This window comes from Phodopus roborovskii, unplaced genomic scaffold, assembly GCF_943737965.1.
Source record: "Phodopus roborovskii unplaced genomic scaffold, PHOROB, whole genome shotgun sequence".
Classification (NCBI taxonomy): Eukaryota; Metazoa; Chordata; class Mammalia; order Rodentia; family Cricetidae; genus Phodopus; species Phodopus roborovskii.
The window spans coordinates 793190-865278 of record NW_026126484.1 but is presented as its reverse complement, the minus strand read 5'-3'; the positions used below and the strand labels follow the sequence as shown (position 1 = coordinate 865278).

Below are 72089 nucleotides of genomic sequence, written 5' to 3'. Positions count from 1 at the left end.
CACTAAATGTTTAGTCCTCTTTTAAAAGTATTATTTGTTCTTCCCTGGTCAGACCACAAGATCTGTCATATTTATGCCTCAACTCCCACCTTCACTAAGTGAAACAACAAAACTGAAACCTGATCCACGAAGTCGTAGAAGCAGGTCAAGAACTCACGTGCTAACCGCAGTCCACTAGCAAGGTGGGGTCAGCAATGCATCCACACACTGGCTAACCCTCCTGAGACAGAGGTATCAGCTGGTGGTGTTACCGAGGGTAGGGGGGCAGGAGAACAGACAAGAGCAATTCCACATGAACATCTGTATCTTCTAGAAGGCCCTGAAACTTAGTACTTGCCACAGTCCACAATTCCTTTAACTTTACCTTGGAAAGAAATCAGAGGGCAGGGCAGGTCCTCATAATTCCAGATCAGAAGTTTAAGGCCTGATGGTAATACCTCCTTAGCTTTGGACTGTGCTGAGCTCCCTTCTTCAATTCGGGGGAATCCCAGAGCCATCACTATGAGTTACCACCTCTTGTTTTCTGCTTGCCCAGGATCTCAGCAACTGCAGCTTTTAACAAGAGCAGTCTGTGTCTGCTCAGCCCTCATTCTCACTGAATCTTGGGTCTCGATAAACACTAAAATATCAGATACTATAATTTGAAATGCACCCCCTGCCAAAGTTCAAGGAGGACATAAGCAGGTTAGAATGTTTTAAAGCTTGGTGAAATCCTTAATGATCAGTGAAATCCTCAGTTTTCCTAAAATCTTGAAATAGCTCGGTCTTTAACCCTAGGAATACTAGCAAGGTGGAGGAGGCAGGCTTTGGGTGGGACTGCCTCAAAAATACTTCAAATAAATGAGGAAAATAAAATAAAAGAGAAAGGCCCAGAAGGTACTCTTAGAACATTGTTGTATCCTAAACCCCAAACTAGAATAGAACTTAGGGACACCAGTGCATGATGGAGTGACTTTCTCAGGGTATTGCCCTGGGCTTGTGTCCCCAAGGCCTTATCTAGGTCTATGCCCCACCAAGTCAGCAGCCAGAAGTGGGTCTTTCTCACGCGAAGTCTTCAAGTATGGAGGTGGGGACATGTCTAGACTGTTCTCATCAGGAAGGATAGCTAACCAACAACAAGGAATTTAGGCATGGGTGACTGCGGGAGTGTCATCCTGGCTCCTCCGATGTAGGATTTTCTCCAGTTACTGATTTATGTGAGATGCCAGGAGAGCACCTGGATGCTCTCTAATTCTTCTCCAAGGTAAAGTTAAAGGAATTGAGAATTGTGGTGAGTACCATGTTTTAGGGCCTTCCGGAGATGGCAGATGTTTATGTCAAATTGCTCTGTGTTAGGGTCCTGAAGAAGTTCCACAAAAGACCACCATTCACATTTACAATCAGCAAGAACATTTATTATTCTAGCATGCTTGGGCCGTCTATCCCACACAAAGGCAAGATGAGGAAGACCCCAAGATGAGCTTACAGGCTCCTTTTAAGCATAGTCAGGTAGGTTCTAGGGCGATTAGGTCATTTTAGATATGATTGCCTCAAGGAAGTGGCAATCATATTAGTACATTCTAATTGGCTAGAGATAGTTAGGAGTTGGTCAGGGCTAGTTTTCTGTTTTGGGGCAGGCATGAACAAGTCCTAGAGTCCTGTCCTTGAGCTGTTGTGGAGGCTGGCTAACCTACCTAGTATGTACTATGAAGGTCGGCTCAGTGGCCCGGGCTTGGTGTGTCTAATTTCCCTTGTCTCTGTTGTCAGGGACATAAATGATTTTTTTTTAAATTTATTTTATATAACCAAATCCATTTAAATGAAAACAAACATTTATAGACAATATTTGGGAATTTGGGTGTTGTTCTTTCCAAACTACTTCCTGCTGGTAAGGGGCGCTGTCATGGGGGATTCGAAGAAGATTCAGAAATCCTGGCTCTAGTCTGTAAGGCTGCTTTGTCCAGCTGTTTTGAATGTAGGATCACCTCGTACTCTGTTTCAGGTGGTCTGGCTTGATCAAACCACATTAGTCTGGAAGGAATCCACATCTTTTCATTTTCTGTGGAAACAAAAATAGAAATCCTTTTCCCCAGTAACTTGTCCTTGAATTTAAATTTTGGAGTCAAAACATATTTTTAAATTTAATTTATTATTTTACATGTCGATCCCAGTTCCCTCTCCCTCCCTCCTTCTTTCCCTCCCTTTTACCCTCTCTGCCCTTCATATGCACTCTAACCTGATGGGAGATGCCATTATGTATATATGTTTCTCATACTGGTTAATAATAAAGCACTGTTGGCCAATAGGAAAGGAAGATAGGAGGGACTAGGATACAAGGAGGAAATAGGAAGGAGTAAGGAGGAGTCAAGATGGAGAGTCTGGAGAAAGCAGTAAGCGGCAGCTGGCTCCAGGTAAGAAGACCATGTGGAAATACATAGATTGACACAAATGGGTTAATACTTAAGACAGAGCTAGCCAATAAGAAAATAGTAACCAGGCCAACAGATTATATCGAATACAGAGTCTCTGTGTGTTATTTGGGGCTGGCGCGGCTGCTGGACAAGAGTGGCGGCTGGTGGAAAAACCGAACTCCTTACACTATGCACCCTCCCCTCCCATCCTCCCACCCCAATTCCATATGTAGGGGAATGCCATCCAGTTGGGGTCATGTAGATCTGACAGGTCATGTGAAGTAGGGACTAGGGCTTCTCTCCTGTCTCTAGATTAAGGCAGTTATCCCTCCATGGGGGATGTGTTCGCAAAGTCCTTTTGTGCACCAGGGATATATCCTGGCTCCACTGTCTGAGGTCCCTTAGACTGCTCAGTCCTTCTGGATGAGACCCATATTCAGGGAGGCCTGAGTCAGTCCCATGCTGGCTTCCCAGCTATCAGTCTGTTGACCTGTTAGCTCCTCCTTGTTCAGGTAAGCTGTCTCTATGTGTTTCTGCAGCCTGGTCTTGTCCTCTCCATCTGCATCTGGGTTCTACTTCAATTCAGTGTTTATGTATGGGTGTTTGCTCCTGTTTCCAACAGGCATTAGTTGAGGGCTCCATGGATAAGTTAGTTGTTGATCTCACTCTCTGGGAAGGGCATTTATGGTAGCCTTTCCACGGAAGCTCAAATTGTTAGTTGGCAGCAGTCTTGTAGTTCTATAGACCTTTCTTTGTGTTCAATTTTATCTTCAAACCAATATTGGCTCCCTTTTTTATGTTCTCCCTCCCTCCCTCACTCTGTCTCTCTCTCTCTCTCTCTCTCTCTCTATCTCTCTCTCTCTCTCCCTCTCTCTCTCTCTCTCTCTCTCTCTCTCTCTCTCTCTCTCTCTGTCTTCTATTCCTAACCAGGCTCAATCTTCCTGGTCACACATGTTTTCCTTTCCTTCCCCTCTTTTTCTCCTACTTCTCTCTCCATTCGCTGCCCCCTCACTTCCTCTGAGTTTGGGGAACTTGTCTTTATATGAATCTCTTATAATACACCTTGTATCCTAGTTCCTCTGGTGGTGTGAATTATAGGCTGGTGATCCTTTGATCTAGACCTAAAATCCATATATGAGTGAGTACATACTGTGTTCCTCTTTTTGTGACTGTGTTACCTCATTCAGGATGGTTTCTTCAAGTGCCATCCACTTGCCTGCAAATTTCAAGATACCACTATTTTTTCTACAGAGTAGTATTCCATTGTGTAGATGTGCCACATCTTCATTAACCATTCTTCAATTGAGGGGCATCTAGGTTGCTTCCAGGTTCTTGCTATTAAAAATAGTGCTGCTATGAACATAGTTGAGCAGATGTCTTTGTTGCATGGATATGAATCCTTTGGGTATAAGAGGGGGATTGCCGGGTCCTGTGGTAAACTAATTCCCATTTTCCTGAGGAACCGCCATACTGATCTCCAAAATGGCTGTATGAGTTTGCACTCCCACCAGCAGTGGAGGAGTGTTCCCCTTTCTCCACATCCTCTCCAACATGAGTCATCATTGGTGTTTCTAATTTTAGCCATTCTGGCAGGAGTAAGATGGTATCTCAAAGTTGTTTTGATTTGCATTTCCCTGATTGCTAAGGTTGTGGAACATTTTCTTAAGTGTCTTTCAGCTTTTTTGATTTCCTCTATTGAGAATTCTTTCTTCAGTTCTGTACCCCATTTTTTTAAATAGGGTTATTTGGTGTTTTGTTGACTAGTTTCTTGAGTTCTTTGTATATTTTGGAGATCAGCCCTTTGTCAGATATAGGATTGGTGAAAATCTTTTCCCAGTCTGTGGGCTGCCGTTTGGTCTTGTCCACTGTGTCCTTTGCCTTACAGAAGCTTCTAAGTTTGAAGAGGTCCCATTTATTAATTGTTTCTCTCAGTGTCTGTGCCCCTGGAGTTATGTTCAGGAAGCGGTCTCCTATACCAATTTGTTCAAGGATACCTCCTACTTTCTCTTCTAGGACATAAGTGATTAATTGCCTTTTGTTTGTGGCTTTCAGAAACTGCTTGTTCCGTCTCAGGAAACTGAAACTGAGGCCTGATCGCTGAGAGAAGACCAAGAAGCCTGTTATGGGGTCTGCTGGGTGCTCTCATTTGTTCTCCAAGAACTGAGTAGTGATAACTCTGATGGAAATCTAAGATATGCTCTCTTACCCAGAAATGCAAATTGTCTGGTTACAGGACGAAGCTTCCAGGATGCCAGTCTGTGCTTGGTCCTTCCAGCTGGTCAACCTCACCGTCAGCCTCCATGGTCAGCAGGCTTTGCTCACCCAGTGCAAGGAACGACGTTCTTAGATTAGTGAACCAATGCTCACGAGTTATTTTGAATATGCTTGTTTTGAACTTATTTTGTACAAGAAGTTATAAACCTTTTAAAAGTCTCCTCCTGTAACATCACTTTTAGGAGAATAAAAACACTCATATGTTCACAGAAAAGGAATATTTTTTAGACTTGTTTATTTGTCGTTGATGAGAATCTTTAGTATCAACCACAAGGTTTTGCTATTTGTAGGTCAGGCTGTTGCCCACTCCCCACACTTCACTACTGTGGTCCCAAGTGATAACAGCTCAGGCTGGTCTAAAATTTGTACTCCTCCTGCCTTAGCCTCTGGGGGTTCTGGGATCACAGGGTTTACCTTGCTGTGATGCTCTTTCTGAACATTTGTTTGTTAACCTAGTGCTGAAAGCTGGAAACAGCATTTCCACTGTGGCAAAAATCTCCCAAAAGAAATTCCATCAAAAATGCCTCATTATTTTGCTTAGTGCTTGGAGGCATTTCCCAGAGGAAAATGTCTTCATATGAATGAACTTTGAGAGAAATACTCTTACTGTCATCAATCCATGTTCCCTACTGGTCTTCTCCATTTCTATTTAAAATGTTTTTGGAGGACTCACATCTAAGATTTTGAGAGTTTGAATGACAGTTGTTCTTTTAGGTAGACATTGGCTATGCTTTCCCAAGTCTGGTAAGACTTTTTTTTGCCCCCATTATTCTTGGCTGGCCTTGGCCTTGGTGAGGTAATTATTTAGTGGGGGATGGTCATGAATTTCTAATCCTCCTGCCTCTACCATGTAAGCCAAGGGATCATAGTTGTCTATCACCACATCTAGCTGGTTGTAGATATTTCAGTGGTTACTTTCTCAAAATTATGTTCAAGTGTAGTGATATGCCGAGGTTCAGCCGCAGCCTGAGTTCAGGTCCTGAGATGGGAAGGGACACAAAGAAATGATGTGTCTGACCCCAAGATGAGTTTCACACAAGTGGCCACTTCAAACAGCTCCAGCCATCTTTATACATCAAAAACAAGCATGTTTTTCCATACTAACAAAAAAGTTTAACCTACCATCCAATGTTAACCTCTGCAAAAACAATTATGTCAAATATTCTTTTTCCAACGTTTACATTAAAATATCTTTAAACCCAAAACAACACTTATCATTTTGCTAGCTTGGCCAAATATTGAGCCAGGTACATCCTGTCTTTACAAAACTAAAAGGTAATAAACATAGGCACAAATTTTCAAGAACAACAATCTTGTTCAAAACATATTTACAAAAATAGGGGTGATCTGCTTCTGATCCTTTCAGCGCTGAATCAGAACAGCTTCTGGGCACTGAAGTGATAACTGGCATCCCCAGAAAAGAAACCTGAGAAGCATCAGCTCCCAAAGAATTTTAGAAGATATTTGAGGGAAAAAAAATGGGGTTTCCAGGAATGATAACATCTGTTCTATGCATGATTGACAAATGACAATAAAACCTCCAAGAGAATCATCAATAAGAGAGAAGAGAGTATGAAGGCTGGTTGGTCCCAGAAGTACTCTGTGCTGTCTAGAAGTTCACTAGTCCTTGCTGAGTGAGGCTGTCTCTATGGGCTTTTGCCTCATCTGGAGAACCATCGGACAAGTACTCATACACTGGTCCAAAACTAGGCCATATGGCTCCTAACAGTGATGAAATGCTCTTTAGTGTTTCTAATCACATGTAGAGTATGATGTGCCTCACAGAGAAAATGTGTTACATAATCTCTGTTCATACACAAGTTATGGCACTGGTGTCCATAAATCCAATGTTAATGAAGTGTCACAGCTATCCAAAGGAAGTTTATTGATCTGTATGAGGCTTAGAAAATGCTAAAGTAACTTCTATAGTATATGATAAATTTATGAAAATGTGGTTAATGAGATAGGTTCATCTATGGGTTCACGAGACGAGAACTAATTCCTTACTGCCTCACAGTGGGCAGCACCATTTTGAGGTTATAGACTTTACTGGGAAATGTATGGTTGTATTAACCAGGGTCAGAAAAATTTCAGGTTCTTGGCTACTGTAGCATGAATAATAAAAACCCAGAGACAGGTATTGGGGCTCAAGCTGAAGATCAGAAGAGCAAAGCAGCCAAGCTACTAGAGAGTTCTTTCCTTTACCAAAAAGTCCAAAGAGGGGTGATCCTGTCCTCACAGTGATTGCAGACTGCAATACTCTTTACCAAATCCTCAGACTGTACTGAGACTGCCTTATATTTCTGTCTAGTGCCGGGATTAAAGGCATGTCATCCCAAGTGCTGAGACCAAAGGTGTGACCTCTGTTTCTCTTTTAGACTGACTGACTCTCATGTAGCCCAGGGTGGCCTTGAACTCACAGATATTTATCTTCCTCTGTGTCTTGAGTGCTGGGATTAAAGGTGTCTGCCACCACTGCCTATCCCCTATGGTTAACTAGTGGCTTAGGTGTGTAGCAAACTAGGGGCTTAGCTCTTAACTAGGTGTGTGGTTAATTAGTGGCTTAGCTTTGCATTCTCATCTTCAAGGAAAGTTTATTTATTAGATCATAAACAAAATATCACCACAAGCTACTGTTGGCTGGTTCACACAATACAATGTAGAAAAAATTAAGTTTGCAGGTCAGGCAAGTTTTATGGATCAGGAAGCTCTGGTGGCATTTTCAGGATACTGGCTCAGGGAACTTTTGTGTGGAAAAGCTAATAACAATACTGATATGCCCAGTTTATTTTACAGGGATATTGGCAAATAAACATATGATACAAATTTCATTCTGATTGGTGAGAATATGACTAAGTGTCACAGGAATGGAACTCTATTATTTTCTCTAGGAGCTTGATATTTATTAACTCTATACAGCAACTCTACAGAATACACCCACAGTGAGTAATTAAAACCATCCATATCTGATCAAAACAAGATCCACTAGAAGGACACAGGACCTGAGGAGAAACAACCTGAAATATTATTTATTTGCAGCTTAAGGAACTGGAAACCTTCAGAAATGATTAAGTTAAGTGGCCAACATATATTTGGAATCTTTACGTCTCCAACATTTAGGAGGTTATGTATGCAATAAGGCTAATGTCATCATGGGTAATTAAAGAGTACTTATTGCTAATATAACATCATACCTCCCAGAGGTAATTGATATCACATTTTATTATGGTAATAGGAGGCACTCTAATGTAATGAAGAACAAAACTATAAATATTGGAAAACAAAAATACTACTATCATTAATTTCCAACAGACTATCTACAAATAGATTATTACAATGCTATCAATGTTCATGGGTTCAAAGACTCATCTAGAATTAGTGATTTCTCCAAATTAATACATGAACATGGATAGCCTTTCATTTCTGTAAGGTAATGTTTTCTTAATGTTTTTAAATACTGTTTTATTGTTTCCTTTGCCAGACATCTTTGTTTTGGTGCCAGACAGCTTTGTCTTGGGGTTACTATTGCTATGATGAAACAACATGACCAAAAGCAAGTTGGGGAAGAAACAGTTTTATTTGGCTTATGCTTTTATATCACTGCTTCTCACTGAAGGAGTCAGGACATGAATTTTAAACAGGGCAGGATGCTGGAGGCAGGAGCTGATGCACAGACCATGGCAGAGTGTCACTTATTTATTGGCTTGTTCTTCTTGGCTTACTCAGTCTGCTTTCTTATAGAACTATCAGCCCAGGGATGGCACCACCCACAATGGGCTTGGCCTTTCCACATCAATCACTAATTAAGAAACTGCTGTAAGGCTTACCTACAGCCCAATCTTATGGAAGCACTTTCTTTTTTTTTTTATAGCTAAAATTATTTTTATCACTATGTATTCACAGAATTCAACCAATGGTTATACATTGCAAAGTGATGTTTAATGATTAAGAGAAGTTTTGTTTTGTAAAGGCAAATATTTTGATCTCATAATTTTTAAGAATCATTGAATAGTTGATTCCTTTTCAGTCTCATAAAAAATAAATTACTTACCTTCAGAATGAAACCATGGCATGTTGTCTATGTACCCTTCAAGTACTTTCTTATTTTTTAAATTTAAATGATTTTATTACTGTTATTTTTTTACATGTCAACTGCAGTTTTCCCTTCTTCCTCTCATGCCAGGCCCCCCCCCCTCCCACCTCCCCTCTGCCTCTCCCATCCACTCCTTCTCTTTCCATTCAGAAAAGGGCAGGAGACATGCTCTTAATTGAGGTTCCCTCCTCTTATATGACTATAGTTTGTGTAAACTTGACACAAAACTATTCAACATTGTCTTCAATATCTGTTGGATTTATTCTTAGGCAGTTTGTTTTTTCTACTGTTAGTTAAATCATTTTTAAAATTGGCTTTGTGTTGACGAAGATTTTACTTTTATAAGTAGCATTGTGAACCAATCCCAACAACAGCTCAATTTAGGGATGAGTACACTGATAGTTGGTTTCAACTTTATATGCAAATGCAAAGGCTCAGGAATGGTTGGCTGAGTCATTTGAACTAGGAGAGAAGCTACAAATCACTCTGAAAAGCCGGTGTCTTTCTTTAAACTTTGTTTTTAAATGCTGCTTTCCCTGTTCCCAAATAGATATAAGCTCCTTGAAAGTAGGGTCTTCCACCCCCCCCCCACTTGTTTTTATGTTCCTAACACCTGATACAAAGTCCAGTGCACAATAAATTAGCACTAACATCTCTGAACTCACAGTAACTGTGTATAAACCCTGCACTAAAATTTGCAGTAAAAGCATTCTCTTTCCAGAATGTCTGTTTCTTTAAAGGCTTTAGAACACTCACCACCCATTGCTTAGTTTTTACAGGTGAGCTGGTTTGCAAAGGGCATGACATCACTCCAGTGTTGACCTAGAAAGATATTCTAAGCCCAAATGACTCCATTCTATCCTAATTGCATGCCAAGTAGCAAGGTCAGAAAGGGCAAACACTATAAATTAATAATCATACCTCAGAAACAGGGTGATGACACATCCAGGAAAATTCATTCTTCAATGGCCAAAGGCAGGAAGATAAAAGAATTCCCATGTTCAAACATGCACAGAAGTTTGTGGTGTTTTGCTCAGGCTCTTGACTGCTACCCGTGTGTACTTTGTAGTCTGACATTCCCCATGATGTGAGAGTCTACCTTTTACATTTCAGCTCCATCTGGGTTTGTAGTAGTGGTAGAACATTTGCCTGACATACATGAGGCCCAATACCTAGCTCTACAAAACAAACACCCCACAAACAAGCTTCAGAACCATGAGCCTCTCTCTTGCTTCCAACTTTCTTACCTAGCTTAAGGTTACCTGGGTAGAATGGCAAGTGCTACCATACACCAGAGGCTTTACAAGATTTTTTGTTTTGTTTTGTTTTTCTACTGGGCTTAAAATCTGAGTCTAGCATGACTTCCTCAAGTGCTAAGAGACTTCTGGTAAGCTGTGCATTCCTTTGCAACATTGAGCCCTCCTTTGAAAATGAACATGATTTTACTATATCAGAATATTTTCTCCTCTCTGTTCAGAATGTGAACCAAAGCAACCTGCAATTAAAAACAATTATTTTTATTGACATGTGTATATGCAACATAACTATAGGTGACTGTGGAAACCAGAAGCTGGAGTTCCAGGCAGTTGTGAGAAGCCCAAGGTAGTTGCTGAGAACCAAACTTTTCTGCAAGTATAGTACACTGAGCTGTCTTTACAGAACAGCTGTCCACAGCCTGTAGCTTAGAGTAATTGGAATTTATTTTTCAATCTCATATACATTATTTCAGGGGTGAGAGGAATTTCAGTTTTGTTAAGCAGGTACAAAAACTCCTCATGTACACATATAGGGTTTATGGATTAAGGTGAGGAAGGTAGGCTGCCGCCTGATAGAGCTCTGCTGGGATTCCCACATGTAATATTTTCCACATTTGGCTAATTTCTAATATGACCTCTCGTAGTTGGTACTGGGTATGACACATCAGCTACATCAATCTGTGGGTTATCCTAAAACCAAATGCTAATACCAGTCTAGCAAGCATTGCCCAAATTTGCCCCTACTCTCACATCTACCTTACATATACATAGAGAAACAATAATTACATTGCAAGGGTCAGAAGGCAGATCTTCCTCTTAAGATTTTTTTTTCTAAGACAAGGTTTCTTTATGTAGCCTTGGCTGTCCTAGAACTTGCTCTGTAGACCAGGCTGGCCTAAAAGTGAGAGATCTACCTGTCTCTGCCTCTCAAGTGCTGGGATTACAGGCTTGCACCATCACCTCTCTGCTTAAGAAACTCTTTGGGAGGTGGTTTTCATTTTGTTTTGGTCAGGAATCTCAGGCAAGTTAGGAGTTTATTTGGTCAGGAAGCCACAAGGACTAAGGTGTTTTTTTTTTTTTTTTTTTTTTTTTTTGGACTAAGAATGACCTACTGGGATTCCTATTCAAAGATAGCAACTCACATGTAACTAAATACTGATCATTATTCCTGAAAGCACAGTGGCCATCAAAAGAAAACTAAAATCAGTAGGACTCCCTAGGCTTAGTGGGGGACAAATGGTTCTTCTCCAATCAACCACACTGTTTTCAATTCAAACTTTAATGCTTGATCAGTAAGAATGGTAATACCAAACAAAAGCTTACACACAAACATTTGAAATTTTTAAATTTTGTATATGAATGTATGTGCCCTCATGCTATTGCATTCATGAATGTCAGAAGAAAACTTGCAGGAGTCAGTTCTCTCCTTCCACCATGTAGGTTCTAGAATCAGACTAAGGTCATCAGTTTGGTACTAAGCTCCTTAATTTGCGACCTATTTCCCTAGCCCAAGGTAAATGCTTAAACTCTTTCCTTTCATTATACTAACAATTATGGAGTATGACTTGTGAGTATGATATACGAGTGTGGGCATGGCCAGCCAGTTTGGTTGCCATGAGAACTTTTGGGAGGTGTTTCTGGCCCTCCACCTTATCTGAAGGTTTCTTCTTTCTGTAGTTGTGCTGTGTATTCCAGGTACTGGAACTTCTGCATGGAGCAACTCTCCTGCCGTTGCCTCCATTCTCAACACAGGGAAGCTGGTACAACAGATGCTGGTTATACCTGACATCTGGCTTTCTTAATGTGGGTTCTGAAGATCTGAACTTAAGTGCTTTTACTGAATCATCTCCCTGTCTCCTGGAATATGATTTACATAAAAACAACAACAACACAAAAAAACTAAAACCTTATGAGTTGTGAAAATGAGTTCTAAAGAGAGAGGAAAGTGACTTCAGAGGCTTGGGCACAATGATGGACTTTTCTTCAGTATTTCAGGGGAGGACATATTGATGTATTGCTTTTGTTATAACTCCTGATGCAAAGGCTTCTAGAATACCTTCAGCACAGACATCATTGCTGACATTTTCTTTTGGCATGTACTTTCTGATGTTTGGTAAGATTTGAGCATCTTCGGAAAGCTTTCCCACACTCCTCACACTCATAGGGTTTTTCTCCAGTGTGGATTCTCTGGTGATGAACAAGAGTTTGAATCTGACTGAATGCTTTTCCACATTCTCCACACTCATATGGTTTTTCTCCAGAGTGAATCCTCTGGTGATTAGTAAGGGCTGAGTTCACATTGAAGGCTTTGCCACACTCCTTACACTTATATGGCTTCTCTCCTGTATGGATTCTCTGGTGTTTGATGAGGGCTGAGCTCACACTGAAAGTTTTCCCACACTCATCACATTCAAATGGCTTCTCACCTGTGTGTAATCGCTGATGTTTGGTGAGGTCTGAGCGCACACTGAATGCTTTCCCACACTCATCACACTCAAATGGCTTCTCACCTGTGTGTACTCTCTGATGTTTGGTGAGGTCTGAGCGCACACTGAATGCTTTCCCACATTCTCTGCAGTCATACGGCTTCTCTCCGTTGTGAACTCTCTGGTGAATAACCAGGTGTCCTCTCACACTAAAGCCTTTCTTACACTTGTCACAGATGTAGGGTTTCTCTCCAGTGTGGACTCTTTCATGCACAGTGAGGGTTGACCGTGCACCGAAGGCTTTTCCACAATGATCACACTCATAGGGTTTTTCTCCAGTGTGAATTCTCTGATGTCGAACAAGAACTGAGTTCTGGGTAAATATCTTTCCACATTCATTGCATTTATGCCGTCTCCTCTCTGTGCACCGGCCTTTATAATTTTCTAACTGGTCCTGATACTGAGGGACTTTTTCATTCACAGGAATCTGTAAAGAATCCTTAGTACGCATGTTAGAGACCTTTGGATCTGGGCCCATTCTTACAAACTCTTCTTTCAAAGTTAATGTCTTGCTTACAACACTGGTCTTGATTCCTGAAATAAGAAACATTTGTTTTGTTTTGTTTTGTTTTTTCTTCAAAATACTTTACGAAGTGTAGGTAAGGCACTGTGTGATACAGACTTAAATAGAACTCGTTCAAACATCTGTTCAGTAATCCAAGGACACACCAACTAAATACAAGCCAGGTCACAGATGCAATGTTTTCATTCCCTGCATCAAGATAGCCACACCACAGAACTACCAGAATGAATAGTTGATGTGAACAGCTATTTATATCTGTCTTCTTTAAAGGCATCTAAAACAATCCAGAGTACATGTGAACATAAAACTAATGTATATGGGTTTGGGACACAGCTCAGTGGTGCAGCTCTTGCTTAATGGGCACATGCCTTGGGTTTGAACTACGGCATTGGAAAAAAAATAATGTATAGTTTGTACTTTACAAAACACTTAAATCACATTAAAATAAATTTAAGACAAAATAGATGTTGAAGAGATTAGCAAATGGGATAGACAAAGGAGAGCAGAACAAAGATGAAAGTCAGTTTAAATTTGGAAAAAAGATAGGACAACATCACGAACAGAAATGTGTACCACCTGGCAGTCCCATCATTTCAGCTATAGGGGGTTTCTGGGAGACCCTTGGTTCATTTTAACATGATGGTCCATTGTAACACTACCCTTGTAGTGGCTGCTGACGCTATGAAAACCAGTATCTTAGCAAAAGGGTTGTCTTGTCCCACATGAAAACTGTTACAGTGTAAAACGCTTTATTAGTTTACTATTCCATCTTTACAATTCAAATCATGCAAAGAATGTGGACTGCTACCAGTCTCATCCCTTGAAAGCCAACCTAATTTGGCCTCCAAACTCTAGTTATAATAATTGTCCTCCTGTCTTTTTCCATGTTACAGATAGTCTCTACAGTGGCAATATGCATCTCTGCCAGTATACATCTTCAAACGATACCATGAAAAACGACAGTTCAGTAAAACAATAACATTAAATTTCCATTGAGTCACATTTTACAAAAATGAACACAAACCAACCCGAGGAGGACCCCAGAAGAGAGACAAAATCAGGCTTCTATGCGCTCACCCCTCCGGAAATTCAGTGTTGAGCACAACCAGCCTGTCGCTCCACAGACTGCTTGCAGTTCTGAGGTCCAGGCGGCACAGGACTGCGGCTCGACCCAGAGCCAGCCTCGCCCCGACCTCGCCAAGGTGGGGCGCCAGCTTTGTTTGTGCCGAGGAGGGGAAATGGAGAGGTGAGGGGCTCCCGTGAGAACAGGGCCAGAGGAGCAAAGCAAAAACGCATTTGTCCTCTGTAATACCCAGAAGCTAACCAGGGGCAAACATATTCACTAGGAGACTGACTGAGAAGAACAGCTGCCAGGCTAGAGAGGCCCCGCTCGGCCCACTTGCACCCAAATGGTTGGTGCTCTCTAGGACGCCGGAGGTTTTCTTCTCTGTGGTCAGTAAACTTGGACCAGGAGGTAATGATTGCACAGAACGTCTTTGAGAACATTTTGTTTCTTTAATCACGCAGAGAAGACAATAAAATACTCTTCTAAAGTATAAGAAAACTAGAAGTAAATGTTCAGATATAATTTTGAACCTGAATTTTGTCTCCCAGGTTGGTCACGTCTAGGGCATAGGACTCAGTAAAAAAAATTCAGAATTAGTTTGCAGTGGCTGAGGATGTAGATAGACCAGGGATGGAGTGTTTGCCTAGCTAGTACCAGGCCTTGGATTTCACCCTTAGCATAGAACAACAATTTGTAAATTTAAATAGTATTCCTCCCAAACTGCCAACTCTTTCCGAAGTAGACTTTAACATTCACAGAGAAAATAAAACTAGGAACACAAAAAAAAAGGGGGGGGCTATCTTAAAAGCTGAAAAGCATATATAAAGCCATTAGCATCGATAGTGTCAAGGCAAACAAATAGTCCAGAAATGGATGTGATGAAAACTAAAAAATAAGAAAAACAATGATCTTCAATAAGCTTATAAGAATAAATGGAAAGACATCAAACTGGATCCCTACTCCATAAACAGTAAGCATTCTCAATAAGTCAAGGCCATTAATGTAAAAAATAAAACCATAAAATTATCAGAGGATAATGTGAGAGACACCTTTTATAATTTCAGAGCAGAAAGGCTACTGTACATTACGAAGCCAATCCAGAGGACCTGATTGAAAGGATGAAGTTCCTGAAGAACCAAAGTTACTGACTGATGTCTCACAATCAGGCTGGATTCCTTTCAGTTCCAGCTTCATTCTGAGCAGACTCTACCAAGCACTCAGGACATACGTGCTGACTAGATGAAATGATAGGGTTTCTTTTGTATTTTAAGTCTTAGGCTGGGGAAGTCATTTGGTTTCACAATAATTGCTAGAGTTTAATGGTTTGATCAACAGCATGAAAGAAAACACCTTCAAAAACAAAAGTCAGAAAATGATTCCAGGACTTGAGGAAGACTTCAGAATGTCAATGACTAGCACTTATAACTCCCATGTAAGGAAACATTGTAACTGACATCTCAGCATACTTTACTAGAGAAAACTGGAAAGGTAGTGTATTTGTAAGCTTTTGTTGTTGTGATAAAACACCATGTCCAAAGGTCCTGGTTAGTGGGGTTTTTTTTTTTTGTTTGTTTATTTTTCAACTTGGCACAAGCTAGGGTTATTAGAGAAGAGGGAACCATAGTGAGAAAATGCCTCCATAAGACTGGAATGTTGGCAAGTCCTTGGGGACATTTTCTTACTTAGTGATAGATGCAGGAGGGCTCAGCCCACTGAGGAGGTGGTTTGGGTTGTATAAAAAAAGCAGGAAGGGCAAGACATGAGGGGCAAGGCAGAAAGCAGCACCACTCTGTAGTTTCTGCATCAGCCTCCAGGTTCCTATTTTGAGTCCCTGCTATGTCTCATGGCATGGGCTTAAATCATGAGCCCTCAGTGATGGAGTATGACCTGAGAATTTTAAGCTGAAATAGACCCTTTCACCACAAGGTTGCTTTTTGTCATTGTGTTTTATTGCAGCAATAGTAGTTTAACACACCGAGGCAACCTTAGGAGGAAGGATTTATTTGGGCTTACAGTTACAGAGGATTAAGAGTCTGCCATGGGAGGGATGAATGGCAACAAGCAGCAGGCTGAAGCAAGATGCTGAAAGCTAATATCTTGAACCACAAACAGGAAACAGAGAGCAAACTAGCAATGGTGTGATTCTTCAAACTCTCAAAGCTTGCCTCTGGTGACATACTTCCTTCAGTAAGGCTACACCTCTTACACCAACTTAAACAGTGTCACCAAGTATTAAAATGTCTAGGACTATGGGAGATAACTCATGCAAACCACTCTGATAGTTTTTCTCTTAGCTTTGAGAGCTGACATTTCTTGACAGGTGATCTTCTAAGAGTGTGTAAGATCAGGAACTTAGAAGAAGTAAGCATGGATTTATGAAGGGATCAGTGTAGAAACCAATAAATCAGAAAGCAGGACAGGTCATCCCAGGGACATAAGGAGAGCAAGAAATAATCACAAGGAATATATGAATATACTTCTATTATCAAATATATTCATGTATTCCTCTGATTTCCCATTTGTGGTTAAGGAAATAGAGTCACAGAGAGATTTACTGACTTAGTCAAAATCATAGGCAATTGTGGGAGGCTTCTCCAATGAGTCAGCTAGGATACCCAAGTAGGGGCGAAAGGATTGAGAAAAGATAAAAAGAAACAGACAGAAACACAGGGTAGATTCAGGAGGACTACCAGTGCATGTTTTTTTTTTATCACACCAGACAGCCCTGAGTTTAATTAATAACCTGCTTATATACAGACTAGAGGCAAAGCAGAACAAAGAGCAGCATGGTAAATTAACCACCTTCCTGCACTGTCCTTGAATTGAGGAGCAGCCAGGCTTACTATCTATCACGTGCATCCTGCTAGCAGCAAGCAGCCTCCCTATCTCTATGTGCCTTTCAGCTGGCATCAGAAGCTTGTTATTGAGATAATATGCTCTTTCCCATGGTCTTAATCAGAACTTTCTCACAGCTCTCAAGGAGAGCAAGCTTGAACTCTATTGTTTTATGAGTCAGAATGTACTCCAGATGAAAACTGAGTCGCTTTGTGGGCTCCCACAGGTAATTTGGAGTTACATTCCAAAATATTGGGTGGGGGGAGATGATGAGACATGGATAGGAGTGTCAAGAGAATTCCTATGACATCACCAATTGTTTCAATTTGTTTTTAAATAGGGTCCCACTTCGTAGCCCTGGCTGAACTCAGAGACTTCTGCCTACTCTTCCTCCCCAGTGCTGAGATGAATGCATGTGTGCACAATGCCCAGCCATGACACAAGTTTTAAGACAGTAAGTACACATTCCTTCCTGGCTACTGTATTGGTTCATCTAACTCCTCAAGGTTCATACAGTTTGCCCCTCTCCCACTTCCTCCCCCCACTTCTCCAGTCATTTTTCTTCCTTTCTCATTACTGGTCCTCTTCAGGCTGTTGAAGTGTTTACAGTGTTGGCCCCAAGTTATATTATTAATAGAATCATTGGGTCCACTGAAAGCAGTCTTTCTGTAACATGCTGCCACATAGTGTCTTAACACTGGAGAGCAATTCACTGACTCCTTTGGGGGGGATCTTCAAGACTTTTGTAGGGAAAAAAGCATTATTTTATTAAAATAATACAGACTGCCAAAATTGCTACCCTAACTACAAGGTATCATAGGAGGAAAATGCACAATGTCAAATACAGGGCAAGTATGCTAAGGACAATGAGTAATATTCTGGAGGAGCAGGTGGGAACTGGCACCTCCTTACCATGCCTTTGCTGCCAATGCTGCTGCAGAAGGTGGAGAAGCATCAATAGGTTTGCATCAGATCCTGAAAGATGGACCTGGTGTGGATGGAGGCAACTGCTATAGTAAATGGTGAGCTATTACTAAAAAGCTGAAATAAACAAGTCTATTCATTCAAAAGGGAACAGCATGGACACTGTAAGCATAGGTGGAAGAAGCAAGTATCTCCTGGATTTAGAGCACCTGAAATTATTTCCCCATTATTTGCACCCACTCTACCCCTGCCTTGCCCTGCTGTGCACTTTGGTTTGGAGAAGCAACTTATGGATAGTTCGATGGAGCACACTTGCAGTGAAGACACACTGATGATGGTAAGAAAAATTAGGACTGCGTTCCTAAGAGGGAAGCAACTCCATCTCATGGCAGCAGTGGATATTGAGGAATCTCTTTTCCTTAGAAGGGTGCATTTGGGTGCAGTTTCCATATCTCTTGCTGTCTGGGGATCCTGCTTGTGGCCTATTCATCTGAGGTGACATATAGCGAACTCCCTCCAAATTCTATTGGGAAGCATCTAGTCTTTGTGTGAGGCTGCAATCTCAGTTCTTCTTGGGAGGGACCAGGTGCCTCAAAAGCTGGGGCAAGACCTGACTTTGCCCTGGATTAGTTCAGAGTATGGACACATGAGCTCTGGTCTTAGGAGTGATCTTGTGTGCTCCTTTAAAATCTAGAGACCATACACAAGTAAAATGTTTGGCTTACTGCAAAGATTCTCAGGCCACTTTTTAAAGGAATTTGCTTAAGCCAGGAATGGTGGTGCATGCCTTTCATCAGAGTACTTGGGAGGCAGAGGCAGGTGGATCTCTGAGAGGTCAAGACCAGCCTGATCTATACAGAGAATTCCAGAACAGCCAGGGTTGTTAAACAGAGAAATCTGTCTTAAAAAAAAAAATTAGCTTAAGACATTATTACAGCCAATATGCTGGTTTGGACATACAAGCTGGTAAAAAGAATAATTTTTAAAGTGAAATACTTAGGTGGAGTCTTCATCCCTTGGTAGAGTATGGTTTAAAACATACAGTATACTTACTGGATGATTTAGTGCAAGCCAGTTAGCTTCTCTGGCCCTTCAATGTCAGAACGGGTTGACAAACTAATTGATACAGCACCCTTCTTTAGACTTTGACTACTTCAACACAACAGAGAAATACCACTTTTTGGTGAGTTAAAAAGCAGCTGATTTGCAAACCCTGGAGTTGATCCTTTCTTACTTACTTAAGGATGTACCACTGAACTGCAAATCGAGACTGTAGTGTTTTCAAATGCAGGTTTAGGGAATCACATTTCCTTAGATATGTCTTCTAAGTAGGATTGATATAATAGAGTATATAAAACTTTAGGACTGAGTTCTGCTTGAAAACAGAACATCCTAGTTCACAGTTGTCCTGGGCAAATAATAATTCGGTCTAGTGGCCACCAAAGAGTATGTTTGTTGCCATGTTGTTCCCAAAGCTATAGTTTTGATAGACTGCAGTCTTCTTTCTTATTTTATCTTTGATGATACAGTATAGTAATGGGCCAACATGTGCAACTTTTACCTGCCACGTAGCAGATGCTGGTGGCAGATCTGATGTTGAAAACAATCCTAAAACATCATAACAGGTACAAGGGTATGTATACAAATGTATGTGTATATATATATTTAAGTGCTCATCACTAAGGGCCTTGTGCTTGCAAGGCAAGTGATCTACTACTGAGCTATACCTTCAGCCTCGAAACTTGTGTTCTGTAGAAACATAAGATAAGTCAACAAAAATTAACTGCATGCTTAAAAATAGCTAGTATGGAGAATTCTGAAACACAACACATAAAAATAGCTAGTATGGAGAATTCTGAAACACAACACACACACACACACACACACACACACACACACACACACAAACAATACAAAGTGTAGTGATAGATACACCAGTCATCCTAATTTGACCATTAGGCATTGCACATATTCCAATGGTATTACCCTGTAAGTTACTATGTGTCAATTAAAGAGCAAGCACTAAAATTTTTTAACCAAAATTTTAATGATACGGTGAACCCCAAATGTTAAGGATTCCTTATCACACCACACAACACACACACACACACCCCTACGATTCTGTTATGAAGGGTAGTTTCAAGTATGCTTAGTAACATCTTTGGAGTCTATTCACTAGATGCCAAAAGCATCCCAGCTGCTCACCAATTATTGTATAATACCAAATGTCTCAAAACATGTTTAACTTCCTAGCTACGATGCAAACAGCAGATGCAACACCTATTTTCCAGCTCCTTTAAAGCTGTACTTTTATCAGAATAGCTTTTTGTGTCCGTATTTATTTTCTTTTCTCTTTGATTTTGTAAACAACATCTTAGGTAGTCTATGTTGGTATGGAACTCCTTATGTAGCAAGTTTAGACCCTGAACTTATGGTCTTCTTGCCTTTACTTCCTAAGTTCTGGGATTCTAGACTAGTGGCACACATGGGTTGCTTCCTTTATTTCTTTCTTTCCTTTTTAACTCATCAATAACTTTGGAAAGAAAACAGCTTAAAATGTCATTTTCCTCCCACATAGATCCTCCTAGAATTTAAGGCTTTACTCCTCGATACAGGCAAATCTTGATGTACTAATGGTATTTTATGGAGACAGTTTCTTTTTTGCTTTCTTTTGTCTTTGATATTTTAAGACAGGGTTTCTCTGTGTAGCCCTGACCACCTTAGAACTAACTCTGTAGTACAGGCTGGCCTTCAACTCAGAGACTGTCCTGCCTCTGCCTCCTGAGTGCTGGGATTAAAGGTGTGCACCACCACTGCCAAACCCTTTTGTACTTTTTGAGTGCACTAAATAGGAAACATCATTGAAAACCCTTAAAAGTTTCAATATCACAAAAAAAAGCCACACAATAGTTCAACAAGCATTTATTAAACACCTACTGTGTGCTCAGTATTGTACTAGGCACTAAGAGGGCACAGTGATACAAATGTTACATTTATTATCCCTGCCCTCAAGGAGCTTACAATTTAGTTTTGGAAATAAGTACAAATGTGAAACTACTATACAGACTTCTATAAAACAAATTACAGAGCAAGGTATTAGTAAGTGCGTGGATCACAGTACAAACTGGAAAGTTAACTGCTCAGGAAGCACAGAATAAGGGAAGATCTTGATGTGAGGTGAACTTATCAAGAGGTACTCACTCAAAAGACATAAAGGAGTGAACAGTAGTTATGGCCAGAGAGTAACCTAAGGACAAAACCAAAACAAAACAAAAACCCACACATGAGAAAGGCACAGAGGCAAAGGCTTATAAGACAACAGTAGAAAGCTGTAGGAGGTTCGTATATGATATATCAAGGTGAATATTCAAGGGTGATGAAAGTTGAGGCAGATTTAAGAATGGAGAGCAAAGTCATGGGACACTACCACTCTGGTGAGAATTATTTGCTGGAGCAGAGTAAAAACGAGATACCATGAAAGTGGAGTTTGAGGATCATTTTTAAAGTGTTACATAAATTGGATATTCTGAAAGGGATGATAGTAACCTGAGCCTATATGATGTAGATCTGTGGAAGATTATAAGGGTATGGTAGAAATATAAAAAGACTAGGCAACAATAAAAACAAGCTCCCAAAGAATAAAGATCAACAAGATTCTAGACTTGGAGAATTGAGGACAGAAAAAGATGAAATGATAACTTCAAGGATGGAATAAGAAATATGAATGGCAATGATTCTATTTATGGTACAGAAGTTAAACAATGATGTCTACTTTAAAAGAAAATATAAACTGAAGGAGAACGGTGAATTTTGGTTGAGTAAGTAGCTGAGGAAAATTCCCCAAGCAGTGAGATGATATACAGATGAAGTCATTCATATAAATGAAATAACAAAACAGATAAACAGGAAAAGAGAAAAAAAAGTGAGTAAAAGAAGGATATGGGGGATTATTTTTAGTATAGAGGAGAAAAAAGCCTAATAAAGAAAAGCCAATTATTGTAGAAAAATGACCTAAAAAGATCCCATAAGACAAAGAAAGAAGAGAATTCTTGAAGTATGGTGTATTAGTCAAGGTTCTCTAGAGAACAGAGCTTATAGAACAAATCTATATATATGTAGAGAATGGGAATTTATTAGTTTGGCTTACAGACTGTCGTCCACTAGTCCAGCAATGGCTGTCTACCAATGGGAAGTCCAAGAATCCAGCAACTGCTTATTCCACCAGGTTGGATGTCTCAGCTGGTCTTCATTACATGCCAAAATCCTGAAGTAGGATCTAATCCAGTGAAGAAATGGACTTGCCAGCAAGATCAAGGAAGCAAGAATAAAAGCTTCCTTCCTTCATATCCTTACCTAGGCTGCCATCAGAAGGTATGGCCCAGATTAAAGATGGATCTTCCCACCTCAAAAGATCCAGATTAAAAGTGGGTCTTTCCACTTAAAATGGTTTAAGAACAAATCCCTCACAGGTATACCTAGAAGTTTAGTTTTAGTTAATTCCAGATGTAGTCAAGTTGACAACCAAGAATAGCTCCCACAAATCATCCCTTGGCAACTTGACATACAATCATATCTCCTTACACTATGCTTAATTTCCAAGTGAAAATAACCAGGTGATATTACACCAACATGATATAACTATCACACGTATAACTGTAAATGCATTATATATTTAACCAGGTCATAATTACATGTAACATAATATTACTATCTCTTGTACAACCACAAGCCCATTATAAATTTTAGAATGGATGGCAATGTCCCTTGGATGACATTCCATTAGTATCTCAAAACTTAAATAAGATAACTACAAATATTCTCTTAGTTGATGTTATATTACATGATAAAGAAACTGAGGAAAGAAACACATTCTTAACAAAATATGACAGAAACAGTCATGTCAATTATAGTCCTTGTTACTGCAACTGGTTACGTGACCATAGCTGGTATTTATAACTACCTTCCTCTACTACACATCCTGTATTTCTTCAAAGTAGAAAAAGGCAATATTTAAAAGCAGGTGGGAGTACATATCCTACTGAAGGTAGAGAGACTATTCTCTCAGCTGACATAAACCCTTCAGAATCTGAGGGTCCTCCCACACATCTCCACCCCAATTTAGGATCTGAATCTTTGGTAATTAATGCTCTTATTTGAAGCACTGATGCCCTCTGGGGATGGGATTTGATTTTTTTTTAAATCCAGACATGCTGGGAGCAACCAACCGCCATCATCATTTTCCTTACTTTTCTACAAATTGTCAAAAGTTTTACATAGTCACCAAATTTCTTGCCTTCTACAACTGGTGAATCAGCATAACCAAATGCATTTATCTCCTTAAGTTTGTGAAACAGTTCACACCACGGGCTTTCAATACACCCTGAGTTTCTTAGAAGAGGCTTCAGTAGGTGTTAGCAAATGGGAAAGCCTATTCCAGATACTTAAAACATTTCATCCTTATGTTTCTATTACTCTAGAACCACTTCTGGTATGACAATATGTGTTAGTCAGGGTTTTCTAGAGGAACAGAACTTATAAAATGAAAAAAATATATAAAGGGGATTTATTAGAATGGCTTACAGGCTGTGGTCCAGCAAGTCCAACAAAGGCTGTCTACCAACAAAAGACCCAAGAATCCAGTAATACTCAAAAATGTCAATCACAAATAGCCATCACATATGGGAAAATTCAACATTATGAAATATATCAGATTAAGAAGGACAACAATAATAAAAGGCCTTAGTTGATACACTGGCCATTCTACATACATTTTAGTAGAATGTTGACTATGACAGCCAGCAAGGAAATATTTTAAGAGATAAAGCAGAAATGGGTTAAATGAATAACAAATTTGAAAAATTGAGAAAAACACAAGACATACAGAATGGTGACTGGAAATGGCCAAGAAGCTTGAAGGTTTACTCACTGCAGATGAACTTACTACTGCCACCCTAACTGCCCATCTGCCCAGCCTGGAATCTACTCATTTCTCTTCCCCTTGTGCAGTCTACATAGAAATGCATTTGAATCACTAAGTTTTTTCTTCTTTACCCTCTTAGTTACTCCTTTAAGCACATTTTATTGAAAAAATTTATCTTTCTTGTACAAAAAATCAAGACTATCAACATCTAAAGATGCGCTCATCTCAAACAGATTTTAAATCAATTTTCTAGTAATTGCAATGGGTCCACATTACTGTGCACTATTTTACCTAGTATCTCTTATGACTAGTGGTATATGTTTGTTTTCACTTGGCAGGCCAGAGTTTAGTCAGTGTTGGTAACATAGCAGTGTGGTCGTCACAGGCTCTAGTGCCAGGCTATAGTTAGAATCTTGTCATTTGCTGGCTATGTGATGTTGGTTAGTTTTCTGTTTCTATCACCTATAAATGGGGCACGTAGTGAAATTAGCTTTTAAGTAGAATAAATGTTTAAGTTAGGGTTTAGCTCACAGCAACTGCTCAAAACAAAACAAAACAAAACAAAAGCTGTAATTCTGTAGACGTAGAAGTAAGAGCAAAGTTATAGTGGTTCACGTTGGAATCAATTACCACATTCTTGAATACCTATTCAGCTTCATGAAGAAACTCTTTGAAACCTCAGAGGTTTCTTCAGTGGTATGCTAATGGCAAGTGAGTTAGGGAAGAACTACTTTACCATGCCAGATCCTAAAATGAGCATCTGAGGATGGTACAAGAAAGTACTGGTGAACAATTCATTTCAGATTGAAGGAAAACATTGACTCTATAGGATAAAAGTCTAATGAATGATACTGATAGTTAAGAGCTCTAACTAATGTAACACAGATTGATTAATGCTTGGTGAATCAAGACTAAAAAGACTTCTATGTACTTCTGCAAAGATTCCACAGCTTTTTCTATTATATGTTATAATACTCGGCCTTTTCTATACATGTGCTAAATCAGTTTTCGTAACTCACTTAAATTTTTTATTGTTTTTAATTATGTGTATATGTCTATGTATACCTGTGTGCAGATGCCTGTGGTGGTCAGCTATGTTGGATCCCCGTGGAGCTGGAGTTCCAGGAAGTTAGAAGCTAGAAGCCACTCAACATGGGTGTTGGAACTGAACTCAATGGTTCTCTGAAAGAACAATCTACAATCTAACTCTCCAGTCCTAGTCACGTCTCCAGTCCTAGTTACCTTTTTCTTTTTTTTCCTCTTTCTTTCTTTCTTCCTTTTTTTTTTTTTTTTTTGAGACTGGTCTCACTATATTCAAGGCTGGCTTTGAACTTGCTATACAGACTAGGCTGGCCATTGAGTGCTATGATTAAACATGTGCATCACCAATAATAGCTCCAATAATTCATTTTTAAAGAACAACCCTTTTTCATATTCACACCAGTGTAACATTAATCTTCCCAATCATATTATTTTCTTTTCTTTGGACTTCTTTCAGAAGTTCTTAGGTAGGAGACTGAAGTAATCTGGTTCATATTGTTGTGGATATAAATGCTAAAAAGGCAGGTGCTCCACAAAATTGTATGACAAGAGTGGGCATGCATAAGTACACACACGCAGACATCCAGCTTCTCTGACATGTACTCATCCTATGCAACTTTTGAATACAAGGTAGCACTGACCTACACAGAAATCCTGTTATCTAGAGAAGGAAAGGCACACTTCAAGCAATTGGGGATGGAGAGATGGCTCAGTGGTTTAGCATGTTAGAGCAGAGTTAGGGATGGTAATCTATATTTAACAGGAAGGAAGCAAACAGAAAGGAGGATAAGAAAATAAATAATAATGAAAAGAACTGGTCTGAGAGAGTTAATCAAAGAAACTAAGATGATCCTTTTTAGGACAGTCACAATGTAAAATTGTTTTCTTGGAGATTGCATCATAATCTACTTATGTGTCTTCTGAGTAAGATTAATGGAATCATTTTAAGTGTGAAGATTAATGCTGCGAAGCAAAAGTTTTTCAACTCCAAGGCCACTGTCTAATCAAATGGCCAAACATAAAATATAATAATAGTAGATGGTTTTCTTGCTCTTTATTAGGTGAGAATTCTAAGAACGTTCCTCATATCTGGAGGTCTAGTAACACTGCTAGAATAAAGAATAATTACTCATCTGAAAGAACACTATATTTTTGATGTACACGATCTGGTGTGTTATTTTAAAACCAATCTTATTACTTTACACAATATCCTGTTATGCTAAAAACCTTAGAGGTAAAATATAGGGCCTGGTGAAAATGAGTGTAATAACGTATCTTTGTTGTTAGATGACTGATGGCGTGTACCAGAATTCAGAATGAGGAATCAGAGGTCAGGTTATTTGACAAATTAGCACTGTGGATACTGAAGATATGCAAACGGAAGGAAACAGATGGAAGGAGCTGCAGAGGCCATCTGAGAAGGTCAGTCCAGACTGACCATGTACTCAGGGAGTTTGAGAGCAGTATTGTTAACGGGCCAAAAAGGATGATATTCTTTGTAAGGACTTGTAATTTTTTTTTTTTTTCCCATAGCACCTTTGTCTATGTGGTTGGTGCCAAAGCTTTTCAAACAGTGAAAATACTTTTCAAACCAGTGTACAGTGGGAAGGTGAAACAGAGTCAGAAATCACCTTGAGGTACAAATGTCTATGCTCAAGAATAGCCAGCTGAATCTCCACTCACCTTTTCTTTGCACCACTCCCACCATTATCACTAATGCATCCACTCCTTTGTTGACACAGATACCGAGACTGGGGGAGGTGAAGGATGTGTACAGATGCTGAGGGACTCAATGGAGTCAATAAAGGTGCTAAATGAAGAGAAATACTACAGTGCTGTTAACAATATAGCATTGAGTTTGTAGAAGAATATGGATTTCTATCCTTTAAGAGTATTAGAATAATATGTTAAATGTCTAACAATTTCCTTCTAACTAGTGTATCAGAAGTTTAAATACAAATCTTACATTGAGGTTGCCTTGGATTCAAGCAGCATTTTAGATTAACATTTAGAGGAGTACCTTCAGAAAGGGACCATAGGAAATGGGAAGAAGCTTAGAGAAGTGACCCTTCTCAACCTTACAACTACTCTTGGGAAAGACAAAATATAGTGTTTTAAGTCACAACAAGCAATTTGCTGTTATTTTAAAGTTCTGAAGAATATATTAAGCTGCTGGGGCTGTTTCACTACATGCCTTCAAAGACAGTCAAGCTGATCAATTAGTATCAGGGATTGGGCTCAAACTACTGAAGTGCTATTCTTAGCTTTGTCATCACTACAGATTTTGCCTTTCATTAGACTTTTCCATTAGACTTTTCCACTACAACAGGGTTCCTCTACTGCTGAATAATGCTCAAATGACAAACAAAGCTTTTCCTAAACTCCTGCGGTTTCAGGCTTCTCTCCAGTGTGGATTCTCTGATGTCGAATGAGGCTCGATCTCTGAATGAAGGCTTTCCCACACTCATTGCATTGATAGGGCTTCTCCCCTGTATGTATTCTTAGATGCTGAATAAGACCAGTGTTCCCATTGAAAGCTTTCCCACATTCTTTACACTTATATGGTCTTTCCCCAGTATGGATTCTCTGATGTTCAATAAGGCCTGATTTCTGACTGAAGGCCCTTCCACATTCATTGCATTTGTAGGGTTTCTCCCCAGTGTGGCTTCTTTGATGGCCAATAAGATGTGAACTGCGCCTGAAGGTTTTCCCACACTCATCACACTCATAGGGTTTCTCCCCAGTGTGAATTCTCTGATGTCCAATGAGGTGTGAACTATGACTAAAAGCTTTTCCACATTCATTACATTCATACGGTCTCTCTCCACTGTGGATTCTCTGGTGCAAAATAAGGCCTGCACTCTGACTAAAGGCTTTCCCACACTGATTACACTGATAGGGCTTCTCCCCAGTGTGGATTCTCTGGTGCAGGATTAGACCTGTGTTCTGACTGAAGGCCTTACCACATTCCTTGCAATGATAGCGCTTTACTTTGTTGTGGATATCCTGATGGGAAAGAAGGGCTGACCTGTAACTGAAGGCTTTACTACACACATTACACTGATATGGTTTCTCTCCAGTATGTATTCTCCAGTGTCGAACAAGGCCAGAGTTCTGAGCAAAGCTTTTCCCACATTCATCACATTTATGCCGTCTCTCTTGTGTGGGAGTTCCCTGCTGCCTCTCTAATCTGCCCAGAAGGTCTCGGGTTTCTCCATGTGCAAGACCCACAATAACATCCCCGTTGCACTTAGCAGCTGTTTGTCCATGTGGCTGGATTCCAGAAGATATTACCTGTTTTGAAAATAATTCCTTGTTCTCACTCCTGGTCTCACCATCTGAAATAAACATGTAGTAAACAATCATTCTCAAAGTCACTTTCTATTTTCTATACTAGAAGAAAGGGGGAAATGAAGTTCTCATGGAAACTGTAAGCGAATACAAGATCCTCTACCCAAAATAGGGAGAGATACATATGCAGGTTGATCAAGCAGAAGTACCAAATGCCAACTTGGAAAGAGGTGCCAGGAAAAAGCAGTTTCCTGATAGATGAGTAAAATTGGAAAGGGATTAATTGAGAAGTGTAAGCTGGGAAGTAGGAAGAGAGAAAGAATTACAAGACCTACTGAGTGGATAGACTATGCCAAGCAGTCCTGAAAGGGGTGTAAGTATATAACTGGCTCATATGACAGAAACACTCTAATATGATGGCCCACGAGGAACTGGAAGAAAAGTGTGATGTCAGGGAGTACTACAGAGATGTCAATTTCTAAGTGGCAAATAGAACAGTACACACTATACAGATACAAACTCTAAGGAATTCTGAGTTGGAGAACAAAATGTTTCATTTCAGACCTCAGGAATCTTAATCTAATATTTGTTTTTTGAATTCTGAGTTTCATTTTTTAAGGAATTATTTAAAAAATTGTAAAGCAAATGTATGTCTATGTGTGTCACATGTGTAAAGTGTCTGCAAAGGCCAGAAAAAGGCATCATAGTCCCTACAGTTGGAGTTACTGGTGGTTATAAGGTACCTGATGTGGATGCTGGGAAATGAACTCCAGTCCTCCAGAAAAGCAGGAAGCACTCTTAACCACTGAGCCATCTCTTCAGCCCTGAGTCTTGAGTTTAAGTTCAACTAAATCCTCTAGAAATCTTATAAAGCTACCAGAAACACAACAAAGAGAAAATTCTTAAATTATAATAACTACAGCTCTCCTTACCCAGGGAGAACATGTTTCTGTATTTCTCAGGCCTGTTATTTCTATTCAGATCCTTCTGTGATGGATCAAGAAGCCACTCCTCTCGAATAAGAGACACAGCCATGTCTTCAATCTTTTCCAAAGTCTGAAACAAAAGAAGACCCTCATTTGGGGCCTAGAAAGGTTCCATAGCTCAAAACTACTGTTTAAGTAACTACAATGTCAGAAGAGGTGAAGAAGCAGGAATGGGCTATGCAAAGGGATGTGAAGAGCTGGGCAGAAGAGGAAAGTGCAATAGATTTATTGGGGAAAACCAAAGATTGGTTTGTTATTAAGCAAAAAGGATTCTGAGAACGTTCTTAAACAGATACTACTACAGACAGATACGGGCATCTTCCACAATATTGTCAGAGACATGGGCTTTTAGTGAGAATGAGCACAACTCACCTGGAACCCTGCAGTGAGAAGTCTAGCTGTCACCTCCTGATCTCCAGAACTTCCTTTCTGGGAAGGAGTAGGACTCTGAGTAGTAGACATGGCTGAGAGGAGAAAGGAGCTATGAATGGACTAGTCTTATTTTATGGTTGTGGGAGCCAGTATTCACTTATCCAAAATTACTTTTATTTCAGCATATACATGCCATGAATTTTGCACATAAAGTGCTGACATCTTGGACTCTAGCCCATGTCTATGGATGCCCATAGAGCATCTGTACTTTAATGTACCTGAACTTACATAGTCAAATAAAACTGATTTCCTAACAGGAGCTGATTTCTAATTTCTTCTCTACCAAAGTCCTATCTTTGTGTTTGTATGTAGCATTCCTTTAGATCCTGAAGTCCGAGAAAACTGAATATGAGAACTGACCAATTTGTTACCTTTCTGCTATCTACTATGACTGCCAGTGTCTGTTTTTCATGGGTAGTGAGCATCTTCTCACCAAAAACAACTTCATAGTTAAGCAACATGTCTTGGACAACAAGATTTAGGACTTCAGACAAGAATTATATAGTTAACTAAATAAAGTGTTTCTATGCTACTTATTTAGAAACAATAAAAATTCTTAGGCTTTTGACTAAGATCAAGTGCAGGAATATTAAAAATTCACTTATATGTTGTGGGATGGCAAATGCCGGTAGCCACAGCCCTTATGGTATAGGCAGGAGGGCCACCAAAAACTTGAGGCCAGGCTCATCTACCTAGTGAGTTCTAGGCCAGGCAAGACTACACAAAGAACTGGTTTCATAATGTAAAGAATATTCACTTATAGCAAACAAAGCATTATAAATCCTATAAATGGGAAAAAATCCTAAAACAATAAAGACAAATAAGCTAGAATATGCTGTTTTGTAAAAAATAAGGTAATTCTCAAAAAGTGATAGGAAAATACCAAAAAAACCCACAAAACAAACAAACAAAAACAAAAACCAAACAACAAAGAAAAACAGATTTAAGGGGCGTCATCTAGCCAAATATGATCTAAGCACAGTTAACACAATGTTTCTGGAACAAAGAATTTATGTTTGTGGGTAAATAATAGCAACAAAATGGAAGGGTTGAGGACATAGCTCAATTCGAAGAGTGCTTGCCTTGGATGAATAAGGCCCTGAGTTAGTATTTAGCACTGCCTAAAACAACACACACACACACACACACATACACACACATACACACTCACAGGGCTAGAATAATGGCTCAGTGGTAAAGTGCTTGCTGTGGAAGTAAGAGGACATAAGTTCAGAGTCCCATCACCTACATAAAAGTCCTATGTCTCGAGCCCCAGTGTTGGGGGTTGGAAAAGAACAGAGACAGGTAGATACTTAGGGTTGGTAGGTCAGGTAGTCTAGCTGAAACATGGTAGACCTACGTGTTCAAGGAAAGATTCCATCTCACAAAAAAATAAAGTAGAGGGGCCAGAGAGAGCTTGAGGGGTAAAAGTACTTTCCATATAAGCCTAATGGCTCAAGTTCAATTCCTGGAACCTATGGTGGATAGACAACAGCAACTCTTGAAGAAAGTTGTTCTCTGACCTCCAGGTGTATGTCTGAGTACACACACTAGTAAAAATAATACAAGTAAGGTAGGGAGAAACAGAAGACACCCAACATGTCTCCACATGAGCATCCAGGGGTAAGCTAGAAGGGAAAAAAGTAATGTTTTCTCTTAAGATTAACAATGTAACAGCATAGAAGTAATGGCCAAGAAATTGCTGGTTTAGTAATAATCTCTGACTCAGTTAAGAAGCATCAACAAAGGGAAAAAAAATTAAACCTCCTGTTTTAGTAACACGTATGATAAAGATATTTACACACCTCCATGGGAATTTCCTCCTAGATTACTTAATTATAAAGGGAAGAATAGTAACTTTACAGTGATTAGTCTAGCAAGATTAGTCTTAAGTCATCAACGATAACATCACAATAGGTCAATTTCTGGAGTGTTCTTGCCAAATATATACAAGTTGAACCTAAATATGAGAAACTATCAAACAAACCTAATCTATAACCATTCTAATTCTAATCTATGTACTTCAAAACTGTTAAAGTCATGAAAAGAAAGACTAAGAAATAATGCCCAAAGTGCCAAATTAAAGGAGATTGAAGAGATTTATGACTAAATGCATGATCGTCATAGGGTGGGCTCTGGACCAGAAAAACAAAACAAAACAGACAACTAGCAAAACATGAGTATGAGCTATGGATTGGATCAGTACCACACCAGCACCACAATTTCTAACTATGTCATCTTACTGTGGTTATTGGAAATGTTCTCATTAAAAGAAAGACATGCTGTTATGACATTAGAAATATATAAAAAAGATGTCTGCTGTAAATGTACTGGAGTAACAAAGTTCTCTGTTTATAAGTTTACCATTAGAACTGATTGTCTACTGTCTTCTGGGCATGATATGGCCATTGTTCCCCTGAACCCTCAGCTGCTTGGCTGGATGCATAAGACCCATTAACTTTTGCCACACAGTGAGGAAGGATCACAAGCTCCCTCCCCCCAATACCATGTAGGGGAATTAAGTAGTGCTAAGAGCTTTTTTCAGTAGTGTAGCTGCTGCTAAGCTACTCATGTTCCTATTTAAAAAAAAAAAAAAAAAAAAAATCCTTTATCCTATCCCTAATTAAACTCATTGGTTCACAAGTTAGTCTTCAATAAAGTTGTTTCTTTGTTGTTTCCTTCGTGCCCAACCTGGGGTGAACAGATGTTTATCTCTACAGGAAAAGTTCATAGACTACTTCTATGAACATTTAAAAGCAGAAGATTGGGTCTACTCAAACACAGATGCTAGTTCCTGAATGAGACAGGTACTCCAAATGTAAGTCTCTTTTCTTTCTACTTTCCTTACCCTTATAAGTGAAATCTGGTCTTTCTCCTCTGTCCTGTGGCTTCTGGGGCACTGGAGATTTATGTTTGATTGCCATTGGTTGGAGTTGAGTGCTTTGAGGTTCTGGTGCAGCTTCTGAAGAAATGACTTCTTCCCAGAGTACTCTGTGCCCATGTGTACGAGCTGAGACCTAGAAACAATGGGACAACTGATTTACAAAGAATTCCACTGGAGAGATGAAGTAGTAATAGAGTCAATTGGCCTTTGATGGGTTTTTGTATTTGGGAAAGCATGCAGTATAATCTCATTTACTTTCTAGGGCAACAAGAAACACTACATTAGCAAGAGAAGGGACTTTTTTTCTACTCAGTACTAAAGAAAGGACTTCTGTTGATGTTTCTCTACTACATCAAACACCGATATCTGTGCTACAACTCTAGGACAGAAAATAACAAGAGAATGAATAATGAAGAAAACTAAAACAGGGCCATACAATACCAGAACACTCTTTTGACAAGGAACTAGGAAGCCTATAACCTGGTAAGCAGGCATCTTTTAACTATTCAGGCAAGGCAAGAAGACAAAGAGAACAGTTTAGCAAGTTGGGCTTTAATTGTTTTGTCACAGCACCTTCCCCTACCACACACAGCAATGCACCTAGCACCTAGGACTCACACTTGCATTACATTTCTCTCCCCTTAATAACCATGAAACCAAGACAGCTTGTACCCAGTCATATCTGAGTAAAGAAGGTAGGGGGCCAAGGTTGATGTTGGGTGCATGAGCAAAGAACCATGCTTATTATGCCTGCTAGCAAACTATTTTTTTTTTTTTCTCTCAAACTTCATAAAAAGAAGCTCCAAATAACTGGGGCCCTTGAATACTCTCACTCAAGCGACCTGTCATTATTGAATGTCTTTCTTGCTTTGTACTATTGTTCTACCACTGAATAAAGTTTCCTTGCTACTTGTACAATTTGCATGGGTTCTTTATTTGAATTCCTTATATAAGAGGTCAAAAATGTGAAACATCTGACCTAAACCCTGACCACTAGTATACTCCATGGGTACTACAGAAGAAAAATAATGTAAGTTCCTTGTATATCATGGTTCCATTTAGCAAGCAAGGGCAATAATACATACAACTGTAGGGATCTTAGGATAAAAAATGGATTCTATCATTTACAAAACTACAAGTGCAACACATAGCACATGAAATAATTTTCATCCACATTTAACAGAAACCAATACACAGAATTTATTCCTCAAAGTGAAGCCAATGTCTTCTTACCCAGCTTCTAGGAATTCACAGTCACGGCATGCACAGTTACTTACTGGCTGTCCTAGGATATTAATCTGCCTTTCCAAGTCCTCCAACAGGGTCACCACCTCCTCTCCATTTTCTAATTGGTGTTCTTTAACCAGAGTCTGCAGCTCCCCTGGCAGGATGGTCAGGAACTGCTCCAGCACCAGCAGCTCCAGGATCTGTTCCTTGCTGTTCAAGTCTGGCCGTAGCCACTGATGGCAAAGTGCACGGAGCTGTATCAGAGCTTCCCGGGGTCCTAATGTCTCCTGGTAGCATAACTGCCTGAAGCGCAGGCGGAACAGTTCTTGGCCAGGTATATTATTTTCATGCACACTAGATTCCTCATCCCAACCATGATCCTCCTCTATCTTGACAATGACAAGATCCTCTTCAGGAGCCTGATCTGGTGGAGATGGGGCTGAAGGCTTTCTTGATTCTGCAGCCATTTAGGGCCAGAAAAGCTTAAAAGGCCCTTTCCTTTACCTTCTATACCTTCTTAAAAGTCTTCAGTGGACCTCCAGGGCACTTCTTCCAGAACAGAAAATGATAAATATGTTAAGGTATGGCAAAAGTTTTAGTAACTTACCCAGATACCTCAATAAGGTCTCCTAAACAATTTTCCATGACAAACACACCCAGGGTACAAATCCTTCCTTTTGGCTTCTTGTTTAGGATTGTGGAGGATAGAGATTCAACCTAACTGAAATTCTGTACTTAATACCAGGCAATTCTCAGTATCACTCACTAAACTACTCGTAGCACCTTGTACACCTCCCACTCTCAACTTTTTTTTTTTTTTTTTTTTTGTATCTCAGATCTCAACCTTGTTCTTATTAACAGATGAGGTAAGTTTCTCTACCCTCTACTTCAAGAACCTTTTTAACTCTTTCTCTTTATTACCTAAGACTCAGCATCCTACTATCGCTCCCTATCTTCTCCTTCCCTACACCTGCCTGGTTTCAGGGCTAACTCTTGGACTCCACCTCTTAAAAATCTATTTGAAACACTGGATCTGCAAAGAACCAGGATATCATATTAACATCTACAATGGCCAAATCTAAACTCACATACCAATGACCTTCCAGAATGTTACAGAAATAAAATATAGTAGTGTTTGAGTTTGACATCTTTCACTTAGCACAAGACACCTGATATTAATTAATCAATGTTGTGTCTGTTTATTCTTACATAAATGAGAATTTATCTATTCCCCACCAGTTGTTTCCTATGATTATGTGCACACATATTCTTCTTGTATGCAGTTTTAATTCACTGGGGTAACTTATTTTCTTAGTAATATCGTTGAACACATGTATATTTTGATGAAGTGTCTATTTAAAAATTTTGGCTCACCTTGCTTTTTTTGTTAGTCTCATTCTATAACCAAAGAGCAGCAAACCTGTGATTTTCCCACCTCAACTTCCTAAGTGCTGGGACTTGATTTATGTATTTATTTAACTTGTTTCGACTATAGACAGGGTTTTATCGTAGCCTAGTCTAGCCTGGAACCTAATGTGTAGCCCAAACTGATCTTTAAGTTGTGATCCTCTTGCCTCTATCTCTCAAATATTAGGATTACACGCATGTGTCATCATGCTTTACCCAGTACTATTTTGTAATTGAGGTTTTATATTGTTTGTAAGATTTGAGAACTCCTTACATATTCTGGATACAAGAGATATGTGATCTAGAAATATTGACTCCCTTCTATTTTTAAAATAATGGCCTTTGAAGAAATTTATACTTTTTTTGGAGCACAAGTTATCAAAGTTCTTAAGAATTGTACTTTTGAGCTGGGCATTGGTGGCAGAGGCAGGCGGATCTCTGAGAGTTCGAAGCCAGCCTGGTTTACAGAGCTTGTTCCAGGACAGGCTCCAAAGAAATGCCTGCTTAACCTCAAATCACAAAGATTTTCTTCTAAAGGTTTATAGTTTTAGGTTTTACTTTTAAGTTCTATGGTTGCTGGGAGCCTTGTGACTTCTTTGGGGGACAAGGCCTGAGAATAGCATGAACAATTTCTCCTTTTGGCAAGGCTTGGTAGAATTTAACCCATTTTTGGCAAGGCCAATGGATAGTTTGCTGTATAATTCTGGGAATGACCTCAGGAGCATATGTGCTACTTGCTCTCCTCGCTTTCCTTACACTAATCATATTGCTGGCTACTCCAGTTCCACTTTCTTAAAGGCATAAATGAAATGGCTATTCCATTAGGAAAACTTTCCCCTAATGACTCTCCTCTTGGTAAGCCAAAGGAGATGTTAAAAATATACAGTGGATCTGTTTCAGTTTCCAAAGCCTTTGATGTTTCAGGTGTGACCAAGAACAGGATGTTGCCTTTCCAATGCACTGGCCTGAGTCAGACAAGTTCTTGACAATATTACAAATTTGCTTAATTGTCCTGAGAGAAAGATTCTAACTACAAGAGTCTAAGAGTAATGTAAATGAATAGATGATATCAAGAGTTAATGGGAAAAGTTTAAGAACAGGGAATGAAGCAGACTCACAGAAACCCACAATGCCCTCATTTCTATAACTGTACCAATACTGTAGGAGACAACACTGTAGGAAGCTGAGAGGAAGGGGACATGAGAACAAGAGATAAGCAATGTCAACTACTAAGAGTAAGCTTTTAAGTTATGTAGTTTATAGGATGATCTGTGATAGAGTAATAGAGAATGAAGAATGAAGTGATTCAGCCTTGGTTGATAAGTTGATTGTGAGAGTTTAGACTTGATTAGAGGCAAACATTAACCCTAGAAGCTAAAATTCCCTTTCACTTTGCATGATGATGTAACTGCAAATGCTGCCAACTGGGTACACTGTCCTACCTGTAGGTGTGTCTAGTTAGAAAAATTCCTTTGTTGCTTGTTACACTGCCTATGCTTTTAACATTAGAGCTATGAACTAAGTAGATAATGGTTACCAGGGGGAACACTGGGGGATGGAAGAAGAATGAGACAAGGAAACAAATCTGCAATTATAATAATTATTATTGGAAACTTAAGGAAGCAAATATGATTGTAAAACTATTCATGCAAACTATTGAAATTGTACAAATAAAAAAGCTTACATTACTGGGGGCCACTTGTTTGAAATGGAGATTTCTTCCTTTACCAATAAGCTTTTTCCCCCTCAATATTAAAGCCAGAGCTGAGTAAAAAATTAGACCTCTTATCCTCCTCTATAATAATTTTGTGCATACAAACTGCAATGTTGGTAAGCACCTATAGACAAAAACTGACCCTTCCATATTATCCTTAAAGAACAACCTGTCAGGTTTATCAACTTGAGAATGTAAAAGGCAACAATCTTATGCTTCTTCTGGATCTAAAATGTTCAAGTCTTCACAACAAAGAAAGGACAACTTAACAAATAATACTGGCTTTTTAATAGGTGTAGGAGAAGTACTTTCCCATCAGATTAGGTTGAACTTGAGAAACATCTTGTTACTGAGTGCAAACCAGGAAAGACAATCTCCAGGCTTTAGATATCAAGGAAAAGTAAAAGAAACAAACACTATGCTTTGTAGTTATCTCAGATTGCATCCACTGAATATTTATCTTTTGGAGATTTCTAAAGTTATTTTAATAGAGGTTTAAGCATGGGAGTTAAGAGAAATGGCACTTAGGAGAGGGCCAGAAACAAGTGTGGGCATGAGCTCCTCAAAGGCCGCTGCTTTGATGAATGCTTTTAAGGTTCACCATATTCTTATATCTAACCACAAGAGGAACTCAAAACGTCTCCTTCACTAAAATAGTGACTGTTGCATAACTACACTTCATTGAATTTGTCAAACACAAAGTATGTTGTCAAGTGGTGGTCAACATCTTACAAGTCTGACAAAGATTACAAAGACTTTTTTAGAAATGAGAAGTTTCAAGCATCTCGTTCAGTTAGCTTTAATAAATTAAGTAAGCAGAGTATTCTGAATTCGGTTTAATTTTGTTACCCCGGAATTACTGTATTTCTTTCTTTTACACACAACTGCCCAGTTATCACATCAACCATTTGCTGAGCAGGAAAAAAAAAGTAACAAAATAAATAAACGGTTTCCATGAGAAACAGAAGCTTTAAAAGAAAGCGGTATCTTTAAAAAATGAATTTTGAGAACGAAAGGCAGAAAATTGCTGAGTTGATACACGGGCCGGCTTTGCAGGGAAGAGCGTCTGCACTGCAGCACACGGCTGGCGACTGGCGATGAAAGGAGGGTGGACCCCGTAGGAAGTTGGGGCCGGTGTCGGCCTGCTCAGCGGGCGCAGGCCCTCTGCCGACCCGCTCCCCGCGCGCCCCTGCTCGGCCGAGCGCACTCACCGAGAGCTCCGCACGCTGCCCGAGGGCGGAAGGCGGCACAGCGCGGACCGGGAAGAGCGCGAGGAGACGCGACGGACACCGAACCCAGGCGGGACCCCTCCAGCCGTTAACTTCTAAACCCTCGGAGCCGCAGAACCGGCCAGCACGCATCTTGCCCCCACAGCCACTTCCGGAAGCTCTCTAGGAAGCCCGGAGGTCTTACAGCTCTATGGTCGGTCCGCGAAGGGCTGGAGCGCCGCGCCTCCTGGCTGTCAGAAGCTCCAGGTGGATGGCTTTGCTGTTGGGACTGTGGACATCCCGACGAGTATCAATACCTTTATGTCACCCAAGCTTTTGCCTGGCCAGTCTCGGGCTTTAACTGGCAAAGGTAAGGATTGGGTGGCTGATCGCAGATCTTGGCTGGGCTCAGGAGGGCGCTTACTATGCCTAACGAATTTCTCTTTACTCCTCTCAGATCACCTGTGCTTAGATTCCTGTTAATGCTCATGAATTACTCCCAACATTCATTTCAAATTAAAGAATATAAGCCTTTACAGTACCTGAAAAGAGTAGTACATCTTACATTATAGAGTTCACAGTGACCACTGCTTTCCCCTTGACTGATACTCTTACCATTGGAAACGACAAAAGTTCCACAAAATTACCACACCCCGTCTTAAGGTCTAAAGAGGATATTTAGGCTATTAATAATGGTGGGAAACAATCAACAGTGATTTACTTTTTACTTTCAAAATTGACTTTTTATCTATTTTAAGTTGTCAAAACAGAGCTGGTGGGTCTCAGATATCATCTGGGGGAAATGAAGCAGAAGAAATTTTAGTGTTTTGCCCAGTGTCATGTATTGAATGGCCAAGCGAAAACCTAGAACAGATGGTAGAACTCAAGGCCAACCAGGAATCCGCAAGCTTGGGACACAAATGAACAATGAAAAGGCTTGTCTTTCTTTCCTTCTTTCCTTCCTTCCTTCCTTCCTTCCTTCCTTCCTTCCTCCCTTTCTTTTTTCTCCCTCCATTTTAAAGACAAAGTCTATTTGTAACCCTAGCTGGCCTCAAATTCAGGGAAAATCTCTTGCTTTACCTTCCTAAGTGTTGGGATTATAAACATAAGACAACACACTAGGTTAAAAGTTTTTTGAAGTAACAGTTGATACTTCTTTCAAAACTGAACTATATTAAAAGGGAATATTTTACTTATATTCTTTGGTTAGAATTTTTAAAAGATGACAAATTTTGCCCACATTAAGAATACTCATGGACTCTAAGGTACACTTTGATCAGTAATTAGGCCTGAGCATTAAGGAACTTTTGGTAATAGAACTTATTTACTATATGAATTCTCTAATGTTCAAGAGCTGAATTTACACACAGGTCTACCACACTTACTGCACCCATATGGTTTTCAGTTGTGTGGATTCTTTGATGTTGAATAATAGCTGGGTGCTCACAGAGATCTTTTCCACACTCCCTACATCTACAGGGCTTTGCTCCAGTGTATACTCTAGAATGTTCAACAAGATGTGATAATTGAATGAAGGCCCCCCCCCACATTTATTACATTAGTAGGGCTGCTCCCCAGTGTAACTTCTTCTCTGAGCTACTACTGAAAGTTCTGTCACATTCACCACATTTTTATTGTCTTCTTTCCCTCTGTCGTCATTTTGATCACCTTCCATTTTCAACAGCATCTTTGGATTCAGGGTGCTGAGAGCTATCTTTGCTAAGTCTGTTGATAACCCCAAGAAATTCTATATCTGTGGGCATATCTTCCTTCTGTAATGACTCTTCATTCTCAGAACTGGTTTTATCACCAGTAATAAAGAGTACACAAAAAGATACTATTCTAGGGTTGAGAAATAAAAAGTCTATGGAAGAAATAATGTATAAATATGAAATAATAAAAACAAAATATATTATCACATATTTGGTACTATTTTGGTTTTAGTAATATTCTAGCATACTGTCTCAATATTGAAAACAAATACCAAAAAGTTTGAAAGGGAAATAGAAGAAGAATAATTTATTTGAGAATTTGTTGAGAGGAAAAGGTTAAATATGGATCAAGGGATTATCTAGCAATACTGCATTGTGGGAAACGGAGAGAATGTAAATATGCCAAGTATATAGAGGGGCAGCAAGGCCAGAGGAAAATGAGACAGAGAGACTGCTGGACAGAGGACAATGGGGGACAGAAAGATCAAAGGATAATGAAACCAACTGTAGAAGAGAGGATAAAGATATAGAGTATCTTCAATGCTTTCCAGGATTGATCAATGTATTGATTTTATAATTGACAATACTAAGAATGCCACTTTGCATATAGTACAAAATAGAATAAGTATGGTTGGGGCCATTTCAGAAATTGTTGGGAATTCTGTCTTAATCACAAATAAAAATCCATTTAATGATTTTGTTTTTCTTTATAACACAGTTCCATTGTAGTTCAGGTTGGCTTCAAAGTATGTATTTGAAGATGGCCATGAACTCTTTATATCCTCCTGCCTCTACTCCTGAAATGTTGGGATTACAGGTGTGCCTCATCATGCCTGACCCACATAACAGTTTTTAAAAACATGACTCAAGTCAACAACTGAAACAGAAAGTTAAAAAATCAAACATTCTAACTTGATACAACCAAAGATATACAATACCATTGATTTGATACATGCTGAGGAACAATGGCAGGCAAATGTAAAAACATACTTTGTTTTCCATAATTAAATTATTTTTCTATGAAAACTTTGTATGTGTAGTAGAAATTCTGAGATCTATAAGATGCAATAGCATTATTTTTGAGATGAGGTGCAGTGTTTATTGTCATTGCATGGTTTGATGACATGCACAGTGCTCATGTTGTGTGTTCAGAAGCACATCTGCAGGGACATCATGTATTACACACAGGCAAATGCCAGAAATGTTTTGGATTTATTAGTTTACTGAGAGATCCACCCAGCCTCACTGTGACGCTGCGCACAAATGAGCATGGTCACAGGTGCATAGGTAGGCGTGTGGTATTTGGTCTGGGGTCTGGACAGGCTTGCTCTCTCTTGCTCCAGATCCAGTCAAGGAGGGCAGCCAGGTGTGGGTCCTCGGAGCAGGGACTTGGTGGCGGTCATCTGCATCGTGTGTAAGTGATTTCTCCCCAAATAAAATTATATTAATCTATATTTGACCCAGTCCTGTGAATCTTGTACTTTGCACCAGTTATTTATTTCACATTACCTGTTTGACTTTGAATTCTCACTTGTTACATGTTCACAAGTCTTTGGGTTATAACACTGAATCTTTTTGAATACAGACACTTGTACTTTTGTGGGGATTTTGATTTTTGAGACAGTGTGATACTCTGTGTTGTCCACACTGGCCCGCAACTCTTGATCTCTCTGCCTTATCTATTAGTATTCTACAATTGCACGTTTGGTTCACCATGCTCACCCCGTTTGTACTTTTATTAGTGCTAAGTCACTCATCATGAAATCCACTAGAAATATTCTTGTTTGCATGTACTTGTCAACTCAGAGTTACATATTTTTTTTTCTTTGACAACCCAGTAGTTGAAAAAAAGTCCTAATTATGTCTTCTTCCCTTTTCAACTTTCTGCTACAAATATTATTCAATGCCTTCTATGCCAGATACTATTCTGAAAAGTAGAACTAGTTTTGAGCAGAACAATGTGTGCTTACTTTCATGGAATTTATAGTGTGTCTGTGTGTACTGGACATTATTTTATTACTGCACTTCTACCATAAGGAAGTATTACTGGGTCTAATCTTGTGATAGTCTCAGTATGGATTATCATAGTGTCTCTAATTTCAAGGTGGTAAACAGACATGCCATACCCAAAGGACAGAGTTCCTTAACCTTTTTGACACTCTTGCTAATTTCATGACTAAATTTCAATTCTATTTTAAAGGTGGATCACACATGTTGCATACTCTAAAGGCTTTCTCTGACTACCTTCTCCCCATTATATAACTTATTAGTATGTTTATTTTCTGCCTTTGGCACAGCTATTTCTATGAAAGCACTAATTGTATCTACTTTCCTCACTATTGCTACTCCTTACACAAAGTGATACACAAAATGATATATTATTTACTGAATGATGAGTGATTTAATATTTCTAGGAAATCCAGTGTCAACACTAATCACAATCCTTTTGCTGTTGAGAGTCCCAGAGTCACCCATAAATTGCGTTTCCCTGGGTTAAGGCTGGAGATATATTACATGCTTAGGTAGATATGGAGGCAGTGTTGTCTTAGAAAACCCTCCCAGAACATTAACCCAGGCTGAATCCCAAAACTGTAGGCTTATCTGGGCACCTGACTAACCAACAGTGCACATGGTCCCCAGGGAATTTTCCATAATGTACAGGACCCAGTTGCATGGTATAAAAATACCTGCAGTGGAAACAGGATAGAAGCTTATCCATGGAGAGAAAGCTAAATTGCAAACTTCAGTAGGCCGCCATAAAGTCCTTATTCTATTTCTGCTAGTTGTTTGTAAGCTCTTGATTTAATGATGTTACTTTTGCTTGTTCTTTAAATCATGGCACTCCCATCGTTTCTGCTGTATGTTGCAAACTCCTGATTTGAAAGTCATTTACTATTTTCTACTTGCTATTCATCCTTTTACTTTTGCTTGCTGTATCATTAATAAACTCATTCAATTGAAATTGCAAGACTGACTATCATAGATCATTGTATGTACATATAGAACATCTGGTTCTATGAATCTACTTGTAATATATGCAGAAACATTTCTTCAAGTAGGACTACTGGGTGGAGCATATAAGTACCAAACCTGTGTCTTATAGAATGTCTGTCTAATTTGTGATCTAATTGTTCAGGTTTAAGCAATAGTATTTAATACTCTCTTTAATGGTTGGCTTGAAAGATTTATTATTATTTTTAATTAAATAGGTATGCTAAATTATTATGATTACTAATGAAACTAGATATTTAAAAATATTTCTGGCTAGTGGGATGTGATGTGCATGTCTTTAGTCTCAGTACTGAGGAGACAGAGGTAGGCAGACCTCTGCGAGTTTGAGGCCAACATGATTTACATAGTTAGTTCCAGGTCAGCCAGGGCTATGTAGTAAGAGCCTGTCTCAAAATATTTATTTCCATTCTATATATTTCCATTACTATGGCATAATTGTTTGTATCTTTTGTTCATTTTTCTATTGGCTTCTTTAAACTTTTAACAATGAATAGTGTCAATATCTATTTCATTAATTCTTGTAACACAGGGTCTCATGTAACCTAAGTTGTTCACAGACTCACTCTGTAGCTCAGATGCTCCTGCCTCAGCCTCTCTAGTACTGAGATTACAGATAATAGTCACCATATATATAGACCAGGTTGGTCTTGAACTCACAGAGACCCTCCTGCCCCTGCCTCCTAAGTGCTGGGCTCCATGAGACCCTGGCCCTAGTTTTGCATTTTTATACAAGAGAATGATGTGTGCAACATCATCCAAAAATATATGGCACCCTAATATATAAAGCATATATAAAATGAAAATATATTTAAAAAGTATATATTTACATAAAATATATATTTATAAAGTACAAATATATAAATTAAATATAAAGCAACCTAAGGACTATCCAATCACCATTTTCACCAATCTCTTAGGTGGACTAAGATACAGGTTAGTTTATTCAACAACATTATTTTTAAATGCCATGTTCCTGCCTACACCTCTTGCCTACATGCTTAGAATATTCTTATCATTCCTATATAAAGTTGGCTACCATGAGTGCACATTATAGATATTATGTTTGTTGCTTTCATAGGTTTCTAACTCTTTCTGCCAATGTATAATATTTCCTTTTTGCCTTCTTGATGATTCAGATTAAGTGCTGTCTCTTGCAACTTCACCTGATTTCTTTGACCTCACCGATCTCTTCATCCTTTGACTTCATATTGTCCTTCCAGTATGAGCCTTTCATAACAGTGTCTTTATTTTTTAATGCCTTTTTATGCAGGACAATTTGGTTACAGAATGGAAAGGAGCCATTCTGTACCCCCTGTGGCATATACCCCTATTAATTTAGACTGTTCTCGTCCTTCCTTCCTTCCTTTTCTCCCTCCCTCCCTCCCTCCCTCCCTCCCTTTCTTCCTTCCTATTTTTTTTTTCTTTTGAGACAAGATATCATTATATAGCTTGATCTGGAACTCGATATATAGACAAGGCTGGCTTCATACCCTTAATGATCCTTCTGCCTCTGTCTCCTGAAATCTGGGATTACATGCGTGTACCACCACACCTGACAATTTAGGCTGTTTTAATGATACAGTCAAATGTTAATTTCATATTTTATTGTGACTTTTCAGGGCTTTAAGATCTACATATTTGTCTGTAGCAATAAAATATTATGGTGTTCAAATGGATAAGATCTGTGGTTATGTCAGTTTTAGAATTGTGTAGCAAATTGGGGTTGATGACAAGTTTCATTAAGTATTTAATGATAGCTTTTAAAGGACAATAAAAATAATGATGTCACCAGGCTTTCCTGCCCATTGAACTCCTCTTAGAGCAGTGTAAATCACTAGAAAAGCATCTTGCCTGGCCAAGAGTCTTTATAAAAGTCCCCTTCAGCTCACTGTTTCTTAAGCTGTAAATGAAAGGATTCAATACAGGGGCTACAACCATGAAAATCACTGAAGCCGCTGAATCTTTTTCATTTGAATGGTTGGATGAAGGGCTCATATAGATTCCTGCGATAGCACCATAGAAAAGAATAACCAAGGCAAGGTGAGATCCACAGGTTGAGAATGCCTTGAGTTTTCCTTGAATAGAATTAATTTTCATCACAGCAGAGACAATGCGACCATAGGATGCTAAGATACACACTGATGGTACCACAAAGATCAGTCCCACCACAAACAGAACCATCAATTGATTGAGACTGGTATCAGAACAGGAGAGAGGGAGGAGAGAATTGATGTCACAGAAGAAATGGTGGATGATGTTTTTAGAGCAGAAATGCAATTGGGCCATCAAGAGGGTATGCAAGAGAGGATTCAAAGTGGCAATGAGCCAAGACAAAGCTACCAGAGAGGTGCAGAGGCGTGGGGTCATAATTGTTGTATAGTGCAAAGGATGGCAGATGGCTACATAACGGTCATATGCCATCACAGTGAGAAGAAAATTGTCCATGTTAGCAAACATCATACAGAAATACATCTGAGCCAGGCATCCAGGGTAGGAGATGGATTGCGACTTGGTTTGGATGTTCAGTAGCATCTTGGGCACTGTAGCTGAAGGAAGGCAGAGGTCTACCAAGGACAAATTGGCAAGGAAAAAATACATAGGTGTGTGGAGATGATTGTTTGAGCCAATGGCTAGCAAGATCAGTAGATTTCCAAATAGTCCTGTTAAGTAGAGACAAAGGAAGAGTGCAAAGAGGAGCCCTTGCTGCCCTGGCCAACTCGAGAAGCCCAGAAGGAGAAACTCAGAGATGCTAGTTTGGTTTTCCATTTCCATGTGATGTACCCGTATGAAGAACTGTAGAGAGAATAAAGTTTCATTTGCTAAAACATGACTTCCCTTGGTATTTTTTTCTTTAAATATATACCCAGTCTTAGTGACCTTTACCAAATGGTCTTCTTTTTAGGCTGTTTTGTCTTTCCTCTGATGCTCTCTGCCAAACTTAAGTGAACAATGAGTGTGCCTTTCCACTTCATCTGTTGCCTTTATGCCTATCTTCTTTTGCTTTAAGCTCACATCATTAGAGATCTCTATAGGGCCTTCATCTTTACTGTTCAGTAGGCAGAGAGGTTCTTTCACTGCTAAATTTTTATTAGTGTGTATGAATTATACAAAGTAAGATGATTTATTATGACATTTCTATTCAAACCTGGTTTTCTTATACTCACTACATTACCCTATCTTCTCTTCCCCTCCACCCTCTGGAAATATCAAATTGTTCTCTTTTATACAACTATTTCTTCCCCCTAGACTCCTCTTATATATTCAGCATTGTGTGTGGATGCTTGACTCTCTTCTATGTTCAAACATATCCATAGGTCTGACATGATTAATAGCTCCTTGCCCAACACTGATATATGAGTGAGATTCTCTTCCCCAGACATTTGTCCATCACCATGACAACCAGTCAGATACCTCTCATTTAGACTATGTAAGCTGATGTTTAAAGTAGCCCATCTCCTTTTGATTCAAAATAAAAATAAATTCATTTTCCCAACAAATGTATTAAGTTAAGCCTCCAAACATTTTGCTTGAACTACAAACAAAAAAATTCAAGTAAGTCTAATACATGGCTATACAATGGGTATAAAGCTAAAGGAGAACATGGGTGTAAAAGTTTACTTTAAATTCTTTTATGTTTTAACTGTAACTGCAAATAAGGGGCTCATGGACACCAAATATCATCATAGTATTTCGTCAGTTACTGCATTTCTGGGAGTTGTAGAAAACAACATAGTAATGCAAGAGTTCTTCAATAAAGTCAATGGTATTAAGGTAACACTTCTATAGGGAGATGAACTACTATCAGAACAGATGAACTTTGAAAGAGCAGAGAGATTCTATAACATGGGCTTGTTTAGTCAGTGTTGAAATCAGATTCCACCACCTGTGGGCTCCAGTCACCTCTTGGTTCCATGCACCTGTGGGCCCCATCACCCGTGGGCTGCATTGTCCAATTTGATACTCATTGTCTCTGCCCTGTATGATTGCAATCTAGTTTCCTCAACTTTCCTACCTATAATCCTCCATCTGTGAGTACCACTTTAATCCCTCCTGGAGGATTATCTTTCAATATAAAAGGTTAATCCATTTTTTCTTCTTAAACTATTCTGATTTTTTACAATTAAATTTTCCGTTAGTATATAAAGGGATGGGTTTCTTTGTGACATTTCATACATACATTATTCTACTTTGTTCTTAGTCACCTTCTCACTGTCTTGCTCCATTCCTTCTCTTTCTTGCTTGCTGGTCTCATAAATAATGTTGCCTTTGCTTTTATGACATTACTTTCTCTTGCCCCCTCCCTTTAAACACTCTCTTCCTCACATAGTCCACTTTCTGCTTGGAAGAAAACATGCAGTATTTATTTGTGTTTCTGAGTCTCTCTTAATTTGTTTAACATGACAGCCACCAGCTCATCTATTTTCCTATGAACATGGTATATTTGTTTTTCAAGATCCACTGTCTTATATAGGAAAGACACCCAAGAACTGACAGACAGGATCAAATGCAAACAAAACAAAACAAAACAAAAATCCCTTCTGATATTTTTCAACTCAATTCAAATTCCAAATCCTGTTTCACGGCCCACAGTGTCAGAGCCATTCTTTACCTCTTGATTCTTATTTCTTCATATGATCATCTTTTGTTTTACTTTTAGAATTTTCTGACACACACTGAAATTGAACCTCTCTATGGATTTTTCTATTTTGGAAGGCTCCAACTACCCTATCTAAAACTTTTCTAAATTATGATGCTGTCTTTATATAACTCTATTATCTGGAGTATTCTTGTCTCTCTATTTCTTTTTATTTGAATCTTCTCCTGTAAGTGGTAAAGTTCATATGCACAGAAAAATTTAAACTACTACATACATAGAATAGTGTCTGACATAGATCTTCAGTATGTATTTGTTCAATAAATGAATGACTCTTACTGAAGACTCAGGAACATTTTCTGCTATTGTTAGATAGAAGTATGCTCCCCCAGTATACAATTATGGTATATACTTTTCTTGCTAACCATGTATATACAGTTGTTTTCAATATGATGGACCTGAAACTTATTCATCTTTCTAGAAACCTCAGTTTTATAAGTAATTTATATTTGTTTATCATCAGGCTAAGCTTTTTTTTTTAAATGGGTTGACTGTATGAGACTCCTTTGTTGAATTATGGATTGATATTCCAGCCCACTGGCTTGTGTCTGAGGCAGAGGGTTGAAGAGTCTATTTGTGAAAACTAATGAAAATGAAGGGACTCTCCTAGATCACTTTTAATTGGCTGAATCATAAGGTGAGAATCTGAATGCAAGCACACTGGTGCTTTGAAAGCCAGAGAAACACATGTCAAGTGAGAATTCTCAGAAATGGTTAGAACCTTTTTTCCATAATCCAAGGACTTACTGTAGTAAAACACCAACTTACCCTTTCTAATTGCTCTTGTTCTAGATCTAAAAGATAGCTATGATATCAGAATTCATAGGTTTGATAGTACTATATCACTTGGCAGTTTATTCTACATAGCACTTAAAATTTGTTGAATAGATGTTCTCTAGTGTATTGAAGAGTATAAGGGATATATTTTCACAATAGTCTATAAAGAGACCACAGATGAGGAGAAAGGCAAGCTATGCACTTTGCAGGAAGCAGAATTTAATTTATTGTAGGGTTCTTCTTGTGCCTTCCTTCATTTCCACGTCACATTGTCCCAATAGAATGGCTGCTTTTTACCTCTTAGCATGATTTCATTCATGATCCCAGGAAGTTTTCTTATGAGCTGCTTGCCCTCTTTTTCCCTGTTCTAATCCAGTCTGTTCTTGCTGCTGTCCTACCAGGACCTGCATCTGCAAATTCAATGACAGTGGCCTCATTCCTTCCATACCCATGGCTGGCAGGCAGCCTTGTGGTTTTTAGAGTCCACAGCACCAGCCCCTTTCTCCATTTGGGATATCAGCTCTGTTTGGGATGCCAGTCTTAATATTCCTTGCCTTAAGAGTAACTACTTCTAGCATGTGAATGCTTTAGTTAGTTAAAAGAGTTTCAAGAGAACACAACTTTTGTCTTCTGTTCTATACAAGTCTCTACTCTATTGCCCAGGAGACTTTGTGGCAGGCAGGGACTGGTCAGGTGAAATAGGTTTAATTCTTAGATAGAGGAAGTATGAATATTTAGTATTTGAGCTATGGCCACTTTATGCTGTGTGGACTGCATAATACAGGACACCTGCTTGCAGAGAGTAAAGAAAAAACAGATTTACAAAAAAGATGAGAAAGTTACAGTATACTCATCATCCATGCCTTATGCCTTAATCTTTCTGCATGCCTTTGACCTTCTTGCCATACTAAATTAGATTCTAATTACAGTTAATTCTGAAGACACATGTGCCTTCATTATGATTATGTTTTAGGCTAAAAGCATACTCGTTGTTGTTTATTTAGAAGTTTTAACAACAGCTAATCTTTTTCTAGTACTTACCCCCCCCCCCCTTATCTTTATCCATGCCTATTATTAGTGGTTATCTTAAGCTCTTACTATGATTCTAAATATCAAAGAAGTTGCTTACAGAGAATGCAAAAAGGTAACACCCTGCAAGAAGCAAAGGGGCTTGTCAATAATTTATGGTACACATGAACTGTGCTATAGATACTTCTGCTGCCATCATATATTGCCATGTTAAGACTAAAGGGTGATACCATGATCACAGTTCTTTAAAGGCACCACCCTGTTCACTTTCCTTAAGACAGTGATTTTTCTACTAGAAGTATAAAACAATGAAGAGAGCACAAAGTCAACTGAATAAATTCTACAGTTATTCAGGTAATCATAAATTCTTCACAATGATGTAAAACACAATAGTCACTACTATCCAGCACTTTGTGGCACACCACACATTTTTATCATTTGCTAATAACCAGAGCAACCTTATAATTTTATGTCTTCATTTTGTGTTATTATCACATGTGTATCATGTTATTAGGCAGGCATTGTGTTTTAGTAGAGTCAGGACCTGAAACAAGATTTTTTCCCCTTCCTTCCTTTGTTCCTTCCTTCGTTCCTTCCTTCCTTCTTCCCTTCCTTTCTTCTTTTCTTCCCTCCTCCTTCCCCTTCTTTTTGTGGTTTTTGGGACTGACCTCATGGCCTCACACATGTTAAGCAAGCTCACTGACATTAAGCTACTAGTCTTAAAGTCTGTGACATAAAACTTCTTGATTTGAAATCTAGTTCATTTTTCATCATGCCTCTACTGAGTCATGGGTTTCATATCTTCAGAGGTAGGCATCCACTATTTGGTTAATGTGTTCTAGAGGTGATTATTACTTATCTACTATAGCTCAGGTGGGGGCCTGACCTGCAATCTGGACTTGTCTAAGAAATGATGTATTTTCTTCCTTTTTTTTTTTCCAGATCTGCTCACTTTCCCTGTTCACTTCCCACACTCACTTCCAATACTCACCAGGTGCTTTTATGATTTCCTTCAGTGAATTAACTTTTAAGTCTTACTTGGAGATAATGAAAAAATACAAAATGGAGACCGTTGTCCTTTCTTTAGAATACACACAGTTGGGGAAAGGGACAATTTTTAAGCAGATTACAAATGGTGCAGCTATATGAGAGTGACCAAAGACTTCTCCCTATTAAAGCTGACAGTTTCTTTGAGCCCTGTGGGGGCTCCAATCTTGACAAGGTCCCTGAACTCCAGCAATAATTACTTCATCTCCTTTGTGGTTTTCCCAATTGTAACTATAGGGACAATACTATGGAAGAAGATTCCTCAGGGAGACTAAGAGAAAACATCTAGAGATTGTGTGCTTCCAAGAGGTTTGTAGCATATTTCCCTTCCTACTCTCAGCACACAGACAACAAACATCACAACTGCTTAAGGAATTTCTTCTTTAGTAGGGTTGACCAATTCCCTAAATGTAGGTTCTATGTTCCCTGATTGAAGCTTTTTGTTAGCAATATCTTCCTCCAGCTTATAAATGCCTGGTCTTTCAATGGTACCTAACATTCAAGGATCAATTTTGTGACAAAGGAGATAAGACAATGAGTTTGTGGCGAGGATTCATGCATTTTTATCATATATCCTATTCCCTAGTACTGGCACTAATGTAACAGTAGAATGAGCCTTTGAAGGCTCAGTGCATAGGTTTTCCTAGGATAATAGCAAGGGTTTTGGAAATGTTCTGTTCTAGGATACTGTATACACACAAGAAAGAGGGCCGGCTTGCATGGTACATCCCTACTGTTGCTATTCTTATGATGCATAGCTCTAGGTGTCAAAAGGTCTGCATCAGCAAGTGGTTTTCTGTATAACAAATTTCTGCAAAACTAAATGGCTTAATAATACTAATTTATATATTGTACAATTAGGTGTTTCAGAAATTTGAGCTATACCAAACTGAGTAGTTCTGGCATTACTTAGATCAATACAAGGTCAACTTGGGATGACTGGCCCATGTCTGCTTGTTATCGTTCCACATCTTTTAGTAGGATAGCTTGGGATGTTCATATGATGAACGAGGAGAGAGGGAAGGAGATAAAGAGACACAGAGATACACACAGAGAAAGAGAGAGAGAAAGAGAGCGATAGAGTGAGAGAAATTTGAGAAAGAAAGCCAATATCCCTTGCAAAGTTCCCCCAGTTACCTAAATTTCTCCCAGTAGACCTTGCTTTTTAGAAGTTGTAGAACTTCCCATTAGTGTCATAGCTAGTGGCTAAGCTTTTAATACACAGGTCTTTGGAGAATATTTATCTAAACCTTAGGAATCAACAATGCATTTTTTTTTTTTTAAAGATGAGATCTCATGTAGCCCAGGCCGGTCCTGAATTCACTATGTAACTGGGGATGACTTTGAATTCCTGATCCTCTTGCTTCCACCTTCTGAGTAATGGAATCATGGTTCTATGCTTTGTTGATTCCCATGGGAGGCCTTACCCTTTCTGAATGGAGATGGAGGAGGGGTGGATGAGGGAGGGGTATAAGAGAAGTGGGGGGGGAAGGAATGGGAGGAGAGGAGAGAGGGGAAACTGTGGTTGGTATATAAAATTTTAAAAAGATGAATAAAAAAATAGAAGTCAAAATGAGGGTGGAAAACAAATTTAATAACAAAGGCCAGAGCAGTGAGAATAAAACATTAGAAAATATGGTATTCTCCCAATTCTGATATATATGCTAATGATATAAATAAACCCCAATATTATAAATGTGCTAATGAAAATATAGAGGATGTTAGGGTGGATCAAAACTAAAACCCAACTAATATCTATGAATATCCCACACTGTTTATGAATACATGCATAGAAACATATCATTCTAATGACTATATTAATTTAGATACAGAAGAGTACAATAAATTACTAATGATAATGAGGGGTGTGGTAAAATGATACAAGGGTTAAATACCCAAAAATCCCAAACAATCCTTGGAATGAACACACCTAAAACAAAGTTTTACAATACATAATGCAAGCATTGTTTAAACTGTAAGATGAAATCAGTGAATCCACTATTATAGTCAGATAATTCAGTCTTTTTATCACTGATGGCTAAACACCTGTATTAAGGTCTTCCAAATGAATAGAATGAACAGAATAAATATAATTATGAGAAGGGATTTATTAAATTGATTCATAGGATTAGAGTCTGTCAAGTCCTACAATGACTACCTGAAAGAGAAGGGTGAGAACAGGTAGCTTCTGAGAGTGACCAATGATGCAATCCCAACTTGAAGATCTAGAAGCACTTTAGAGATTTGCTAGTGCAAGTCTGCATTTGGAGGCTGAAGATGCTGGAAGACATGCCACAAGTGAAGGGCCAAATGTACTTGAGTATGAGGTCTTCCTTTCAGTGATTTACCCAGGCCCCTAGCCTACTGGGCAGTGCTGTCCACATCTGAATGGATCTTTACTAACTGATACATCAGTCTTCTCTGAAAGTATCCTGGTAGACACACCCTGAAGTTTACCCATTTTCTAAGTGTCTCTTGATGTAGTCAAGCTGACAAGACTAATTACAGTATCAATATCATGGTAGACTGCTCTTGAAGAGAGAAGATAAGTTAGGACATAGCTGAATTCAACAGCACTCTCAATTATTGTATCACGGAGTGCTATAGACTACTAAAAAATGTGAGAGTATGCATTTTATTCAAGTTTATATGGAGATAGTTCATATTCTCAACTATAAACACACTTTCATAAATTAAAGGCATGGAAATAGTATAATGTGAACTCTGAGATCACAGACAATCAAATGAAAACTAGAACCTAATAAGAGAAAGATAACTGAAAGAGCCCCACGTGGTTGTATATTAAGTTGGAGCTATATTTACAGTTGTGAGAGCTTCTTGATATGGATGCTGGGAACTGAATCCTGGTCCTCTGGAAGAGCAGCAAAAGTTCATTACTGCTGAGTGATCTCACTAGCTCTAAACTATACTTCCTAATAACACCCATCTAAAGAAGAAATGTGAAGGGGAAGTTGAAATATAATTGAGCTGAGTGAAGAGATAATTTATCAAAGTTCCTGGGGTGCTATGAAAGCAGGCCTTACAGGGAAAATTATAGCATGGGACGCATCATTGGAAAAGAAAAAAGACCTAGAATCAATAGTGTGAAGTTTTATATTAGGCAACTAGAAAATGAAGAGTAACTGAAAATCAAAGTCAGTACAAAAAGTAAAACCAAAACCAAACCAAAACAAATAAAATTAAACAACAACAGCAAGAACAACAAATATAATTTAAAGCAGAAGTAAGTGAAATTGAAACCAGAAAATACATTAGTGGATATCATCAATAAAACTGTTCTCAATGTTTTTAAATAATGAAGATACCTTTCTTTCATAAAAAAGAAAAAAGAAGAAAAAAAAAGAAAAAAAGAGTAAGGAAGGAAGGAAGGAAGAAAGAAAGAAAGGAAAATACAGAAAAAAAGAAAAGAAAAGAAACAGAGAGGTCAAGAGCAAAGCCTCCTGCTATGGTTTGATTGATGCTACCCAGAAAGATATTGTACCAATAAATGTAGCCTTATTTGGAGACTAGATCTTTGCAGATGTAACCAACTGAGTGCATGTTTGATTTAAAAGGTCAGGTTTTCAATGTGATTGGTCCTTCGAGAATATAGAGACACAAAGCTAGGTAGGTGGGCAGAATGTCACATGAGAATAGAAAAACTAGAATGTTGTATTTATCTTCTAAGGAATGCCAAAGATTACTGACAGCACTAAGAGCCAAAAGAAAGGCATGGAAGTAGACAGGCACAGCAGCTCATAGCAGGAGGTAGAGATAGAAGGATCAGTTCAAGGTTTTAGTGAAGGCAGCTACAACCAAAAAAGGAGCACAAATTCCTTGTGCAACATGGTGCTTTTGTCTGGTGTTAATTAGAATAATGAACTAATAGGAGTCCGTGGCTTTCTTGGCCTTTCTCCTACTTTCCACTCCAATGGAGAAGGGACGAGCAATGGCTCTTAGGAGAACTCTCAGGTTTTGAGGTCGTTTTTGCTTACCTGCTTCAATTGTGTTGGATTGTTGAGGTCTTGGTGTTGTTGGATAGCTGGGCTCTATGATACTTTATTTCTCTTTCTGTTATTGAATATGTTCTTACCCTGATGTTTAGACATCCGAATTTGGGGTGATTATAGGTCTAGGTGTAGATTCCTGTATTCGGCTTTGTTGGATGGGTGACTTGTTCCTTGGTTTCTCTTTGCCTTCTGGTCTTCTGGCTTAAGTGGTCAAGGGGACTAGTGAGTCTTCAGGTCCAGTACTGTGCCCCTCTGTGATTTTTGGTCCATGGGGTCCCTAGTTTCAGACTGGCCTCTGGTAAAGCCAAAGTCCTCTTCCAAAGTTATAGAGCAGTATATGGAGCTCAGAGGAGGGGATCCAGTCTGGGATTCCTAGATCTGGCCTGGCCTCTAGTGAAACAAAAGTTGGAGTCTCTAGATCTGGCCTGAACTCTTGTAAAGTGAAAGTCTTCTGAAGTTGTAGACCAGTATATGAAGTTGTGTGTGTGTGTGTGTGTGTGTGTGTGTGTGTGTGTGTGTGTGGTGCGCCCTCCTCTGTGAGGTCTAATGTGGCATCCCAGGGCAGAGGTACAGTCTGGGGTTGTTGGGGCAGGTTTTAAGGACTATTATCAGGTGGTAAGCAGTGTCTTACCTGAGATCCCTCGATCTGGCCTAACCTCTGGTAAAGCTAAAGTCTGCTTCAAAGGGAAGTGGTACAGTCGGTGGCCATTGGGCAGGTTTTAAGGAGTGGGAGTTTTAACTGGTGGTGTCTTATTTGGGGTCCTTAGGACCACTCTGGCCTCCAGTAATGCTGCCAGGGTTGTGGGCCCTAGTGTGGAGCCCAGGAGGAGGGATGGGCCTCTCTCTCTCTCTGAAATTTTTATAGTGATACATCAGCAAAACTTCTCTGTCCTCTACTTTAACCATGGCATTATGAAATCCTACAGTAGTAAGGATGAATCTCAGTCTTCAATTGTCTTTGTCTCTAAAATCTCACACAATTCATATTCAGTTTACATTAAGAAAACTAGAACTTGACTTGGGCTTTGGATTCCAAGAAAACTTTTTTCACATTTATGTATGTAATCCTTCCTTCCTTCCTTCCTCCCTTCCTTCCTTCCTTCCGACACACACATACACACACCCAGAGAGAGAGAAAGAGAGAGAGAGAGAGAATCCATGTACCCATGTGCTGGCACATGTGTGGAAGTCAGAAAACTTGTGGAGATTATTGATTATTTTTCCCACTATGTGGATTCTAGGGCTCAAACTCAGGTTGTCAGTATTGGCCACAGACACCTTTACCTGCTGAGCTATCTTGCTGGCCCCTGAAAGACAGCTCTAAACTGCTCATGCTGTAGTTCCTACACATGTAAATTTTCTATCTTTCCCTTCCCATTATAAGTTTGTCTACCTCCAAAGTTGGAGAAAGAATTTCAATCCTGTTCACTGTTAATTGTAAAAGAAAGTGTGGGATCCTCACATGGTCTATTGAACATCCTTTCAAGGTGTGTGTGTTTTTCTCAGGAGAACAATGTTCCCAAAGCACAGCTGGAATTTTCATGTCCGTTGTGTGGTTATCTTGAAAAGTTTTTGCAGACAGAAATATATTTAAATTTCTATAGCGTCCATTCAGTCCTCCTATACCAATACCACTATAAACTTCCTTAACATTTCATCTTTGCCTTTCTGTCTCCTCCTCTCTTCCTCTGCCTCTTCCTTCTCTTCCTCCTTTGTTTTCCGGCAGAGTTTCATGTAGCTAAGGCTGGTCTTGAACTCATGATGAGACTAATTCACATTTTATCAAGTGTCTTTGTGTATGTTTGTGAGCAAATGTGTGCTCACTTGTGAGGAACTCAGAGGGTGAACTTGGAATGTCTTCTTCAGTTGTTTCTATACTTCACTCATTCAAAGTTTCTTCCTTAACCTGGAACTCATCATTTTGGCAAGTCTGGCTGGTCAGTAAGACCTTGGGATTCTTCATCTCCATCCTACAGAGCTGAAATCATAGGAGTGTCTATCATGCTAATGTGAAACTTTTATACATGGTGCTGGGTTTCCCAGTAAGCACAGTATCCACTGGGCCATCTTCCCAATTCCAGATGTTTTAATAGGAGAAACCTGTAATAAAGAGACAAGAAAGACCCTTTTCCCCTAGAGAGACTTTGTTCTCTAAACACAATAAAACTGCAGTTTTCATTCTGTCTAAGGAAAGATTTTACTCTATACCTGAACTTTTCATGTAGTTCTAGAACACAACAAAAATCCATATTCAGTGGCCATTTTTAAGGACTCTATGTTTTCAATTTGTTAATCTAAACTTAAATGATACTGTGCTTATTTCTACTTTCATGGCAAGGATTATCTGTTTGGGTAGATTATCAGCATTCAACTCAAGTTCAGGTTGCTTTCTGCCATTTAAGTTTTTACAATCTAAAGGTATTAATGGGAAACAAGCAGCAGCAAACAACCCATAGATTTTCAATTTGGTGCTATTATGAGTAGTAATGACATCTCTGTCTTATGCTGTCCTGCTTGGCACGAGAAGCAACCATTATTTAGCATATACACACTCTGTGTTTTACCAATCATTGGTCACTTAGTAGCTCCACTGATTATGGGATGTACTGCCATAATATTATAGTACTTGTCCTCAAGGCACCCCTATTTTATTTATAATTGCTTTAAAGTTCAAGAGTATTCAAACAGACAAAGTGAAAAAGAGACTTGATAAAGACAAGTTACAAAGATATTCCCTAAGTGATAGCTATGGTCTCTTTTTTCTCTCCTGAGTAAACTGGAGGCAGTGGGGGGGTGTACAGGGAGGAGATGGGAGGGTGGGATGAGAACATGAGGGAACAGGATGGTCCAGTTGGGGGAGGGACAAGAGGAAGAGAGCAATGAAAGAGAAATATGGAGAGAGGAAGCCATTATGGGGTTAGGGAGAAATCTGGTGCTAGGGAAATTTTTGGGAATCTACAAGGATGAACCCAGCTAAGACTCCTAGCAATAGTGGACAGGGTGCCTTAACTGGCTTTCTTCTGTAATCAGATTGATTACTACCCTAATTGTCATCATAGAGCTATGGCCTTAATAAGAAAAAAAAGAAAGTATGCTGAGGTTCTGCAATATAAATCAATCTTCGGGGCTGAAGAGATGGCTCAGTTGTTAAGTACTGGCTGTTCTTCCCAGGTTCAATTCCCAACACCCATATATCACCTCACAACTGTAATTCCAGTTCTAGAGGATCTGACATCATCATACAGACATACATGTAGGCAAAGCACCAATGCATATAAAAATAAATAAATCTTAAAAAAAGAAATCAGTCTTCTGCAGGTAAAACTGTGAAGAAGAAAATTGGCATTGGTTCTGGAATTATGGTTACACCCTAGACTGCAAAATATGCAAACACAGTATGTGATAAGTACTGAGTTGAGACAGAAAAAACAGATTTGTGGGTAGAATGCAAGACAGAGGAAATGTCCAGTTTACAGCAATGCAGTGCTCCAAAATACCATTGTAAGGATACAGCAAAGTATCCTCAAATTATGTCTCTTACTTACTCCCTAAGAATAAGAAATGACAACACAGAATCAAGAATATGTTTGGACTGAAAAATACAGAAGTTACCAGAGAGACCATTTCAGAGGATGAAGAAATCAATTGAGAAAGGGCACCACCCACACAATCTTCAGCCATCATACAACTGGACAGTTTTGGGAAAGATGATTAATAGACCACGAAAGTGCAAAGGAAACACAAGAACAGAGAGGGACAGGTTTGCTTGTATTGTGTGTCTGTGTTGCACATATGATGATGTCACTTACTTCAGGACACACATACAGAGCATAGATTCTTAGAAATAAAATCTCTGGCCATGTATAGTGGCAACCTTTAATTCTATCACTCAGGGTTCAGAGCAAGTGTAATCTCTGTGGGTTTGAAACCATCCTGGTCTATATATCAAATTCCAGCACATCCAGAGCTGCATAGTGAAACCCTGTCTCAAAAACAAACGAAGAAACAAATAAACAAACAACCACCCCAACAACAAAAACCAAAGAAGGAAATAAAAACTCTGTGTTGTGCCAACATAAGCAGACAAAGTAGATAGCAGCATCTTGTTATGGAAAAGCTTCATCCCAGGAGTGAAAAAAAATTAGTGGAGGTGAGAGGTTTGAAATTTAAGGTCCTACAAATATCAGGACTCATTGAAAGCATCAGTGTTTATCCAAAACATAGTATCATTGTTTCAGACTTGGTAATATCTATAATTTGACATTCGCCAAGGGTCTTATAATGTACCTTCATAAATTAAAAAAAAAAACTGTTGTGTGAAAAATTTCTATCATAAAACAATATATTTTCAATGAGACTAGTTGTTATGGATGTAAAGAAAAGCCCAATAAATTGTCATTAAAATAAGCCAGCCTTTTGTACTATACACTAAAAACAATCAGAAGCCATTAGAAGTTACAATTACAGAGACAAAATCACTACAGAATTCAACATTGGCTAATTGATTTTAGTTCATACAAAGAAATCTTTCTTCCATTAGTTCACTGATGTAATAATAACAAACCTTTAGACTTGCTGTTTTCAAAGTAAGAAATATTCAAGAAAATGTTTATGAACACACCGAGTTTTCCAGATAATTTGATTGCGCTTTTTGCTTTATTTTTATAAATCTGTTTCAGTATATACTACTGTTTATATACATAACATGTTTAAATACCTTAAAATTATAAACATTGGTTACTTCAAATATTTTTAGGTTTTATTAAATTTTGATTTTGTGAAAATATTCATTCATACCAGACATACAAACACATGTACTAAATATTGTTTTAAGATATTATATAGTTAATTTATGGCAATTAAAATAGTAAAAACTTAATTTAAAATGATAACATTTCACTTTAAATTTTGATTCAAGATTTATTCACTGATTGCATTTTTTTGAAGATAGGATCTAACTCTTACTATGTATCCCTGACTGGCTTGCTACTCAAAAGGCAAAGCCTGGCTTTGAACCTAGGGATCCTCCTGACTCAGACTCCCTTGTTCTGGGATGACAAACATGTGCCATTACACATGGTAGATCGCATTTGTGAAAACAATAATCCACATGATTATACAGAAATTATAAGTACTTATAATTTGTTTGCTCCATATAGCAGTCTAATATATACTATATCCAATTTATGTTATCTTATTTATTATATTCTTTCTATAAGGTTTAACTCCATGGTAATAAGACTTCTCTCTGATTTGATCTCTGATTATCTGTCTGTCATCTATCTCTAATCACTTACTCATCTATCAACCCAGTTGAGTCCCCACAACAGTGCTTGGTACATAGATGTTTTATGAGCTTAAGTTAAACCTAGGTTTTTAGATACACCAAAGTCTCCCAAAGCTTAAGTGTTTAGGACTGCAAGTCTTGCATTAACTCTTTCTTCAATCTTTGGCTCTCCCCATTATTCTCCTTAGTGCACTTTTGACTTCCTTATTCCTCAGAGTGTAAATCAGGGGGTTCAACAAAGGAGTTACCAGAGTATAGAAAAGTGCAATGCTTTTGTTCACATCCTGTGAGTAACTGGAGGGAGGCTGGAGGTACATGGAGATGAGGGTGCCAAAGAAGATAATCACTACCAGAAGGTGAGAGCCACAGGTTCCGAAGGCCTTCCGCCTCCCCTGGGCTGACTTTATCTTTAGAACTGCATGAGTAATGTGGCCATAGGACACTAATATAAGCGAGAGGGGTACCACCAAGAAGAAGACACTGACAGCAAAGAGTTCAGCCTCGTTAATGAAGGTGTTAGTGCAGGCCAGTTTCAGCATCACCGGAATTTCACAGAAGAAATGGTCCAGCTGGTTTCTGCCGCAGAGAGGAAGAGTCATGGTCAATGCTGTCTGTACCACAGAATTGCCAAACCCTGTGAGCCAGGCAGTTATAACCAGCTGTAAGCAAAGCTGTGGGTGCATGATCACCATGTAGTGGAGTGGGCGGCAGACAGCGGCATAGCGATCATAAGCCATCACAGACAAGAGAACACACTCCACTCCCCCAAGTCCCAGGGCGATAAAGAGTTGTGTCACACAGCCACCATAAGTGATAGTCTTGTCCTTCCCCTTGAAGTTGAACAGTGTCTGAGGTACGGTGCAAGTAGTCAAACAAAGATCCATAAAGGAGAGATTAGAAAGGAAGAAATACATGGGGGTATGGAGGTGAGAGTCTACAACTGACAGCAGTATGATGGTGGTGTTGCCTACAAAGCTCAAGAAATAGATGACTAGGATGACCACGAAGAGAGCTGTTTCCAGCTGAGGCCTGTTGGAGAAACCCAGGAGAATGAATCCAGAAAAGAGGCTGCCATTAGCTCGGTCCATTGCAGGCTACCTGTGGGAAGCAAGAGACCTAACACTTACTTGGAGACCAATTTCCTGTTCTTTGCCTGAGTAAACATAGCTTAATTGGGAAACTACTCACATTTTTTGCTGGAAAGCAGTTACTGAGTTGCAGTTTTCCATGACAACAGGATTTCCTATGTGTTTCTAGCAAGGGCAGTGTTATTGCTACCTTCATTGAGAACACGAGTGTGTTAAGCTTTAAACAGCCTTTAAGACAAAAGGCTTTTTCTCTGGGTGAAGTCATCTAATAAATGACAGTGGGTTTAATTTGAATCTACACTATGATCTCACAACTGCCAAGGACCCTGGCCTTTTGTGATTGGATGAACTTTAAAGAAACTTGAATGTCTCAAAATTAAATGCTCTTCCTGGATAGTGAGACCAACAACTAACTTATCCACCATCATGGAGCCCTCATCTAGTACCTGTCAGAAACAGAAGCAAACACCCATAACTAAACACTGAGTCGAATTAGAATCCAGACACACAGAGAGAGGACAAGTCCAGGTTTCAGACACACATAGAGACAGCTGACCTGAACAAGGAGGAGCTAACAGGCCCCCAGACTGATAGCTGGGAATCCAGAATGGGACTGATTCAGGACCCCCTGAATATGGGTCTCAGCTAGAAGGACTGAGCAGTCTAAGGGACCTCAGACAGTGGAGCCAGGATGTATTCCTGGTGCACAAAAAGGACCTTGCGGACACATCCCCCATGGAGGGATACTGCCTTAACCTAGAGACAGGAGAGAAGCCCTAGTCCCTACTTCAAATGACTTGACAGATTTACATGACCCCACCTGGATGGCATTGCCCTCCATGTGGAATTGGGGTGGGGGGATGGGGAGGGAAGCGTGGTCAGGGTGCATGTGAGGGGGCAGAGAGGGTAAGAGGAAGGGAGGGAGGGAGAGAAGGAGAGGGAACTGAGATGGGCATGTAAAGTAAAAAAAAAATAATAAAATAAAAAAAATAAATTTTCCTTGCTAAGATGTACATTTTCTTTTGTCTTGATTCTATTATCTTGGGAATCATCAAATAATTGAAAAATTTTAAAATGGTTTTCCTAGTTCTTTTCTGCTCAGAGAAAACATTTATTTTTCTGAAAATGCAAGGAAATGCAACATTTTAATACATAACAAACGGAATATGGACAGGTCCTATAATCTAGAAGCATTTTAATGATTGGAAAGCCACAACTGTAAATGTTTTTAGATTTCAGGGTAGCAACCTTGATTCCTCATCATCGCTGCCATCCAGCAAAGGTCTGGGACTATCTGTCCAATGCGTCTTCTTTTCTTTTCTCCCACTTTATATTTTAAAAAGTTATCAGTGTAACAGAAAATTTTTCCAACTTTTTATCTGAACTTAAAAAAAACCCAGCTTCATAAAAGAATCCACTTTCCTATTTAAATAATTGGTCCTGAAGTTTCTAATGCATTTCTTTTTCTCATAGACTTCCCATGATTCAAATTTAGTACTACATATTACCAGAGCCCCCAGCATGATGAGCATACATTCTACAACTGAGCTACATCTCCAGCCCTAACAGCAGAATAACTATAACCTACAGAGGAGACTGGGTAATAGAAGAGGGCAATAAAATATAATGACAGATATGTATGAAGATACCATAAAGAAATCAATTAATTTGCATAGTAACCTAAAAAGTTAAAGAAAAAGTCTTCAATATTACATAACATGAAAATAAAAATAAATGGGTCTAGGCAAACTTCTTGAGCAAATAAAAGCCCTAAATAAAATAAAATGAAATAATAATATAAGCTTAAAATTGTCATAGGCTAGCTGGACATGGTACACACACGTGATTTCAGGGTAAAAGGATCAGTTTTTCAAAGCCATCTCCTGTTACATGGAAAGTTCAAGACTGGGTGGGGCTATGAGACCATGTCTTTAAAATGCCCATGGATTATTAGTAATCAATTTTGTGTTACTGGAAGTTTTATCTGTCCTGGAGGAAGATCTTGAACAATAGCTATGCAATAGTTGCCTATGCAATAGTTGCAAAACCCAGTCTGTTTGGGAAGATGCAGCTTTATTTCAATTTCTTCCCAACCATTAGAGGTAGATGTCAATAAGCAGACCAGAATAGTCAAACATTAAGCTTTTTATTGTAGTCTTGTGGGGAATCTTGTAGGACTCTGTAAATCCTTTATACATATAATTCTCTGCCCACAAGGTTTCTGACTGGCTGAGGAGAAACTTTACCCTCTGTCTGCTGTGCCTTTTTTGTTGGATACTTAGGTCCCAAATTATATTCTTTTTAGTGATTGCTTTAGTGGCAGTTACTGTCATGACAAAAAGGAAGATAATTTGGAATAAATTCTAAAATCTTATAAAATTGGAACACAATACTTGCATTCTGAACATAAATCTGAAATTAATAAGTCTTGAGATTTTAAAGTCTGCTTCTCTGCCACCATTTCTCAGCCGTTTCTCTTTCTAAACAGAAGAGAAATGTTACTGCCTTTCTGTCCTTTAGTTGAACCCAGGCAGTCTCAATAGCTTGAACACCCTATTTCAAATAAGAACTCATCAGCAAATATGCACATTCTGTTCTTCAGTGATAATAGGTTTCAGATTAGCAGAGCTTGTTTCAAGACATCCAGAATGCTCAATGTAGTGTTCAACCTAAGAATTGGTTTTTAATGAATGCTCTTGGCACGTACCTTTGGTTCTTCCTACAAAGATTCTCAGTGTTCCACAGAAGATAATCTGAAGCCAGAAAGACATACATTCTGATCTCAGTGTTCCACAGAAGATAATCTGAAGCCAGAAAGACATACATTCTGATAGAACATATGCAATTCATTGTAATCACAAGGCAGAATAAAATTATCACAGGTTATTTCAAGTTCTGTTTCCATATGGTTGTGTTAGTTCTTCAGGACTGCCCATGATGAATACAAGGGCTCAACACAGGAGAAATCTATAGTTGTGGAGGTTTTACATCCCAAATCCACGTATGAATAGGGCTGGATCCCTCTCAAACCTTTACAAACCTGAGCCCTTTCTTGTGTCATTTTGTCCTTCTGGTAGTTTGCTGGCACTGCATAAAATCCTGTGGTCTGTTCTCAGGGAGCTTCAATCTCTGTCTTCATGGCAAATAGCGTTTTCTGTTTTTCTTCTAAGTCTAGTGGTCATACTGGCTTGAGGCTCACTAAATTAACTGTAATGTCATGTTGATTATATATGCAAAGGCAGGCACTAGAGTTTAGGATTTCTGATGGGCTTTTTTTTCAGGGGGATGTCAACTTATGAAAATATCTTAATTATATATCAAAGTGTAATGCTTTCTTATTGTAAATTCATTCCCATTGAGTGGTGGAAGACCAAAGATGAGGGTAGTTTTAGTCTATTTCAAATTTAAAAATGATATAAATTGGCCATGGCCATTGTTGACATTATGACTTAGTATTTATTTCTTCTGCTTCACACATTATGAAAATCTCTCGCTAGGAATACCTAGCTAAAGCTCTTCATAATGCATCTTTGCTACAATTGAAAGATTGAAATCAATACAGAAAGCACATTTTATGACTTGTGGAATTTCTCCATGGTATTTAATTTGAATGGGACAGAAAATACTTACACCCTTTTACTTCTAGAATGTAAGGATACTTGTCTAATCTGGAATTCAGAATCCTACTCTGGGCTAGAATTTATTTTATTAGTAAACATATTATAGATATTATTTCTCCAGGTAATATCCAGAATTCTATAGCATCTAAATCAGAAGTGCAATGAACAACCTTAGCTGACTTGGAGCAACTGAACTGGTGTTGAATCAAAAATGCTGAATCTTCTGTAGATGAGAAACAAAGATTGCTGTCAGTTGCCTTCTGGAAGAAACAAGGTGGTCTCTGAACCCTGAAGACTGGTGTTGGTGGGAATTTTAATATTAGGCTAATTAAAATCACATATTTAAACATGGCACATTCTGTGATCACCAGTCTGTGAGTCTGGCTCAAGAATCGCAGGGCAGGGTTATGTGTTGGGATAAGTAAAATAGAATTCTTAGATAGAGTAAGAATAAATATCACAAGAAAGTAGAGTTTAAATATGTTGTTCTTTGGATGATCTTTAAATGTGGTTAATGATCAAATGCTATGCAGGCCTTTGAATTTGATAGCAATTTCTTCAAAAGTTGACATAACCTGTGTCACCCCTATGGTTTTCCTATTCATTATAGAGTCCTACAACTAAACAGAAGTTGAATCTGAATTCTGTGGAATCTGCCCATGAATAAAAGGGCAAATGTTATATCAGAGGAATCTTTTTATGAGCCACCAAGATCCAGGATCTACTTTGGGGACCAAGATGCTCAAGGATGTGCTTATTTTCAGTGGCCCCAAGAGTGTCTTGCCCCACGTAACTCATTAGCCCCTGTTCAGGTATCCAGAGTTTGACGCCTCCAGGGAGCAGCTGAAGTAGAAGGCTCTGGAGATAGCAACAGAGAATCCACCTTTTCCTGCCAAAATTGATGGCGATCCTATTGTAACTAATTCATTTCCATCTGACATACCTAATGGAATTGTTGATATATCAGGGGTCAATCCTTAAATTCTTCATATTTCAAAAATACTTTTTTCTACTTAAAAGGAAAGAGGTCCTCAAATGTAAAATTCTGGGACTTTCCCCCATATTACTTTGTGCTTGTGCTATTTATCCAGTAAGTTTTTCAGTGGTCTATCAACTATATTGTCTTCCAGGGGTCTTGAGACTTTGTCAGTCAGTCATAGCTGGTCTACTCTATCATCATCAGCCTTAAATCCATAGCCTAAAATATGTTCAAGTGTCTCCTATCATAAAGATATAAAGAGGGGGCTAGGCATGTAGCTTTGTGATAGAGTTTGTGTTTGAGGCCTTCAGTTCAAGCCCTAGGAGTAAAAAACAAGCAAAAAGCAAAACAGAATTAAAGCCACCCCCATCTCTTCTTTTTTTAAATGACAGTTTCTCCCTATATAGTCCTGGCTGACTTTGAACTCATGGGGATTCTCCTGCCTCACCCTCTCAGAGTACTGCAAGTAAGGGTCTGAGCCACTGTGTCCAGCTCATTTCATTCTGTCTAAGTTCTTTTCATCCATTAACTTGGAACAATATATTCATACTTTTCTCCTCCCAATAAAAATCCCATGTGTCATGATTTCTTTGCTTATTACTCTGGTGATAAATTGCATTATTTAATAACAGCTTGTTTCATTTTTTTGTTGTTTTTTGTTTTTTTCTGTTATTCCTTGGGTTCAGAGTTACCTGTTTTGTTTTTGGGTTTCTTTTCTTTGCTGGGAAAAAAAACCTCTGAATTTTTATTTTTATTTATTTAGTTTATTTTGGGTGCTAGGGATTGAGCCCAGCCTTTTTGTATGTTAGTGAAATGTTCTTCTATGAAACAATACCACAGCCCTTTAATTTTTTTTTTTTTACTTGGAAATGGTCTCACTAGTTGCCCAGGCTTACCTTAAACTATTGATTCAGCTGCCTCAACCTCCGGAGTAGCTGAGATTATAGATGGACACCACAGTGCCTGGTTGAATTCTGTATGCTTGCAGGATGGGGGCAAAAGTTGACATCCAGTGTCTTTTTCATTTGATCTCCACTTCAGTTTTTTGAGACAGGGTTTCTCATTGAATCTGGAGCTCACTAATTTGGCTAAGCTGGCTGGCTAACAGGCCCCTGGTACCCTACAGTCTCTCTCCCTGGTTCTGGTATTGCTGGAACTTTTGTATAGATGCTGGGGATCCAAACTCAGGTCCTTATGTTTGCATAGCAAGCATTTTATTAATTGGAGCATCTTCTCAGATCTGAAAATTTACTTTTAATTGTTAAAATAATTATATATATATGCTATAATGCATGCATATTATGCAGTGATTAAATAATAATAAGTAGCATATGTATCACCTCAAATCTTGATTAGTCATATTGATGAGATCAACTGAAATCTCTGGCTTGCTTAAAATACATACTATATTAATATTAACTATCATCCCTCCCTCTCTGCAACAGAACATCAGGACCTGTTTCCTGTAATTGTAACTTTGAATTCACAGACTAATATCCTCTCACTACATTTCTGCTTACCTGCTTTTGGCCAGTCTTTGGCAACCACTGTGTACTGTTCTCTGCAGGTCTGCTGACTGGTTAGCTTCTGAACATATGAAGTAACAGCTGTCGTGGGTCACATAACCCAGGTGTGCAGCAGAGAGGAAAGGAGATTTCGGGATCATGGCTGCCAATGAAGCAACAGTTTCTACTATAACCCTCTCCCAATCTGTAAATACTACATCACAGTGGAAAATTACAGGAATTATATGCTTAGCTCCTCCCTATGAGGTGTGTGTTGTCACGAGGTGTGTTGTCACAAGATGTGGGTTATCAGAACAGGAAGAATACCAACAACAACCTTGCGGCAAGGAGTTCTAGCCAACAGCTTCAGGCTTCCTCAAGATGCCTCGGGGGTCCATGCAGGGTCTACAGGTCCCCCTTTCCTTTAATATAAACTAACACCTGCCTTAGGTGGCAGAGGACATCAGCATAATTCCTTATCCATTATTGGAGAGTTCACCCAGGCCCATAACTTTCCTGTCTTACGTTGGATATTTGCCCTCTCTGCCTTATCCGTGACTGCTAATACAAGATAGACATTGCTACAGGGTTCCTGCTTCATGGAAGAGTCTGTCAGACAGTCTGCAGGACACAGACAAAAGTGACTGACAAACTGCCAATACAGGTGGACAGTTTAAAGTTTCCTGCTTTGCTGAGAAGTCTGCCAGACACACTATGGCCTATAGGCTGAAGATGGAACATTTCAGAAGAATTTTGGGTGACTGACCAGGGTAGTTGTCTCTGTCATTCTAGAGTTATGAATTATCCTTCTGTGGTCTCTGATGGAGTTGAAGACAGATAGTTATGGTTATAGTTTTCCTTAGTTAGGATTAAAGATAAATTATATAAGACTTTAAACTCACAAAGATAGGACAGATGATGGAATATTTTCTTTGAATCTTACTAAATGTTAATGGACTAAATATTGTTAACTGTGATTCTTATTTGATAACTGTTGTGTGATATATTTTGCTATGCTAAGGTTAAAACCCGTCTTTTTATTTTAGACAGAAAAGAGGAGATGATGGGAGATGTCATTCTGTAAATATGTTTCTCGTATTGATTAATGAATAAAACACTGTTGGCCAATAGGAAAGCAAGATAGGCAGGACTAAGAGACAAGGAGGATTCCAGAAGTAGTAGGGAGGAGTTCCAAGATGGTGGACTGAGAGAGTAGAATGCCAGCCACTCTCTCCGGTAAGATAAGACCACGTGGAAATACTTAGATTGATAGAAATTGGTTAATACTTAAGACAGAGCTAGCCAATAAGAAACAAGTAATTGGCCAACTGAATTATATCTAATACAGTCTCTGTGTGTTATTTGGGACTGGCGCGGCTCTGGGCCCAGGTTGGCAGGAAAAAAACCTTACTCCTAATAGTGTACTATTCTCTATTTCTCTAAAGACAGCATTTCCAGATTTTGCACTTGAGCTTTTAAGGACTCATCTTTCTGTTTCTGGCTCATGTCACTTCACAATTACCAGTTACATACATGTTATTTCAAATGATAAAATTTCATTTTTTTTTTAATGCTCACAAAACAACTGTATACCAACCATGGCAGCACAGGTCTCAGATTCTACCATTTTGCAGGTGAAGGAAGGAGGATAAAGAGTTCCAATGCAGGGTAAGCTAGATAAGACCAGGATTTACAAACAAGCAAACACCAAAACAACATAAAAAATTCAATTGTATATATTGAGCACTTAATCCATTTACCCATTGATAACACCTTAGTTTGAAGAATCTTCCTATTGTATAAAAATGATAGTTTCCAGTCTTTTTTTTTTTTTTTTTTTGTAAACCAAGTTGCATTAGCAATTTTTCTCTTTGCCTTTATTTAAACAGTTCTCAAAACATTTGAGTGAATTGGGCCTCCTTTGGTAAGCAAAGGACATGAAAATAATATTTAAAAAATGAACAGGCAGTCTTCAGTTTATCCATGACACAGGTGTGGTGATCCCTTCTCTCACTCCATCCTTTGAAGCACCCAGTATTATCATATAGTCTAAAAGCTAGAAGAGTACATTTGTGGTGGAATGTATTATCACTGGTTGATAACTAGTTGAAATACCATTATCTCTTTGTAACAGCCTTAACAAACACAGCCTTTTAAAGACATGTATCTGTAGCTCTTATTCCCTGCTATATATATTATAGATTACATAAAGGCTGACAAATCCACAGTAATGTAAGCATTAAGCATTTGCTGTATGGAAAGAATTTTGTTCTAATACTAGCAGCACAGAGTTACAGCATATTTAACACTTAATTGCAAGTATATTTATTGAATATGGCAAGTTTCATGGACTCCTGAAAGAAAATGAATATTTTTATTTTAAAGTCTTTTACTGGTAACTTAAGAGTGGTTCTGGTTTAGCATTAATATTTAGAAAGAAAAGTAAAAAATCAAACTTGTTTATTGTTGCTTTTTGCCATTTGGTAGCATTTTACACACAGGCTTCGATCTTCATAATACCCTGGATTCAGTAGAAAAACCTTTTAAATGAAGTTTTGTACAATAGAAACTTCTCAGCAGTCAAAATTTGGACTGTAAAAAAATACATGCAAAACATACTTTTCTGAAAACACTTAACTTTGAACAAAGCACCGAACTACACAAATGCAGAATGAAAACAGCATTTCAACTCCACCAAAAGCAGTCATCATAAAAGGTGTAAAAGTCACTTAACTTCACTAGGCACTGTTCACTTTTTAAACAGGAGACAATAGAAAATATTGCCCACAAACAATATCCCAGCTCTATGGCAGGTTTCAGAAACTCTTCAACTTCATGCTTTAATAGCGGCGAGGTGAGTATGATCGTGATCTGGAACGTGACCTGTATCCTCCACGACTGTAGTAAGGAGAAGGGGACCGCCTTCTGTATTTGATCCCTGTCTTGAGCAGCTCTCTATCTACCTCCTCCTCCACCACCTCCTCTGTATGATCTGCTATAATAGTCCCGATCATCATAGCCCCGATCATATCCTCTGTCATAATAATCGCGGTGGCGTGAACTGCCATAGGTGGGTCTCCCCATGTAAATTCCTGGTGTTGGGGTATGGGGCCTTTTTGTTATGGAGAAATCAACCCTGATTCGACGTCCATGAAGCTCCATTCCATTGGCACGTTCTTTAGCTTCCTTGGCATAATCTACATTTTCAAAATACACAAAGGCAAATCCTCTTGAACGTCTAGACTGCTGGTCATATACAATAGACACATCAGCAATGGGGCCATATTTAGAGAACACTTCTCTTAGGTCTCTTTCTGTGGTGTACAAGCTCAACCCAAACACTCCAAGACATCAGTTGGGATCAGGATTTGCCCAGTTTCCAACATGTCGCCTTCGAGTAGACATGGGAGAATGGCTGTGGCTATGCCGTCTTCGATAATCTCAGCTGTAAGACCTGCTCCGGGATCGTCTATGGGAGCAGGATCGTGATCATGACCTTGTATAATGCCTTCTAGAACTTCTTCTGGATCTAGACCTAGATTCAGATCTGGACCTTGATTTTGATCTAGAACTCCTTGAATCTTCCTTGGAGCGTGACATTGCAGGGGTGTGCCGTGCAGATTTCCCCGATCCATGAGCACTTCCACTTCTGGAAGCAGAACGGGATTCCCGTTCGCCGTAGATCTGCTCGCCGCTGTCGCTCATGACTCCAGATGGCTGTCACCACTCCTGGCCTTTACGGAAGCTGTCAAGCTCCTGCCTTCTCTACAGAGGCCCCGCCGCAGCCTCTCGCGACCACACACTGAGACAATAATTTCCAGTCTTGCTAAAGATGATTGCAAGATCATCACTGATGGGATGCAGAGATGGCTCAGTGGTTACAAGCACCAACTATTCTTTCAGAGGACCTGGGTTCAATTCTCAGAACCCACATGGTTCTGAGCTCACAACTGTCTATAACTCCAAGATCTGACATTCTCGCACAGACATCCATGCAGGTAAAACACTAATACAAATAAAATTAAACATAAATAGATCATTTTTTAAAAGGATCATCACTGATTTCAGACTGAAGACTCTTTTTCCCCAATCTACTCCTCATAAAGGGTAGGGCCTGCCATGGGGAATCAACAAAGCCTGGCACATTAAAGTGAAGCAGGACCAAATCCCTACCGCCCCCCATGCATCAAGGCTGAGCAAGGCATCCTATCATAGAGAATGGGCTCCAAAAAGCCAGCTCATGCATCAGGGACAGATCCTGGTTACACTGCCAGTGGCTCTACAAACAGACCAAGCCACACAACTGTTACCCACATGCAGAGGGCCTAGCTAGGTCCATGCAGCTTCCCACCTATTGGTTCAGAGACCATGAGTTCCCATTATTTTGGGTCTGCCATCTCTGTGGGTTTCCCCCATCATGATCTTGATCTCCCTTACTCATAAATTCCCCCTTCCTTCTCTTTGACTGGACTCCCGAACTCAGCCACTGCTTGGCTATGGATCTCTGAATCTGCTTTCATCAGTTACTGGATGAAGCTTCTATGATGACAATATTATTACAGGAGAAGACCAGTTCAGGCACCCTGTACACTATTGCTAAGAGTCTTAGCTGGGGTCATCCTTGAGGACTCTTGGGAATTTTCCTAGCACCAGCTTTCTCCCTAACCTCATAGCGGCTCCCTCTATCAAGGCATCTCTTTCATTGCTCTCCTACTCTGTCCCTCCCTCAACTCAACCACCCTGTTCCCCCATGTTCTCATCTCCCATGCCCTCTCCTCTACCAATCCCAAAAAGAAAACTTCAAAACGTACCTATTTCCCTTCAATTTACAGATGTTGAGCCTACAACTTTTCATTGAATTGCTATGTAATCTCATTATTTTGGTCAGTGTCATAAACATCAATCCATTACTAAGGCTTACACCTACATTAATGTGCACCTATAGGTGACATTAACAAAGAGTTTTCCCCTCAATGTGAGAAATAAGACTAAGATAACAATGCCTTTGTTATTTTACCACCATTAAATTTAATTAAAACTATACAGGGACAAGTATGTAGGGTAAAAGGGCCAGACAAAGAAACACATCCTGATCATAGAACCAGATTCAGTGAAAGAAACACATTTTGACTCCAGAACCAGAGTCAAAGAAACACACCCTGATCCCGAATCTAGAGCCAAAGAAACAAACACACTTGGCCCTGAAACCAGAGCCAGTGAAAGAAACATACCCTGGTCCTGAAACCAGAGCCAAACGGTTAGAAAAGGTCCATGAAAGAAGCACACTTTGGTCCTTAAACCAGAGCTAAAGAAACATACTCTGCCCCTAACCAACTAAGCACAAAAAACAACCAGTCCCTGAGCAGGAAAACAAACCAATCCCTGGGCATGAAATCCAACCAATCTCCGACC

The 72089-nt window shown here is 39.1% G+C and overlaps 3 protein-coding genes and 1 pseudogene across 3 annotated transcripts; all 4 read right to left on the bottom strand.

The window, feature by feature from the left end:
* Positions 1–12069: 12069 nt before the first annotated feature.
* LOC127229608 (zinc finger protein with KRAB and SCAN domains 8) lies at positions 12070–38247 on the bottom strand. Its single transcript, XM_051194686.1, has 8 exons — positions 37961–38247; positions 33679–34177; positions 32366–32534; positions 29458–29549; positions 29032–29155; positions 27191–28146; positions 14100–14325; positions 12070–13033 (listed from the first exon to the last, which is right to left on the bottom strand). The coding sequence occupies exons 2-8, from the start codon at positions 34093–34095 to the stop codon at positions 12084–12086; spliced, it is 2934 nt and encodes a 977-aa protein (XP_051050643.1). The 5' UTR covers positions 34096–34177; positions 37961–38247; the 3' UTR covers positions 12070–12083.
* On the bottom strand, positions 38159–45480 carry LOC127229607 (putative olfactory receptor 1F12P). The gene is made up of 4 exons (XM_051194685.1): positions 44533–45480; positions 43845–43939; positions 39626–39754; positions 38159–38246 (listed from the first exon to the last, which is right to left on the bottom strand). Exons 1-4 carry the CDS (start codon positions 45451–45453, stop codon positions 38159–38161), a joined length of 1233 nt encoding a protein of 410 aa, XP_051050642.1. The 5' UTR covers positions 45454–45480.
* Positions 45481–59640: 14160 nt separating this feature from the next.
* LOC127229544 (putative olfactory receptor 2B8) lies at positions 59641–60573 on the bottom strand. Its single transcript, XM_051194626.1, has one exon. It carries the CDS (start codon positions 60571–60573, stop codon positions 59641–59643), a length of 933 nt encoding a protein of 310 aa, XP_051050583.1.
* Positions 60574–68941: 8368 nt separating this feature from the next.
* LOC127229548 (transformer-2 protein homolog beta-like) lies at positions 68942–70475 on the bottom strand (annotated as a pseudogene).
* Between the last annotated feature and the right edge of the window lie 1614 nt (positions 70476–72089).

Bases quoted from the DNA above. Each gene is read 5' to 3' on its own strand.
- LOC127229608 (XM_051194686.1), bottom strand. From the start codon at position 34,095: ATGGCTGCAGAATCAAGAAAGCCTTCAGCCCCATCTCCACCAGATCAG. The intron at 28,147-29,031 runs GTAAGGAGAGCT...TGTTTATTTCAG, and splicing joins CAGAAACATGTTCTCCCTGG to ATGGTGAGACCAGGAGTGAG. The intron at 13,034-14,099 runs GTGAGCGCATAG...TTCTTATTTCAG, and splicing joins AACACTGAATTTCCGGAGGG to GAATCAAGACCAGTGTTGTA.
- LOC127229544 (XM_051194626.1), bottom strand. From the start codon at position 60,573: ATGGACCGAGCTAATGGCAGCCTCTTTTCTGGATTCATTCTCCTGGGT.
- LOC127229607 (XM_051194685.1), bottom strand. From the start codon at position 45,453: ATGGAAATGGAAAACCAAACTAGCATCTCTGAGTTTCTCCTTCTGGGC. The intron at 39,755-43,844 runs GTGAAGTTGCAA...TGATAAAACCAG, and splicing joins GGTGAGGTCAAAGAAATCAG to TTCTGAGAATGAAGAGTCAT. The intron at 38,247-39,625 runs GTGATCAAAATG...GGATGTCCACAG, and splicing joins GATGCTGTTGAAAATGGAAG to TCCCAACAGCAAAGCCATCC.